The sequence below is a fragment of the Cryptomeria japonica genome, chromosome 7 (genome assembly GCF_030272615.1).
Source record: "Cryptomeria japonica chromosome 7, Sugi_1.0, whole genome shotgun sequence".
Classification (NCBI taxonomy): domain Eukaryota; kingdom Viridiplantae; phylum Streptophyta; class Pinopsida; order Cupressales; family Cupressaceae; genus Cryptomeria; species Cryptomeria japonica.
Window position 1 is genome coordinate 412,044,053 of NC_081411.1, and position 72,089 is coordinate 412,116,141.

Here is a 72,089-nt window from a genome sequence, read left to right on the forward strand (position 1 = left end):
CTCACCAACTCACCTTTTTCCATCGCAACTCTGTAACTGATCACCACTTTGAGATTATGGTGCCCACCTATCTTCCTTCTGCTTCACCGATGTACCGGTATACCACTATGCTCTTCATTACTAGTTCATCCTTTGATGTTGGTTTGTAGTGCTTCCATCAAGCCTCTTCTCCTATTTGCCAATGAGGTTTCAGTTTGCATACAACCTCAAGCCTTCTTTCTTAAGTCACCTTATGTGACTTCATCATCATCAGAATGACCAACCTAAAGATCTGACCTCAACACTGATCTTCTTGAGTGATAGACCGATTAGCTTGGTCTGTCTTCCCTTGAGCTGATTGAACCTTGATCATCTCTCTCTCTTATGTTGTTTCCATGTTATTTACAAGTCATCACCTTTGTTACTGAGATACACCACTCCCCCGGTACCACTCCATCGGTCAGTGTTAGACATCAATGACAAATCTTAACAAATATATCAGTTCTCTGGATTAATCGATTTTGTCAATGCCAATACAATTTTATGTGACTGCTAAAGTGGTGAAAGAATTGATAGATGTGGTAAATGATTTGATTAATGTGTTAGCAAATCTGATAAAGAGGTTGTTAGATCTGATAATAGAAGCTGAGATATTTTTCAGATCTAATATTAGTTTGTCTTTAGTTTAAAGTTTCAATTGCTATTAATATTGATTCACCTCCCCTCTCAATATTAACCAGATCCTCATAGGATTAACATATTCAAGTTGTGAAGATTTTAGTGGGAGAGATTTTTGTGCAACTCAAGCATAGGTATAAAACGAATATGGATATCATGTGCATTGCTTATTGTGTATGGGCTTGACTTGGGTGATCCCATTGATACCATTAAATGGGTTATGAACTCAATTGTGGAGAAGGATTGGATGGAGGGGTTGGACTCCCTTTTGGAATGGGCAGTGTTGGGGGATGGCCTTGAGAGTGCGAAGGTGGAGGATGGGTATGAGCCCCTTCCATTCATATGATGGCCTCTAGAGCGTGACAAGGAAGAGAGGAGGACATAAGCTCTAATTTGGTGGGATACAATTATGAATTGCATTTGAAATAGGGAATCTCAACTGGCATTGGAGTGGCAATGAGGGATGAAGCGACAAATTCAGATGGTCATTGGCATTCCATGTGGGTGTGAAGGTCTCGAGGTGGCAAGGTGGTTTCACCATGTGGGAAGGCTCAACGAATGATGTAAAGAATAAAGGCAAGGTTTGTGGTATGTGAAAGGCAGTCTTTTTGGTTTTCCATTATGGGGTATATGGTTATGTGCTCTCATAGTCTATGTATGGGCTTTTTTTTATGAAAATGGATTTGTACAAGGGTGTGTTGGGTGTTAATGTGTTTTGTTGTGTCCTAATAGGTTAGTATCTGGGGAGGGAGGTTTTTTTTTTCTGCTTTGCACAGTTGGTGATGAATGTAATGGCACTTTGGCCCTGGGTATTGGGTGAGGTCTGATAGGGGTGTAATTAATTGATGCTCAATGGTAGTTGCAAGTAACGTGCAATTTTAGATAGTTATCGACTCAATTTTGGATGACATTTTTTGTAATCTTTTCATAATATTATTAATAAAATATCTTGTTATTACAGATAAAAAAAACAATTCTTCTAAGTGCTAAATAAATAAATAAAATAATTTATTTATTTGTCTCCTTTGTCCATTAATTAAATAAATTTATTTTATTTAATTAACTAATTCATAAATATGAGCAATAAATTAATAAATCATTTTTATTAATTTATCATATTTATCTTCCTCCAAAATAAAGATAATTAATTAATTTTATTTATTAATACATCTTTATCTTCTTTTTGTGAGAAGATAATTAATAAATCTTGTTTATTAATTATCTCTACTTATCCTCTCATGTGAGGATATTTCTTGCTTTTTAAAAAAATAAAAATTATTCTTCCGTTTTATCCTCTGATATGAACATATTTAATAATTTTTATTTATTAAATCTTCTCATAAAACCCTCCTAATTTTTGAGTTTGGAAACTAATATCTTTCCTTGATTTTCAAAAACCAATGTTTTTGGCAATATCTCTGTCATCTTAATTTTAAATTTAAAAATGAGGTATGCATCTTCTAAAATTAGTTTTTTTGTGAGGAGATAATTAATAAATCTTATTTATTAATGTATACACATAAAAATGGCTATGAGCAATTAAATAAATATTTTATATTTATTTAATGACCATTCTTCTATTAAATAGTTAATTTGAAAAGATTAATTTATTTAATTCATTTTCATGTCTTTCTATTCATTAATATTTTATTAATTAATTCATCTATCCTATTCCTCTAAATTAATTAAATATCTAATATTTAATTATTCCTTCTAACCAAGTTAATTAAATATCTAATATTTAATTATCTCCTCCAAACAATTAAATATCTAATATTTAATAGTTATTCTCATATCCTATAGTCTCAAATATTAAATAATTCTTAAATTATTTAATCCCTTTTCCAACTCACCCTCCACCTCCACTTCATCTTCCCTTTGCCAACTCATCAAACATGTGGCTAAGGAAATTAATATTTCTTAAATATTAATTCATCATTTATCTTCAACTACCAAACTTAATGAAAATGGTGTACATACACATATTTCATAACCATCTTCTATATTCTCTCCAACACCCCCTGCATCTTAGGAAGGTCTTGAGTCCACTTGTCCTATCATGCCTAAATTCCCTCTAACCATTCCTAGATTCTTCAGTCAACAACCTAGTCAAGGTGAGATGAGTGATGCTTATCTTCTCCTTCCCCCTTTCTCTCAACCTTCACCTTTGCTCACAGCCATCCAATTCTGCAGATCTGATCATGACCGTTGATTTGAGCCACATCATCTAATCCTCTCAAGGTCTATAAAATCAAGAGCTTCAATTGAGACAGAGTTAGACTTCAAATGCATTTTCAAGAAAATCATTTGTAAAACTTATGCATCCATGAGTTTTAATCTTGAAGCAAATAGCAAATAGAAAATATCATATAGCATCATAGTATAATCATTTAGCATAATCATGTAGTATTGCATATCATAGTATCAGTTAACTACAAGTTATCAGTCCATTCTTCATATGTCATCTTGGAAGCCATCAGTGCATTGTCTGAGAGCACACCATCTGCAACCAGGAACAATGGAGTTAGGACACAATGGGATATAAGCCATGAAGGTAAAATTAGTATTTTATTTCATACGTACTTCATGTAGTTTCATTGGTTGAGTTTAGATTTATTGTAGCATTTCCATTGGTATTTTGTGAAACTAACTTGTTGCAGGTAACATTTAGAGGATGAAATTCAAGTCGACACAATTAATTTTCTTATAAGAGGATATTTTATTTATTTTTCATTCTTTTATTTATCTTTTCGGATGAAGATATTTAATAATTTTAATTATTAAAATCTTCCTGAACCGGTAGTTGAGATGATCATAAATGAACCAATGCAAATTGCACTGGTACAAAATGTGGATCCAGTCACACCGACATCATCGGAGAATTCCATAGTGACTGAAGAACAACAACATCAAAATAAACCCAGGTATGTAAGACCGAATCACTCAGAAAATCAGATAATTAGGAATAAGTATCAAGGTGTTATGACAAGAGGAAGACTGGAAAATGAAGAGGTATGCTTAATTTCTCAAGTTGAACCAACATCTATTATTGAAGCATGTCAAGATGAACATTGGATAAAAGCAATGGAAGATGAATTAGAACAAATTGAAAATAACAATACATGGACATTAGTTCCTCGACCTAAAGACAAAAATGTAATTGGAACTAAATGGGTATTTAGAAATAAACTTAGTGAAGATGGTAAGGTAATCAGGAACAAAGCAAGATTAGTTTGTAAATGATATTCACAAAAGGAGGGAATTGATTATAATGAAACCTTTGCACCGGTAGCTAGAATTGAGGTAGTTAGACTATTTCTTGCATTTGCAACTCATAAGAACTATAAAGTTTATCAGATGGATGTAAAATGTGCATTTTTGAATGGTGATCTTGAAGAGGAAGTTTACGTTGAACAACTTGATGGATTTTCATTGACAAATGATAAAGACATGGTTTGCAGATTAAGGAAAGCTTTGTATGGATTGAAGCAAGCTCCTAGAGCTTGGTATGCTAGATTAGACAAATATATTTTGAAGCTTGGTTACACTAAAGGTATTGCTGACAACAACTTATATTGCAAAGTGACAAATGATGACATCTTGGTTATTGAAGTTTTTTTTTATGATATCATTTTTGGAGGAAAAGATGGATTGTGTAAGGACTTTGCTAACAAGATGTAGGAATAATTTGAAATGTCTATGATTGGTGAGATAAAATTCTTCTTAGGATTGCAGATTTCACAAACTGATAAAGGTATATTCATATGTCAAACAAAATACTTGAAAGAACTACTGAAGAAATTTGGTATGAAAAACTTTAAACTGGTAAGTACTCCTATGACTACAACTGATAAATTGTCATTGAAGGATGATTCAGCTCCTGTTAATCCGACAAGATACAAATCTATGATTGGAGGTATACTGTATTTGACACAAACAAGACTTGATATAATGAATGCAGTGTGTATCGTTTCAAGGTTTTAGAGCAATCCTAAAGAAAATCATGAATCAACAGTAAAAAGGATTTTCTAGTACCTACAAGACACAACAAATCTTGGTTTATGGTATCCTAAAGATGAAAATTTTGACTTATGTGCATACACGGATGCAAATTGGGCAGGAGATGTAGATGATAGAAAGAGTACCACTGGCGGTGCATTCTTTCTTGGTAGCAAATTGATTTCTTGGATAAGCAAGAAGCAGAGTTGTACATCATTATCAACAACAGAATCAAAATATATTGCAACAACAACTAATTGTACTCAGGTATTATGGATCAAGAAAATGTTGAAGGACATAAAGGTAAAATGCAAAGAAACGATAATCATTTATTGTGATAATTCATCAGCAATTGATATATCAAAGAATCTGGTATTTCACTCCAAGACAAAGCATGTTTCTATAAAATATAATTTTCTGAAAGAGAATGTTGAAGCAAATGAAGTGAAATTGGTTTATGTGAATACTAAAGAGCAGATTGCAGACGTCTTTACAAAACCTTTGCCTAAGGAAACCTTTGAATATCTCAGAAAGCAGCTTGGGGTAATACCCCATCGATAGAGACTTAGATGATTGAAGATTGGTATCAAACCGACATAAACTAATAGAGAAACCTTTTTCCGGCTTTGATGGAGGAGAGCTACTTCTCAAGGGGAGTAGTTGGTTGTATGTTCTAGTATATTTTCTTAATTGCTTTGGCATTTGATGTCAAAGGGGGCTCTGCTATTTGAGGGATTTTCAGAGGCTTCTGCAATTATCTCGGGGGCGTTCTTGAAGCAGCAAGTGGGCTCTGCTATTTGAGGGATTTTCAGAGGCTTCTGTAATTATCTTGGGGGCCTTCTTGAAGCAGCAAGTGGGCTCTGCTATCTTTAGCGCCGTTTTCAGAGGATTTTGCAATTATCTGGGGTGTGTTGTTGAAGAGGAAATATTACTACTGTTTTATCTGGCATCTCGGTCTCCCCGTGCAGGTAAGCCATTTTGTACTTTTGCTTTGGCAATGTGATATGATTTTCTGTGTTTTTTTATGATAACTAATTAGAATTTAGCATTGGCGAGAGATTGACTGTGATCATTGGTGATTGTGTTGGGTTCTTTAGGACAATAAATTGCTTTGTTTTTAGTGATAATGAATTCTTTGTTATGAAATTTGGGTTGAATCTTTCGAAGTAATGGTGTTTGCTTAATCTTGTGTGGGATGACGTTTGTTTAATCTTGTGGGATGATTTATGGATCACAATCTTGAGATTTATAAACATGGATCACAGTAAATGTATCCCATAATTGTTAAATCAATCTTGAATGAACTCCATAATCATCAGTCATTAAATTGCTACTCTGAATGTATCCCACAATTAATACACCGCAACTTCGCCATTATCTACAAACCCAATTCGCATCATACAATGATAGAGTTTTAACTTGGATCAGGCTTTTGTGACTGTTCCCTATTACCTTTTCAGCAGAACACCTTGAACACTTAAAATACAATTTTAATTGATTCAGATCTCCATGTTTGTTTTGTTTGTGATTTTTATCGTCATTGGCGGATTCGGTTTTTTGTTCTTGTTGGATACTGGTGGGTTTTTGGGTTTTCTTTTGTAGTTTCTATTATTTTGGATATTGGTGATTCTCTGATTAGCCTGCTAGGATTCAAAATTTCGGGGTTGAATCTTCAAATATATTACACAGTACACTTAGGTTTGTTGATTTCTTCTGATGGTTCAACCTTGAATTTAACTTATAACCATTAAATGTTAAATCACAATCTTGAATGTATACCACAACCTTGCGATACATATGTGAAAGTTAGGGACTGCTTTCATTATCATTTTGCCAAAATTGGTACAGTAGCTGTGTGGGTCAGGGAAAGCCAACATACTGCAAGCATTGAGACCAGAGTTACACAGAAGAAACTTGAAAACAATTCAATGAAAAAATTGAATACAAAGTCTATTATAAACTTCAGATTTCAAATACAGAGCCAATGAGGCTCAGCCTCAGCAAGAATGCAGTCTTTGTTCTAACTAATAAATACAGTCACAGTGAAATCTAAAAAAACAAAAATAAAACTGAAAATAAAGTGACATAAACATAGGTGCACAATGCTTGGAAACTTCCGCTGATATCACAATACTCTGCCTTAAAACTTGGTCAGCTGATCGATATGCATCCAATCGAAAAATCCCTGCTGCAGGCAAAACCTATCATACCAAAAATAAGACACTTAAAACTTGACAATAATGGCAGCACAATGAGAAATGAAATTTGAAAAATCGCACGTTGTGCGTGTGTGTGAGCATATATATATATATATATATATATATATAGGATTACGTCAGCTCCATCAGATGAGGGTATTGCATTTAAGATACATTTGTCTGTTTGGGATTGTGATGAATTAGGAGACTTAGGTGTGGTGGAGATAGGAGTGAGTCATAGTGCCTGTTTGGGATTGTGATGAAAAAATTGAATGTTTCCATATTCCCTCTCGAATCCTTCTCGACTGAACAAAGTGATTATTTTAAGTCTTTGTTTGCGCTGGCTATGGCAATATTGAAGATGCCACTGACACTACCAGTCCTCGGCCTTTTGTTGAATGCAGAAATTGGAATCAATCCCAAGGGCTTTAAAGGATCTTTGATGTAACCAACCATTGCATGTTTCTCCTAGCACTTTCTTTTGAGAACTAGTATATGATTGATCAAACACAGTTCTAGTATGTGGTTATCATGACCATGACCATCCCAATTACTGTCTCAACTTCATTTGGATCAAGGTCTTCTTGGTCAAACAAGGGCAGTTTTAACCAATGAATTGTACTTTGCAAAATGCTTTGTACGAAAGAGATTCTAAATTACCAATTTACGAAGAGAGCTGATAAAATCTTACAGATGTATTCCGTCTGTGGTTTTCCAGGTTTGAATGATCGTCATAGTACATCGTAGAATGGGTGGTAAGTCATCCCATGAAGAAAGTAGTATCTCTAGTAAATTTTCAGAGTGAAAGATATTTTCTCCTATTTTTATTGTTTGAAATGATCCCCTCTTTAGTTTTTTCACAAGCTTGATTAGCATGAAAATTTACCATGTGATTCACCTCTTTTGATAGCAATGTTTGATTGATATGTTGTCCATGTAGTCCAAGATTGTCCAAATATGAAATAAACCTTGTGATTTTTGCAACTTCCAATTTAACACATGGTGGTCACAAATTGCATTTATGTAGATTTGTGAGTGATCTTCTATGTCTAAATTGGATATGCTTTCCTTTTTGCATAGTTACAATTTAGTTAAAAGGATCATAAACTCTGCTTCATTGTTGGTTTCAATTTTAAGCTTTCTAGAAATTGTTGATACCAGATTCTTTTTCTCATTTCTTATAGCAATGCTTGTCCCAAAGTTATCCGGTCAAAACTGTGTATCAATCTTCCTTTTGGAGGTGGACACCACTTAATTTTGGCTCTCTGATCTTTGTTTGTTGTGCTTTGGAATTGTACCCTTGGGAGATTTTGAGGCTGTCCCATTTTTCATTAATATCCCATCCCATCTTGTGATTATATTTCATAATTTTTAGATATAATTAGTTATATTAATTTTATTAACTATAATATTATATCATTATACTAATTATACATGAAAATTAAATAGTTAAATACATAATTATTCATCTATAATGAAAAATAAATTATTAAAATATTGATTATTAATATATTCAAATTAAATAGTAATCAACTTAAAAATTAATATTAATTTCCCAATAGTATAGTAATTGATGCTGACCTTGGTAGGTGCTGATTGATCAAATCACAAACAATAATCTCTAAATTTCCTTGTGTAATCTTATGAGCTACTCCCAATGGAGGGGCCCACACCTTGGCTAGGGAATGGCGCTCAGCTCATATAAACACAAATAATTAAGCCATCAGCCAACACATAGTTAGTGGTAGACCAGATCTGACGCATGTAGATCTCTGTTTGCCTTTGCAACCATTAATTATGAATGGGAAGACTATCGTCTTAAACATAAGTCAGACATAATAACATTAGCAGTTATTAAACCGAGATTATTGGTAAATATTATATCATAACATCAAATCGACAACAACAGTATGATAGATGCAGATTGACGTTATCAGAGATAACATCGTTAATCAATTATTGCAATCATAGGCCTTCATAACATGGACAGTCATTATATAATTTGCATAAGGACAAATAAGGAACATTAGACCTTTCGAAAGAGGTTATTATGGTCATTACAATAAAGCAAGACAAGTTCTATTTTTCATACTATTCTTAAGATTTTGAGTTAAAAGATATAATAAAATATATACAGTTTGATAAAATTATATTTATTAATATATTACTATTCTCACTTTGAGTTAGAATGATTGTTTCAGGACTAAATCAAGGTGAATCTCAATTGGGAACATTATAAGATGGACACCACTTAATTTTGATTCTTTGATCTTTGTTTGTCATGCATTGGAATTGCACCCTTGAGAGATTTTGAGGCTGTCCCATTTTTCATTAACATCCCATCCCACCTTATGATTTGTTTTAGGGAATATCCCATAATTTTTAGATATAATTAGTTATATTAATTTTATTAACTATAATATTATATCATTATATTAATTATACATGAAAATTAAATAGTTAAATACATAATTATTCATTTATAATGAAAAATAAGTTATTAAAATATTGATTATTTATATATTCAGAATAAATAGTAATCAACTTAAAAATTAATATTAATTATATAGTCCTTTACATTATATAGGTACATTATAAAACTAGGGCATACACAATAATGAAATGACTTATCTGCAGTACACTTGAATGCTGATTCAAGACATCATTTGCAGATCAATTCATTGCCTCAAGAAGGTTCGCTGCCCTTTGTATCTAGTTTGCTGTCCTCTGAATAAGGTTCACTGTCCTCTGAATGAGGTTCTTTGTCCTTAAGGTGGAGTTCGCTGTTTCCAGAAAGCAGTTCGCTGAGCATAGAATCTGATTCGCTGTTGAGAAGAATGCATTCGCTGATGACTGCAAGGATTCGTTGATTACTGCTGAATGAATGTATTCTCTGATTGTCGCTGAAGGAGATCACTGTGTGGAATGAGCATGTAATAAGCATGAATGATGCTTTGTATATATATGTGACATAGCCTCCCAATTTACCTAGGTTGGCTTTATTGTTTTGGTGCCAAGAATAGGATCAAACCTATAGATGACAAGTTACATTCATATAGGTCTTGTCCAATACAATTGCAAGTTACATTCAATAGGTCTTGTCCTATCCACAAGTTACATTCAATAGGTCTTGCCCTATCCACAAGTTACATTATATAGGTCTTGCCCAATATTCATAGGAAGCTATAATTATATGTAATCCAAACTTAGCTATAATTTCAACACTCCCTCTTAGCTAGGGAGGATTCTAGCCAAATAACAAATCATCATGGACCTTTCCATGATATCCATCTTGCATTGCCCACAAAGGATGGATTCAAAACTTTATTATGCACGCCTGCAAGAAATGAATACACACAAATATATAAATACACATCATGAACTTCTTTCATGATATCCATCTTGCATTGCTCGTAGAGGATGGATCCACCTTGCATTGCTCGCAGAGGGTGAGAAGAGGTCTTACACCTCAAAACTTTTCTACTGAGAAAAATAACTTGCCACCTTGCTTTCTGCAGAGGGTGGTTCCACCTTGCATTGCTTGTAGAGGCTGGAGGAGGTCTTTCACCTCAATCTTCTCCCAGAGAAGGATCCAATGTCACCTTGCATTACCCGCAGAAGGTGACTCCACCTTGCATTGCCCACAGAGGGTGGAAGATGCAACTTAATGCATCACTAGGACTAAGACTCCCTCTCAGCCAAAGCTATGTTCTCCACAACTCCAAGTCTCTCTTTGAAGTACACAAACTTCACTGGAGCAAGAGGCTTGGTGAGAACAATTGCAATAGAGCTGACATATTTCAGCTGAATTGCACTTTTCTGTATCATATCACAAATGTAGTGATAATGAGATTCCACAGGTTTTGACCTGACATAAATCACAGGATTAACAAACATCTTAATACAATTCTGATTGTCACAATTAATGACTGTGGGTTCCTGTTGTGACGTATTCACACATCGCCCCATTGCAAATGGGGACCCCTGCTTTTTGCTTTCTAGGGTTTGTTTTCTAGGTTTTTTAGGGTTTTGTCTGTTAGCCTTTGCAGGATGAGTTCTGTCGAGGGGATCGTTGGATTACAGGCTTTGCTTGAGCCAGGGTGAGTCCACAGGGCCCCCAGAATTAGGGTTTCTTTGAGAGTCTTCCTTAGGGCCTGGTTTTGCTCTCGTTGCTAATTGTGTCTTGCTTTGTGAGTGGGTATCATTCTTGAAAGTCCGACCTAGGTCGAGTTGGTGAGTGATGAAGTTTGAAATGTCATCCTGACCTTCAAATGCCCTGAAATTTGGCTAAGTCTGGAAAACTGAAGAATCCTCCAAAAACTAGATTTTGCAATATAACTCTTGCAGGTCCGAAACCACTCTCAAACATCCTGAAAGTATATATGGAATATAACTTAAAGTATAAGAAATCTTTCTTATACTTAAATGTTATATTCCATAAAATGATCCTGACGGAGAGTCTAAAATGTCAAATTTCGCTCCTGACCCTTCCAAAGGGTCCAAAGCGAATTTCGCTCCTGACCCTTCCAAAGGGTCCAGAGCGAAAATCTCCATAAGACATTCTAGTTTGACCCAAACTTAGAACCAACTCGTTCCTAGGCATCTTTGAGGGCAAAACACTTGTTTGGATGGAAAAATGTGAAAATGAAGTCAGGATTTTGGCCAAGATTAGGAATTTCACTCCTGACCCTTCCAAAGGGTCCAGAGCGAAAATCCTTATACACCTCAATTTATCACTTATCAAGACCAAGTTCCTAGTTTCCAAGGCACGTGTGGAAGTGGTTTTTGAATGTTCTTTCCTTGAGAGGGAGTTGGATGACTTCAAAGATCAAGATTTTGCTTAAAAAGTGATTTTCGCTCCTGACCCTTCTAAAAGGTCCAGAGCGAAAATCAACCTAGGATTCATTTCTTGCCTTATTTGACCAAATTTTGATTTGCAAGGCATTTTGAAGGGAAAAGTGGACATGTTTGGACTTTGGAAATGTTTGAAAACCTTGAAAAATGATGGATTCTAGCCTGGAAGAGGAATTTCGCTTTTGACCCTTCCAAAGGGTCTAGAGCGAAATTCATCATAAACTTCATTTGCCACCTTGTTTGAGCTTGAAACCTTGCTCCTAACTTGGAAAATGATCTAATTTTGCCTTGTGAAGTGGTTTGAAATTTGAACACTGAGCAATTTGGCTTAGAATGAAGATTTTGCTCCTGACCCTTCCAAAGGGTCCAGAGCGAAAATCTTATTTGAGCTTATTTTTCGCTAATTTTGGCTAAATTGTGATGTGTAGGGTCTCTTGGAGTGAAGATTGGACATCACTTAAAGATTTGGAAGCATGCGAAATGAAGATTTTTGGACAAAATGTCAAATTTCGCTCCTGACCCTTCCAAGGGGTCCAGAGCGAAATTCCCAATAGCTCTCATGTTTGTAATGAAAAAGGTCAAAGCATAGGCATGAATGGAAGAAGAATAGCTTGTTTTTGCCTCTTGAAGAAGTTTCAACTTTGAAGAATGAAGGATTTTGCTTAAAACCTAATTTTTGCTCCTGACCCTTCCAAAGGGTCCAGAGCGAAAATCTCTATGAGGGATATTTCTTGCCTTGTTTGGTCAAATTGAGAAGTCTAAGGCATCATGAAAGGAAGAATGAGCATATTCAAACCCTTAGGCATGTTTAGAAATCATTGAAAAGTGAAGGAATTGAGCCAAATGGTGATTTTCGCTCCTGACCCTTCCAGAGGGTCCAGGGCGGAAATCCTAAAACCTGTCTTTTCTTCCAAAGTTTGGGCAAAGCTAAGCTTAGGCATGGGTATGAGAAGACATTTGAATTGCCTTAAAGTCGAATTGGATTGCTAAGGATGAGAATTATGAAGCCAAGGAAGAAATTCGCTCCTGACCCTTCCAGAGGGTCCAGGGCGAAATTTCTAAATTCTCCCTTTTTCTTGCAAATTTAAGACAAGATTTCGCTATTCATGACTTGGATGGGAGTAAGGCATGATGTTCTATCACTTGGAAATGATTTGAAGATGAAGGGATGAGGGAATTGCCCTAAAACCTAAAAATCGCTCCTGACCCTTCCAGAGGGTCCAGAGCGAAAAATCTAAAACCAGTGCATTCCTTTCAAGTTTGTGCTAAGACAAGGCTAAACCAAGCCAGAAAAGGCCTTTGAGACCACTTGTGAGTAGGTGTTTGTTTCAAAATTTGATGATTCTAGGTCAGAGAAGGAGAATCGCTCCTGACCCTTCCAAAGGGTCCAGGGCGAAAATCCTCCAAACACCTATTTTGCCTTGCAGTAACAAACCAAGCATGCATGAAGTGAATGAAGAGGATCATTGCCTAACCTTGTGAGGTGGATTGGAGTTAAAATGATGGAGTAAGCCTAAACAAGAAAAATCGCTCCTGACCCTTCCAGAGGGTCCAGGGCGAAATTTACATTTTCACCTAATTACTCATAAGAAATGATAAAAAATTGAAATGCAAGACCTTGATTAGGCCAAAACAAACATAAGCTTGCCTTCCGGGAGATTTTGGAGTGAAGGGAATGAGGTATTCAGGACTAAATTGAAAAAAATCGCTCCTGACCCTTCCAGAGGGTCCAGGGCGAAATCATCAAAAAATCTATCATTCAACCTTGATTGATTAAGTCCAAGGCAAATTGCAAAATTGTGAAGACAAAGTCGTGGAAATTTGCAAAAATGTAGGTTGAGAAAATTTCAATTTGATCAAGTGAACAAGCCTGGATGGGTTCAAACAAGTCTTGAAGTGAACCTAGACCTTCATCACTATTGAATATTTCAAAGCCTAAGGAGAAAGGAAGCTCCATTAAGCCTCAATCAAACCTCCATATTCCCAAATTTTCACCAAACTTGCTAAAATTAAGACATTTGGGGAGGTTAAATTAAGTTCGCATAATTTGAAGCCTTTGTAATTGAATTGGTTAATTTTCAAGCCTTAAAATAAATGTAAAAATCCACCCTTAAAGCTTTGAAATTAATTCAAAAAAAAAAATGATGAAAAAATTAAGTTGAGCGCTCAATATTTGTTATTTGCCTTTATTTGCCAAGTCGGCCATCCTTCAAAAAGGGGGTTTTGTTTCATTTTATTTCCTTTTTGTCAAGTCGGCCTCAACAAGAATTAGGGTGAGCGCCCTATATAAGGAAGGAGTATTGTTTCAAAATTCAAATCATTCATTCATTCCTTCTTATGCGAATTTGAGGAGCACATTAGAGGAGCGAAATCTAGTAGATTGGAGGCGAATTTCTTACTAAGTTGGAGGCTAAATCCCAAAATTTGCTAAATGTTGAAGGCTAAAGAAGGTGAAGCTTTTGAAGGCTAATTGAGGCATAATTCATCCAAAGGAAGACCACAATTCAACCCTTGTCCAGCAAAATCCGGTCTTCTTTCTTCGTTTTCCAAGGTTTTATAGTTAGGCTTTCAAAGGAGAAGGTATGAAGAATCATTTTGAAGTTCTTATTCAAGATTTATTTTGATTTCATTGCCATTAATTTGAAAAATTAGAATTATGGATTTATCATGTCATTTCCAAATTAATATCTTAAATCATTCTCTTGAAAGGTCCTAAATTCTATGCTTTAAGGTTTGATGCTCAAAGACTAACTTTAATCTTTTGTGTAGGCATCAAATGGCGGCCCTGGAGTCGGAGGATCAATTACTTGGCGGACCCTCATCAAAGAAGATCAAGCCAGGACAAGGACGACCTCCTCCAGTCCAGTATCAACAAGGACGACCTTCTCCATCTATCTTCCAGTCCAGCATTTGAAGGAAAGCATCACCAAATTGAGCATCAACCAAGTGTTGGACAAGGTGGCATCCCAGTCATCACTCCTCCATTCGGGTTGGTCCACCTTAGCACGTCTAGATTCAATGTACCTGGCTCATTAAAGGTGGCACAAACTTCGATATACCTACCCTGGCTATCCATTGGTCGAATATTCCAGAGAAGACATGTGTCCAAATAATGCAATTATTTCATTGGTGAGAATTAAGTTGTTTGTAACAAACCCTAATTAGGTTTTCATTGTAAAATCTTGGCCATTGATCTCAAATTGATCTAAGCCATTGATTTGTATTGTGGGCACTATATAAGCCCTGGCTCCTCATTTGTAAAGGCTAATAGTTAGTGAATAGGAGTCAACAATAGTTAGTCAGTAGTTAGAAGGTGAATAGTTAGCTAATAGTGGATAGTCAGTTGATAGAATAGCACTTAGAATAAAATAGCAAGATAAGGCAAAGATTGTTGCCAAGATGTTGTAAAAGACTTGTAAAACTTCATTGAAGAAATGGTGAAATCTATGGGTCGATTCAACAATTTGCATGGTCTCTATACTTCTCAAATTTGATTTCATGTTATTAGATGAGTGGAAGAAATGTGTTTGATTGATGGTGAAATTCGTATATCCATACTACTAGCAGTTTGTTGATTGCAGACTTGCCTTGTGTAGTCAACTGGAATCATTTAGCTTAAGCTCAACTTCAATTGTCGCTTCTTCATTGATATGCATCAGTCTGATGGTGTCTACGCCTGTAGCGATGATCTGAACATCATAAAGCTTTCCTCCAAAGATCGCACTAACCTTGTGGAGATGGTCTTGGGATGTCAAAACAAAACTTAGTTAGAATTTCATCAAAAATCAATCATTGCTCCTACATTTCTTAGTATCAGAATTAGATCCTTTCCTCGCCCTCATCCTTTTTCCTTTTTTTCAAAAAGTCTAGGCTAGTGAAATCCTGTGTTCCAGCAATATTCAAAGCGAATCAGACGTTTGGGTTGTCAAGTGTAAGTCCCCTTGTGATTCCAGCAAAATCACATCATACCACAGAGAGCTTATCCACACGTAGAGATCCTACAAAAAGAACCTTGAAGTCATCCCGATTGATCCTTTTCGTGACATCTTCAGCATTCAGAGGCTTTATTCAAGAGAGGATAAGGTACCCTTTAGGTATTTTATTCTGTGTTCGCATGTGCATAAAAAACACATCAACAGTTCCCAAGGTTAGCCAAGCAACTTAGCAAGAAGCTTTGTGAGGCCACATTGCTTCATACTTGATGCAATGTAATCAACTTCCGCTGTACTCAATGCAATTGAGGACTGATACCTGCTAGCACAAGTGATCACGACTAAACCCAACCCAAAATAGATTCCTAAAGTGTCCTTCTTGTCAGTAATACATTCTTCTTAATCAAAATCAAAGTAGTCTTCCAAGGAAATGACAGTGTTGATTGGATACTTCAACCCGTAGCCAACTGTTTCTTGCAAATATCTCTGGATATCCTTGGTTGCAACAAGATGAACATGCTTTGGTTTGTTCATAAATTGGCTGATAACAAATGCATCAAGGATCCAATCAACCGTCTGTACTCTGATGGATCTGGAAGAAACTCAATTTCTTCAAGTTAGTTTCCATAGGAGTAGACATAGGTTTGCAATCCATCATTTCAAATCTATTCAGTATACTTCCTTGACTTAGAATAATTTCATTAGATCTTGCCATACTTCTAACCCTGGAAAGTAATGCATTAAGCCTAAGTCCTTCATTTCAAACTCTAAAGCTAATTCTTTCTTCATGTAGAGATGAGACTATTTTCACTAGTTAGAAATTAATCATCCAGAATTAGCATTTCACCAAAAAAATACTTTTAAAGTAAAGGTTAGAATCAACATCATTCTTGCAAGATCCTAAACTAATCAAATACTTGTCAATTTTCTCATACCAAGCTCAAGAATCTTGCTTGAGGCCATAAAGAGCTTTTCTTTAATTTGCACACATGAGATTCTTTATCTTGATTCTCATAACCTTCTAGTTATTCAATATAAACAACATTAAGAAAACAGTCTTTATATCCAACTTCTAGCCTGCAACATTAGCTATAATGGTTCTAATATTAGTATATCTAGCAGCACGGGCAAATGTTTCCTTCTGACTATGAGCTACACATCTAGCTTCATATTTTCTCAAAAACTTCCATATGGATCTCCCTCTTGATTCTGAATATAAATTTGTGGTAATCAAGTCTTATGAAGATTGCATAATATAAGAATCAATCAAAGAAGGCAGCCATAAATCATAGATGAGAAATGCCAATCTTTTCCTTACTTTACTTTTACGAAATGGACCCATAGCACAATCATTATGATCATGGCATACCTTCAAGTGAAGAAACCAAACTCCCTCTTAAGCTTGAAGGCATGGTAATTCAAGAATCTCTTGAAGAGAAGCATCAACATGATTAAATATCCCAATAGAATGAATTAACATGTAAAATAACTTATCTCTTTATTGACTAGACTTCCACCATTGACAACCTATGCCAAGATTGCTCAAAAGGATATTGCCAGTCTATGATCAACTTCAATCATAGTGTAAAGCTACACAACATTCTTTAAATGTAAAATTGTTTTCCATAGTTGAATAACAGAGAGTTAGCTGTGCTTGATCATATCAGAAAACTAAGGCAAGTGTTCAGAAAACATTTTATAAAATCTATAAGCAAGGTATATAAGCCAAATTGTTTTTCCAGCCAATGTGTAAAATCAGATATGAGTATCAACCACTCAAAAGGATACACATTGTAGTTGAGCACAAGCGTATGATCAAAAGCCAACTTCAATGAGTTAGATACCTCATTAATCTTAGGTTTCATCATCAAGAGAATACTTACTTCAAAAAATGTAATAGGCAGTATGCTCAAATTGAAGAGATAATATCACAATGAATATTATGTGAGGATAGTGAAAGCCATGACAGAAAATGCATTAGAGCTAAAGGCAATCCTCTACACAAGAGGAGCAAAGCAAGGTTATAATAAAAGTATAACAAGGATCATGAGAGCTTTATGAAGAGCTGATGAGAACCAAGAGTTGCACAGTCACAACCCTACACGACAACCTTATCCAAACATAAAACACTCTTAGAACAAAAAATACAGTCCATATGATGTTAAAAGATTTGATGCAAATCAAGAGACACACCATAAGAGTACATAATTCCAGAGCAGCAAGACTATTGAGCATTTCAAGACTTAGATAGAATACAGTGCATCATAACTATGCAACAAGTATCATAAAGGATCAAATCATAATATGAAGATAGTAAGGCCATCATTAGGCATATCTACTGAATATGATGACTAAGGCATCTTACCTTTACATGCGTATCACACTAATGATTAAAGGACACTATTCATTATATGTTTTCAACTAATTTTCCATATTTCTAAATCTTCTATAAATTTCATTCATCTTTCAATCTTCCTATCTTATGCTTGTTGGTATATCGGTTAGGATACTCCTAGTTTTATATCTGCAACAGATGTTGATAATATTAAGTGTCAAGGATGATATATTCAGATCAATGCATCAAATTGGATCATTGCATATTCATAGCAAATCACATCAAGAAGGATGAGAGATAAATATACTAAAAAATAGAGAGTAAGACAATTTGAATGCCAACTTCAACAATCCAAACTAAGATCCGAATACCAACTTCAACAATCCGAACTAAGGTTTATAACAAATTCTTAAAGCAAGAACACAACTCAAACTAGGGTGATAGTTACAAACCTTAGGATGACAATTATACTGCCCTTAATGGAATAAAAGAAATACTTAAGATCTGAAGCAAGGAAACAAGTGCACAAACCAACATATGAAGGCACTCTTTGATGAAATAGTTAACAAGCAAGAGAACCCTGTGCACTAATTAAGATCCCAAACTAGGGTTGTAGGAAAGAACTAATACCAATAACGACAAGGCAAGCAGATACAAGTCTCCAAACCTTTCGTAACAGAGGTAAGCAAATGAGGGTAGAGGAGGAAGAACAACTGTATGCAAAGATTGAACCCTTCATATTCTTGTTATGGCCCCATCGATGCCTTCAATTTGACAAGCAGGTATATTGTCCAGATTTGTTGCTGATTCATGCTAGCCCTAGTCTTGCTTTATAGAAGGAACCTGCTCTGATACCATGTTAGTTTTAGGATCAGACTGTAATATATAGATAGCAAAATCAGAAAACCAAAAATCAACGCACATAAAGAGCACCAGAATACCCTAGGAAAACCTCCCACGTGGAGGTGAAAAACCCAGCTATAATCTCAAATCTTATTATGACAAATCAGTTTGAGTCTTTACAAATCTGCTTCAACATTTGAAGCAATCAGAACAGCAGAATGTGAACAGTAGTATGGAGTACTCAAACTAGGGCATACACAATAATGAAATGACTTATCGGCAGTACACTTGAATGCTGATTCAAGACACCATTTGCAGATCAATTCACTGCCTCAAGAAGGTTTGCTGCCCTTTGTATCTAGTTTGCTGTCCTCTGAATAAGGTTCGTTGTCCTCAAGGTGGAGTTTGCTGTTTCCAGAAAGCAATTCACTGAGCATAGAAGATGATTCGCTGCTGATAAGAATGCATTCGCTGATGACTGCATGGATTCGCTGATTACTGCTGAATGAATGTATTCTTTGATTGTCGCTGAAGGAGATCATTGTGTGGAATGAGCATGTAATAAGCATGAATGATGCTTTGTATATATATGTGACATAGCCTCCCATTTATTGTTTTGGCGCCAAGAATAGGATCAAACCTATAGATTACAAGTTACATTCATATGAGTCTTGTCCAATACAATTGCAAGTTACATATAGGTCTTGCTTAATTACAAGTTACATTCAGTAGGTCTTGTCCTATCCACAAGTTACATTATATAGGTCTTGCCCAATATTCATAGCAAGCTATAATTACATGTAATCCGAACTTAGCTATAATTTCAACATAGATGTCCATGAATGTGTCATGGTTATTGTTTTTTATAGGCACTTTTTCGACCACTTCAAAAATTATGAATAAGGATAAATTGCTCTTGGTATTTGTCATTGATGTCGAGAGATTCTGAAACCCTAAGCTTGTTACTGAAAAATGTGATCGGTTGACCTATCTCCAGAAAATGGTATCACATTGTGTGGCTGTTACAGATTTTGTTCTGAAATTGTTTGTGTTGTCCTTGAATCTAACAGAACCAACAAACAGGAAACGTGTTAATTTTCAACAAACAAAACATTCATTGTGGGTTCAGATTAACCATGAAAAACAGATTTTCATGATATCATTATTATGTCTTCCATCTCAGACTTTAGATTCCGCGTGATCATTATGTTTTCTATCTTGGACTGTATCCTCATTAATGTTACACAAACTTCGAATATGGATTGAGTTCAATTGACAAAACAGTTTGATCTAACTGATTCATTGAATGTGTCAAGCATTAACAAGATTTCTAAACATCAAAGCAGTTGTATTTGTTAAGTTAAAGATTATAATAGATGTGACTTGTTTTTTAATAACAATGTTTGTGTAATCGATGAGAAGGAATACTGTTTTGGTTAAGGAAGTTTGGAGGAAGTTATAAACTAATTATCAACTGCCAATCCGATTAGTTATAACTGGTTGCAACTGTTAACTGTTGGGAACAGTTATCAAGTTGTATTTATATATGCATATGGTTTGTGGCTTTTTGATTGTTGAAAAAGGGATATGAATGCTGAGAACAGATTAAAGAGAAGTAAATAATAACATTGCAGAGAATTATGAATTAGAATGATATAATTCTGAACAAAGATTTATGATCTAATTTCTGAGAATTAAATGAAGTGAATCTGTTAATATATCCTTGAGGAAAACCTGAATGAATGCAAGGTGCTGGAAGGTCAAACCTAAGAAGAAGATTGAGGTATACAGTACTTATAACAATGTATTGATTGGTTCAGATTGCATTGATTATTTCAGATTGTATTGATTGGTTCAGATTATATTGATTGATTCAGATTGTAAACAGCAATCATACATGTAATGTTTTGTTTGATGAAATTTTATTAAGCAATTCTGACCACTGACCAGAACTTGTAAAAGGCAGATTTATCAGAAGGTTGAAGTTGAGATCAAACTAATTCAGTATGAAGTAATTTATGACTGTACATCATCATTTTGTGAAGTTTAACTGCTAAGTTACCGGTTCTTCCCCTTTTGGCCTGGGTTCGGGTTCTGGTTCTTGCCCGGTCCTGGTTCTCCCCGGGTCCTCCTTGGGTCCTCCGTGGTTTCCAAAAAACAGGGCCACGAGTCAAAGAAACAATAAAAAATGATAAAAAAAGACTTTAAAAAATAGTTTTTTTATAATAAAACTCTAATTCGCCCCTTTATGACTTTTTAAAAAAGACTTGAAACTTGAATATTATCTTTTTCACAAATTATGAATATGATATTTAGACTTTAGTTATTAGTTTACTGATTACATTTGTGATATATGAATATTTATTGGCATTGACAATTAATAATTATGGATTTATGATTTATGATTTATCATTATTGTATGGAAAGTCACATTGTATATTTTATTTTTGTATGGATTGTATATTGAACATATATATATATATATATATATATATATATATATATATATATATATATATATATATATATATATATATATATATATATATATACGGACGAACCCGTACCCGTACCCAAGATTTCTTTTTTTTTTTTGCCGAATCCGCGAATCCGTACCCAAATCCGAACCCGAACCGGTAACTTAGAGTTTAAGTAATTTAGTTTGGTTCAGTAAGAGTTGGTGCTCTTTGGTAAGGGATTGGGTGATTCCTTAGGGTTGGTGCCCTTAATCATTGTAATTGAATTATTCGTGAGGCTGGATTAGGATAGTAGATCCTAGTAGCATTACTCACCGTGGTTTTCCCACCTTGGGTTTCCACATTTTCTCTTGTGCATTAGTGTCATTGTGCGGTGTCTCTTTTAGCTTTCAATTTGGTGCTTTCATTTCAGAATTCAAATTAAAAGTTTTAATAAGATTTAGTTGGATAAAAAATTAAAGTTTTATTTACTACTGATTCCCCCTACTCTCAGTAGTAAACTTGTGCTCTACAATTGAAACTTGATTGGAATTGACCATTAGCCAATTAGAATGTTGATAACATTAGATATCCAATGAGAATGCCCCAACTTGGAATTTATTTTTCCACATCAAACACCTATAGACGAAACAATTAGGAAAGAAAGCAGAGAATTTTTTGTTTCCAATTTTTTGATTTGATTGAAATTGTCTTTGGACCTTAAGGTGCTATTATATACTGAAGGTATAGTGTGAGAACTATCCTTTCACTCAAATGAGCGAATTTTGCTTTAGATAACCATTCATTTTCAATAGCCCCCTTTTTCTTTCTATAGTACCAAATGCTCATTATAATATTTGTTTTTGGTCTTCATCACAAACCTATAGTATGTTATGATTACCAATTCTGTCTGGAAATGCAACACAAATAGCATCATCATAATCTATAGCAACACTATAGTCATCTACATGTGTGTTGATTAATAGCAATGAAGAATGGTGAAATATCTATCAGTGTTGGAAAATTAACTCTATATGCATTGTCAAAGACTTTTTGCATAATTCTGTAGGGTCCATTTTTTTTGTATTCAATTTATTATGGGTCCCGTTGGGAAACTTAGCCTTCAATAGAAATATCATAATTGAATCATTGATTGTAAATGACCCACTTTCCTTTTCTCATTGGCCTTTTCCTTGTATTTTGAATTGTTTTTCCAAGTTCACTTCTTATTTCCACATGTAATTTTGCATATATATCCTATGAAGTCTTCGACCTCTGCATTTTTTCTTTTAGCAACCACCTTAATTAAAGCTGTTATACAACTTGGAGATCTTCCATAGAAAATGTGGAACGAGAAGCACTAGTTCACCTTTGCTAAATTTTTGTAGGCTAAATTTGTTGAGGCAAGAACAAAATCCCAGCAAGTAGTTTTGTCTCCAACTAAACTTCTAAGTAGATTATTAAGTCTCTTATTAAGTACCTCTGTTTTTCCATTAGTGTGGGGATGAAATCCTCTATCACCTGCAATCTTTGGCATAGTATCCACCAAATATGACTCGTGACCTTAGTATCCTTGTCAAATGTGATACTTCTAGGCAAATGCTGCAATCTTACCACATACCAGAAAAATAATCGAGCAATATTTAGTGTTTCATTGGTTTTCTTACAAAGTGAGCCATTTTGGAAGATTTGTCCATTAATTTAAAGATAATATCATGTCCCTTGTAAGATCTAAGTAATCTCAAAACAAAATCCATACTAATATCTTCCCATGTTCCATTTGGAAAAGGCAATGGCTTCTAAAAGTCTGTGTTCAACCCAGCTATAATCTCAGATCTTATTATGCAATAATCAGAGGTATCTTTACAATGTGCTTCAACTCTGGAAGCAATCAGCAAACTATGCTCAGTAGTATAATGTCTTCAACCTAGGGAAAACATGCAATGATGAACTTATCTTTAAGGATATGATGTTCGCTGTCGCAAGAAGGGTTGCTGTCTCTGAGATGAAGTTCGCTGCACCTAGGGTGAAGTTCGCTCTGCCTTCAAGGATAATTTGCAGCCTTCGGCTTGGATGGAGAACATATTTAATTACCATTCAATGCTTTAAGCTTGGCGCCAAAACTGAAATAGCCCTACATGTTACAAGTGACCTTAATATAGGTCAGCCCCAACACGTTTCAATACAAGTTACATTCAATATAGGACATGACCTATCCACAAGTTACATCACCCAATTAGGGCCAGTCCTAAAGAAGATTACACATTTGAATTTTGCCAAATAGTTATGGCTAAGGTTGACAGGCCAATTAGCCATCAAAAGATGCCAGGTTGGCCCTGTTGACGTGTTTTTTATGACTACGTCGAACACAAAATAAAGTTGCCAACGGTCACCTCCAAGGTTCCTTTATGCTACGGATGTGACTCAGTTGGCTGATGCGATTGCTGGTAATCCAAGGGGCCTTACGTTTGCATCATTCTTTCACTTCTTTGTTGTGGCTGGAACTCCATCATCAGATATGGCAATTTTGTGATGTTGTTGCTTCGAACTGGCTAAAATGAATTGAAAATAAAAGGGAAAGGGTTTAGAAGGATCTAAATCTATTCCTAAGGGCCATGATATCAATAGTTAATGCTTTGGTGGACAAATTCCAAACAAACCAAGCTCTGCTTTGCCAAGATAAACTACAACTCTGCAAGAACCGGTGCAATTTTCTGAGGATGTTGAAGAATTTTCATATTGAGAAAGTGCATTTGAATACCCAACACGACGCAATCCAAACAACCATTCACAATTGAACTTAACACAAATTTGGGGGTTCAGGCTAACTTTACACTGCAACTTACAATCAGTAAGATGCGAAAAGTATGAACCATGGAAATTCATCAAACACCACTACATTCTCCATTGAAATCCAAGCACTTTATCTAATAACTGAGAAAATAAAATTCTACTCTAAGAGAGGAAGGTGAAACCATGCAAGTTTTGAAAAAATAACTTAAGTGGACACCAACAGATCACAATGTTTCACTATTATTTTCTCAAAAACTTTTCGTAACAATTTCATGCAAAGCTCCCTCCTTTACAAATGAGGGGGGTCACCCCTTTATATAGGCCTCAAGCTATGATAACATGCAAAACCCTAATTAGGGTTTGCCCAAAGATTCTCCACTCAGGATGCAACAAGGTGGGAATCAACAATAAATACCCCATAAAGCCCATATACAATTAATTACAATCCTGTCGAAAATGGCACCCATAAAGCATTAATTAACCATTACATTTAAAAAGTGCCCACTATGCAATGGATGTACCGTCATGCAAAAATCGCCCATGATGCCATAAATGCAGCATCATCTCTTGAATATGCGGCAGCATGCAGAAGGAATCTGCCATAAATTCAACATGCAATGACAGGGTCGCCATTTGGTCAAATATTCCGGTAATGAATGCGCCACTCTACTGCCACGTGTTCAATAGATCCTCGCCATGCAAGTGGACATTGTCGTCGTATATCTGCTCCTGCACATCTGGAATTGTTGGAGAGGGAAAATTTGATTCAGGAAGAATTTTCTTGAAGTCTCTTCAACTTTCCTTGCTTGAAGAAGGTTTTTCATCAATTCTGCACATTTCCTATTTTTTAGGAAAATTTTCAAATTAGGGTTCCACGGTCCAGGAGAGAAAATTTTCCAAAAGTTTTTGAAATTTGGATGTGATTTGATGCCCGAGAATGGATTTTTTAAAAACTTTTCTTGGGGGAAATTTCTTGTTCAGTTCATCCCTGATTCCTTCCTTGCCAAGAAATTGTTTTTCCACCTACAATTCATCCCGACGTGGAATTCATGTTGTGAAGGAATTCTCCTTTGAATATAAATTTGTTCCTTACCCCTGAGGAAGGAAATTCTTCATGCCTTAGCCAATTTTCATGATTTCCAAGAACTGTCCTGAAGTAAGAAATTTCAAACTTTTAGTCAATTTTTCACCTTTCCTGGAATTTTGTCCTGAAGGAAGGAATTTTAGACAACCAAATTTTCACCTTTTCCAAGAATTCTGTTGCGAAGGAAGGAATTTCCATTGACCACTTTGCCACATTTCCTATTTTTTAGGAATTTTCCTAAAATTTAGGACTCGGGTCAAGGAGAGAATTATATCACGAGTCCAAATTTGCAAAATTTTCCGGATTTTGATAAGATTTGGTGTCTAAAAAGGGAAATTTCAAAAAATTTCTCGAGGGGATTTTTTTTTGGCTTTTCATTCCTCGACCCTTTGACTTTCATGCCTTAGACAATTTTCAATCATCAAGTTTAAGTATGGATTTTTTTACTGGAGAGGGAATTTCATCAATTTTGTGAATCCTCCATGACTGCTTGATTTTGGCGCCTGTCCTTCATCTTGGGCAGAATTTTGACTTGGTGGATGATTCAGTGAATTTGTGAATCCTCAATGCCTCCTTGGTTTTGGTGCCTGTCCTTCATCTTGGGTGGAATTTGGACTTGGTGGAGGATTCAATGAAATTTGTGAATCCTCCATGCCTCCTTCATTTTGGCGCTTGCCCTTCATCTTGGGTGGAATTTTGACTTGGTGGAGGATTCAATGAAATTTGTGAATCCTCCATGCCTCCTTCATTTTGGCGCTTGCCCTTCATCTTGGGTGGAATTTTGACTTGGTGGAGGATTCAATGAAATTTGTGAATCCTCCATGCCTCCTTCATTTTGGCGCCCAGCTGTGGCCTGGGGAGGAATTTTGCACTGGTGGAGGATTCAGTGAATTTGTGAATCCTCCATGACTTCTTTATTTTGGCGGCCAGCTGAGGAGTAGGGCAGAATTTTGCATTGGTGGAGGATTCAACGAATTTGCGAATCCTCCATGCCTTCTCCATTTTGGCGCCCAGTTGTGGCTTGGGGCGGAATTTTGAATTGGTGGAGGATTCAATGAATTTGTGAATCCTCCATGCCTTCTCCATTTTGGCGCCCAGCTGTGGCTTGGGGCGGAATTTTGCACTGGTGGAGGATTCAACGAATTTGTGGATCCTCCATGCCTTCTTCATTTATGTAGACAGAGAGAAATTTCCCGAGCTTTCCATTTGAGGAGTGTGCTTCCAGTACTTAACCATTTTTTGACTCTCCTTGTCTGCTTTTTCGACTTTCTGGAATTAGCAGTAGTCGCGAATGCTCAATCTTCATCACCTTGCCTGAATGGTCCTGTCAGAACAAACTTTCCAAAAATAGAAACTTTTAAAATGTCAGCATTAGACCCTAGACAGGACACAATAATGACTTACTATAAATAGAAACTTACTAAAAATAGAAATTACTAAAAATAGTAAGTTTGATTTTTGGCAAAATGACGACATTCCGGGACTCAGCAAAATCCCTAAAAATAGGAACTTTTTAAAAATAGAAAGTTGCTCAGTTTTGGCTCAAATTTTAATGGGAGGTTCCTTGAAGGGTCCTGATTCCAGTTGTATGCTTGGTTTCTTCAAAACACTAACAAAAACCCCTAAAATCTGGGACAAAATGCAGAAACCCTAAAATTGACGAAACATGCCCTAGACTTAACTGGATTTGCTCAAACGAAAAGCAAACTTGATCAATATGACCCCCAAACACTCGCAAATTGAGAGACTAACGAGAATGTTGTGAAAAGACCCAAAAAAACAAAGCCAAAAGACCGGAAGGGCCGAAAAATTAGGGGTCCCCGTTTGCAATGGGGTGATGTGTGAAAATGTCACAACAGGCCCTAGAAGGGATCCGACCTAGCTACAACATCAACACTCCCTCTTAGCTAGGGAGGAGACCTTCTCAATAATCGAGTCACATAGTGACAAGTTCCTAAGTCACCGCATTCGAGTTCGAGTTTGAATTCGCCAACAATAAAATTCGGATGAAATTCGGCAAGAGGAAAAAATTTGAAAAAAAAATTCACCATTAAATTCGCTTTATATAAATTTAATTTTTTATAAAATATAAATAATATGTCTAAAAAACGTCAGAACAAACAATATTAAATTTGTTTAATTTAATTTATATATTTTTAAAAAAATTTATCAAATTTTAAATATAAATAATTAAAAATTTGATTTAAATAATTTAAAATATATATTTTTTTATATATTAATGTTAAATCTGACAACTTTTATAATAAATGTTAATATATTAGTTAACATTATTATTATTATTAATTGATAATGTATATTAGACAACTAATATTAATTAATAATGTATATTAGATGTTTAATATTAGTCAAAATTATATCAGGGAACAATATTATACTAAAATGCTTTCATTATAGGAGGTCAATCAAATTGGGCATTTTAGTTAGTATTATATCGTGCATTTTAGTTAACATTATATTGGACAACAACATTATATCGGGCAAGATTTTAAGTTTATATCCTTTGTCTTCGACGCGGCTTCAAACCCTACCAGCGGCCAGGCACACAGTCGACCTGTAGCTCTTCCACGACCCCCATACCTCTCAACGGAAACAAAGAACTAGTCATCTGCTGATGGCCAAAACCTCTACCTATTATCCAACGAATTTATATGAATTTCATACGTTTTTAAAAAGTTCGCTGAATTTCGAACCTGAAGCCGAAAATTCGGCGAACACGATGACTTAGGTGACAACCATCATGGCCACTCCCATGAAAAATGCAAATGAACACAACCACCATGGCTACTCCCAGAGGGTGGGTCCATCATGGCTACTCCCATGGATGGAATTACAAATGAACACAACCACCATGGCTACTCCGAGAGGGTGGGTCAACCATGGCTACTCCCATGGATGAAAACCAAATAAACATCATGACGTTCACCATAGCTACTCCCAGCTGGTGAACAAACACAAGTGCTAAGTCATGGAATTTCTTCAATGACATCCACCGTACCTATTCGCAAAGGGTGGATCCACCATGCCTACTAGTAGAGGGTGGAAGAGGGCTTTCACCTCAAACTTTTCCCAGAGAAGAGTACATTACCACCATGCCTACTCGTAGAGGGTGGAACAAGGGTTTTCACTTCAAACTTCTTTCACAGAGAAGATTGCATTAACAAGGGCTTGGACCTCAAACTTCTCTCGTAGAGAAGAATGCATTAACAAAATCTTCAAGACGATGTGGCTTCCTTTGAAGTTGGAATGTCAGGCTCCCTTTGAAGCTGAAATGATAGGCTCCCTTTGAAGCTGAAATGTTAGGCTCCTTCTGAAACTGAGCTGACATTTCCTCCTTTTAGAATAAGAAGTCTTCCGAATTGACATTTGACCTTGGCTCCTCCTGAGGTGTCCCTATGTCAACTTCCGCAGAAGAAGCTAGAGGAGTAGATCTGAATTTGCACTCTCGAGCATAGTGACCATACTTATCACACCTAAAACATTGAATGTGAGACAAGTCCTTTTTCGGAGCAAGATCTGGACCTCTATCTCTATCCCTCTTTCTTCTTTTGCCTCTTTCAATAGAAGTGTGAGTAGCAAGGACTTGATTTTCCACATCATAATGATCACACTCAATTCCTCTTGCTATCAATCTTGACTCTTCTTGAATGCAATCCGCACGAAGACGATCAAATTTGGGAAGTTTCGATCTTGCACTAATTCCTTGAATGTAAGACTCCCAGGATGCAGGAAGACCATTAAGAGCTAACATGGTCAAGTCCTTGCTGTCAATAACATGACCAATAGAAGAGAGCTGATCTCTCAACTCAGAGATCCTCATGAAGTAAGCACTAACAGTTTCTCCTTTTGCCATCTTGACTTGATGAAGTTTCTGCCTCAATGCAAGTGCTCTACTTGTGTTGTTTATCTTGATTGACTCCATGAAGGATCACCTTATGCCTATCATTCTTGGCTTTGATTGCATTCTTCTTGAATTGGAGTTTCTCTTCTTGATCTTCAGGTTCAGGCTGATCTTTTCCTTCCACAAACTGAAGTAACTGCAATAAGGACTCTAACCTTCCACAAGATGAATTTCAAGGCTCCGTCAAGTCTATCTTCAACCTTTAAACCGGTCACCATCTTCAATGCTGGAAATGGCGTGAAGAAGTGGGAGTGCTGCTATCACAAAGTCTGATCACAACTGAATCAACCTTAGCTTTGATAGCATGTTAGTTTTAGGATCAGACTGATAAATATAGATATCAATAACAGATAATCAAAATAATAAACACAAGGAACACCAAAAATACCTTGGGAAAACCTCCCTCTTGGAGGTAAAATACCCAGCTATAATCTCAGATCTTATTATGCAATAATCAGAAGTATCTTTACAATGTGCTTCAACACTTGAAGCAATCAGCAAACTATGCACAGTAGTATAATGTCTTCAGCCTAGGGCCAACATGCAATAATGAATTTATCTTCAAGGATATGATGTTCGCTGTCACAAGAAGGGTTGCTGTCTCTGAGATGAAGTTCGCTGCACCTAGGGTGATGCCTTCAAGGATAATTTGCAGCCTTCAAAGATGATTCACTGTCCACTAAAGAATGATTCGCTAAACCCTGCTGATGGAGGAGGATATTCGCTGATCATAGATGTATTCGCTGTATGTGTTAACTGAATGAATTCGCTGTGTGTATGATATGTTTATACAATGATTGATGCCTTATATATATAGGAGACTTAGCCTTTTAATTCTCCCAAGTCGACTTGCATGAAGAACATATTTAGTTACAATTCAATGCTTTAAGGTTGGCGCCAAAACTGAAATAGCCCCCCATGTTACAAGTGACCTTAATATAGGTCAGCTCCGACACGTTTCAATGCAAGTTACATTCAATATAGGACTTGACCTATCCACAAGTTACATTGCCCAATTAGGGCCAGTCCTAAAGAAGATTACACGTTTGAATTTTGCCAAATAGATATGGCTAAGGCCGACAAGCCAATTAGCCATCAAAAGATGCTAGGTTGGCCCTAGAAGGGATCCGACCTAGCTACAACATCAACATTTGCGAGTTGACATATTCTACACCTGGCAACAAACTTCTCTAGATTCTATTGTAGATGGCCAATAATATTTCTCTTCTAACTGTAAAATGATTTTCTCCCTTAGAAAACCCCTCCGAGATGCATTTACCTTATTGAGTTCTCCCTCATAGAGCCTTGGGGTATGCATAATTGCTGAATTTTAAACAAAGTTCCTTTGTGAATAAAGAAATCCTTAAGTATTGTAGCATCTTGACATGCCCTCTAGATATCAATGAATTCAAGATGAATTGGTTCAAAATTTTCATAATGTTCAACAATATATTGTTCAACTTAGTGCATTAGCTTATCTATTTGAACTTCCAAACATGTACTTAAAAACAAAATAGTAACTTTTTAGGTATTTAACCCACATCATTGGCCTTCCATTCAGCTTCTCTAGGTTGTTCACATACTTCAATGCTTGATCAATTGTATAAGAACAATCTCTTTAGGCAATAAGTACTGCCACTGTTTCCTCAATTCTTGGATAATATTATAGAACTCTTGGTCATAAACATAATACTTTTGTTTTGGCTCATTTAATTTCTCAACAAAGAAAGCTTAGGGTTTGCTCTTGTAGCGTCGTAAATTGTACACACTTGCTAGGGTGGTACAATTTCACACCTAGTTTAGCACCCGCCTTGGCGCATTTTGCATTTTGCATTACATTTCCCATTTAGCACTTAATTAATGAAATTAATTAGGTCTAGGGTTCTATTTCATCATCTTCCACATCATAAAGTTGGGCCCTTTCATTAAAGTGTGCCCTTTTCATTTTATTCCTCCAATACATCATTCAATCAAAAACCCTAATTAGGTCCTATTTTGAACTTGGGGGCTTGATTTCGGGGGTCAAAACATCTCGAAATCACTTGTAACTTCGGGATTCTTTCTAAAATCATCATATCTGACGGCCTTGAAAATTTGGCGAAAAGTTGTCGGGACCATGGCGCCTGGAGTGCACATGGTCCCGGACATTTTTCTCGAAATTTTAGGAGCGCGACCCAATCATAAAATAAAGCTTAACCCTAAGAAATTCGCGGGAGATTCAATCTCTAGGTCGGCCAAAAGACGAAATTACGACCTAGGGTTTCCTACATAAGAGCTCTCTTTCTTCATTTGAAAGGATTGGGAATTTTGTTTTCAGGGACCTTCTATGCAGCGAAAGAGCAGATCTTTGAAGACTTCAACAACATTCAACATCCTTCTATCAAGCATTTATCAATTTCATTCATCCATTTAGGGCTTTGAAGGCATTGAAGAACAATAGGAGATTACCGACTGAAGATTGGCTTGTACCCCTCCCTTGGGGGTTGGGTATGATTTCATGTTGTTTTCATGTCTTTGCATAAGCTTCAATACATCACTTATTCATGCTTTAGATCACTTTACATCTTGATTTAGAGCATTTACATTATCATTTACAAGCAATTAGGGTTTACTTTCTAGGTTGCTCTAGTTTGCTTACTTGCATTTTAGGATCTTGCACACACATTACTTTTACAATACAACTTGGCTATTCGTGGAGGTGGAAATCACCGAAGCGGGGGTTTGACTAAGGCAAAACCCTATATAGCCGCCCAAACACCTTTTTAAATATAAGTGTAGGTTTCGGGACTCGGACGATGCCGCAGGTTGCAGATTCGGGAGAAGCAGACTGAGACCGACCTTCCCACCAAATTTCAGAGCAAAAGACCAGGACAGGGGCGTGGGGCGCCCTGGTCCTGCCAGGAGAGGGGCGCTGGGCGCCCTGGTCCTCCTGACAGACAGCAGTTTTCAGCATTTTTGACAGCTTTCCAGGTTGCAAAACAGCAATTTCCGGAGCAGTTTCAGGGGCAGAATCAGGACAGTGGCGCCCGCGCCCCCGTCCCGAACATTTTCATTCATATTTTAACACCGGGTACGCATTTACATTCTTGTCTTGTCCTTGTGTTTACAGCTTTCCATCATTTAAGTTCAATTCTGCAATCTCGTTATTCGTTCATATTTGCACTTTGGGGTTAGGGATTGAACTTGCATCATTCTATCTTTCAATTGCAACAAAGGAATAGAAATCCTAATAGGTAGCCCGTGGCTCTCTCTTTCACAAAAAGAAGTAGCCAATTGTGTGATACCTCTAGGCTCTTTCGTATTCCACAAATGTGTGATTGAAAGTGAGATTAGGGCATGTTTGCTTAGTGTCACTTTTTCCCCCACACAGCTCTCTTAACTCAGCACAACTTCAGTTGCTCTACCACTTTTATCACAATCCCCTTGAAACATTAAAGCGTCTCTCTACTTTTGTTGTCCATGTAAATATGTCCTTTATACAAGAAGTCAATAGTGGAAAAATTCCATTGAAATGTAATGAATTTTCTATTAAAACTATCCAATCTATTCAAGATTTTTACCTTTATATCACTTTTTGGTGTAGGTGACTCATGAATTGTAGTTAGCATTGCAGGTTCCGTCTTTTATCCTTCTCTAGATGTCACAAACTTAAATATATCACTTCCTTTCTAAAAAAGAGCAATTCAGATTTATTAGCAGCTTTGCTTCAAATTTTTAATAACCTCTCAAATGTCACAAACATTCTTCCTAAGTTTGGCTAAACACCAGTACATTGTCAAGATAAACCACAACAAATTTCCCCATATATGGTATTAGCATTTCAGTCATATAATCCATCCTTAGTTCTCAAAGCTGTTTTCCACTCATCCTCCTCTTGTATCCTAATTTTGAGGGTATCCATTTTTTTTTATCTATGTAGCAGAAATGTGTAGCACCACTTAAATGGTCTTATAAACTATCCCTTCTTGGTAAGGGGAACCTATTTAAATTATAAAGGTTGAGTTTGGCACAATAGAGGAACGTTCATTAGTGTCTAGCTAAGGGCATCACAAAACCCAGCCTCGGAAGCTTGAACTAACTTATTTAAAGTACCAAGTCCAGTCACAATGTGCCAGCACACTCAAGCCTTCATAGGAGAAAGACAATAGAAGGTTGGAGAGATTTTGGTAATATAACCTTTTGTAAACACATACGATCATAAAAACTTTGTCTTCACACTATGAGCCACTATATATAGGGCAGTAATCAAAACTAGAATCCATAAATGGTTTCTAAAATCATGAGAGAAAATCATGGGCACCAATATCTCCATGCAAGACCCAAAACTAGGAACTGCCAATGGTTTTCAAAATTGTTAGAGACAATCACGGGCTAAAAGCAGCCCCTATCATGTTCCATTTTTTAAAATAAGGATAATTAATAACATTATTTAAGTTGGGCTCAATAATCTCTTTTTTTGAGGGGGACTTAATAATTTTATTATAATTAAAATAAAAAAGGTGTTTTTAAACATCAATATCAAAATAAATATATTTTAAAACAAAAAAAGATGAAGTGTTTTTAAATACTTGGAGGGAAATTTTGGGACCCAAGGGCCCAATTTGAAAAGGTATCAAGGGGGTGCCTATCTTCATTTAAGATCATTCAAGTTAACCTTGTTGCATCCAAATTTAATATTTGAGCAGTTTGTTCAATCTAGGGCATACAAGGGCAAAAACCTTTGGTTTGTTTCGAGTTTGAGAGGACAGAAACCCTCTTGGATTACACATTTGGGATCAAGAATGGAAACCCTTGTTTCTCATTTTGGGTGATTCCATCTGGGGATCACAATTGTGTTGATTTGTTGTTGTGGATTTGAAGACATTTTTTCAGTTTGCTATAGTGGAGCTACAGTTTTCTTTTTGCTGTTTTTTTAGTTTTCAAGCAAGTTCCCACCGAGAAACGATTAGTTTGCAAGCACATTTGGTGATTGGCACTTGGAGGGTTTCATTGTTGGATTTTTAGAATTTATTGCTGCTGTTCATCGTCTTTTTCAGCTAGATTTGAGGCACCTTTTTGAGGAGGAAATTTATTGCCAACATCTTTTTCACTTTTAAATCCTACTTGCTGGATTACAAGTAATGTCTGCATTTTTTGGTGGCTGATTATCAAAATTTCATGCTGTATCTGAGCGCTAGCTATATCTAGGACATTGCTATCATCATATATTATTGATTTTTCAAGGGTTTGCATGCACATTAGTCATTCATTGCTTAGCATTTATTGCATATCAGTGTAATACCTGCACTTGTGGGTTAAATAGCATCACCCATACAACCTTTAGACGTCGTAGCAGCCATTTGTCATCATTCTATATTAGTTTATCAACATGGAGGGTAGGATGAGACTTGGTGGGGAGCTGTACTAGTATTGTTTGCTCCTGCACAGGAACTTTTACACCATTTTACCAGCCACCACAATTCCAAAATCCCTACCGCAGCCTACAGTATTTCATACCAGTATTTGAAGACAAACAAGACTCTTTAAGGATGTCTAGATCTGCATTTTGTGATTGATGTTTTAATACTAAAATCAGAAACAAATATTGTTTCATGCATTGTAATCATTTCCAGCTCAGTGGGTAAATAAAATCAAATCTCTATGGGCTCCCAAAGTTACTATCTGATGTTGAATGATGCTAACATGATTATTTTAATTTAGATCTGAGTGTTTGGAGTAATCTAGGGTTTATTCCAGAAATTGTAATTGACGAGATTAATCATATGAAGTGTTGAATAAGCAACTGAGGATGTGTTGATGTGTTTTCAGTCAATTCTTTTCAATGTTTATTTTCTGTTCCAGCTTGGCTTGGTTTTCAAAATTTAGAAAATACACAATTTCATAAAGTGACAAATATTGCGTGAATTTAGTTGGGCACATTACATAACCATGCAAATCTCAATGCCTAAATTAAGAAGAGAAAAGTAGAAACATTCTCTTTCAACTAAAGAAATCAACTTGTGATCTTATATTAGCTTTTTGGAAATGTGCACATGCAAACTAAAGGTATTCCTATCTTATCCAAGTTAACATTTTAAATCCTCTTTCTAATGTCCTCACTTTGATATATGTTTTAAAATTAAATAATAAAATTAAAATTACAAAAGAATAAAAATAAAACTTTAAATTATATAATTAAATATGATTAAAATTTGAATAAGTTAATGAATAGTCAAATATGAGGTATAAAAGGGAGAAGAGAACTCATTTGAAGGGGGTAGAATTTGGGAATGGGAAGTACGGATCTGATTGTGAAAGGTTCTGTCCCTTTCAAAGGGCAGAAATAATGAAGAGTTGCACTCTTTTAGAGGGTGCTAATGGTGAAAGGGTGTGTCTCTTGCCAAAGGGCATACATGATGAAGAGGTGTGAACTCTCCCTCACATTGAGAGATATAAAGGAAAGGAATCAAAAGCATCTAGGGAAAATCAACCTGCACACAAAGACTTGAACAAAGAAGAATGGGAGGATTCAGCTTGGATATTTTATAAGATATTAAACATTCAGCAGTTCGTCTGATTACCACAATTTGAATGGATTTCTTCATATGTTCTGAATATACCCAATCATGTTAAGAGAAGGAAGACGAACATCAAAGAAAGCAGATTGAACTCATGGCAAGTGAGGAACTCTCTGTCATATCCATGTTTAAGACATTAAGACATTCTGGTACTGATCCCGTGAACCATATTTCTACAACATTCTTTGCATACTAATGTCTGATAACAGTCCACTGTTATGTACATTTACACAGCATACTTTAGAGTCGTTCATGGTTATATATTCTGGAAAAAGTGATGAAATATGATGCTTTGCATGCACACACACACACACACACACATATATATATATATATTCTGGTTTGTTTATTATCAGACATGGTAGAAGAAGAATGATTGCAGTAGGGGGAACGGTGTTAAGGGTCACCTCTAGGTATGCCACCTCATATGTATGGTAGAGTCCACATGAGGCCAAAGGGGGGCAAAGGTGCTCTGCCTTTGGGCTTAGGAGGGTAAGACTTAGGACACCCTATTGAGGCAATACCCATCCTCTCTATGATGATGATGATGATTCATATGAGTAGGAGAAGGTGACTTGATTGAGGGAGAACGGCGTTAAGGACACCCTACCAACTATGACTTGATTGAGGGAGAACAGCGATTAGGACACCCTATCAAGTATGGTTAAGGGAGAACGGTTGTTGTGGACACCCTATTGAGTCATCCCTCCTAACTCACATTGTTTGGGAAACTTCTACCTATGATCCATGTTTCTTTACATTTATATTTATCTAGTTTTCATTTACCTTATTAATCATAGTTAACTTTCTTTGATTTATGAATCATAGTTAGTCTTCTTGTTTTACATGGTAAGCCTTGCTTCGTTTTATCATGATCAGTTCATTCTTTACTTAGCATGTTTGTTATTAATCATTTATATTTTATAATTGGTAGATTATTTGCTAACTTGTTGTAGGGTTTTCCTATTAAGGGTTAAAGGTACTCCCTCTCGTAGCCCTCCTTTAATAACTAAGAATTATAATCTAGGGTAAACTAGGGTAATTTATAAAAAGGGACATTACACTCTTTGTCATGCTCTTTCTAATTCAACAACACTTATCCACCTTACAAGTTGTGATAGTTGCATCTTGCGCCTTTCATGATAATTAAGTGAAAAGTAGAAATTGCCAAATTAAAACTAAATGTGACAATGAAATACAATTAAACAATTAAATACAAAGATTGGAAAAGTAAGGTTAAGGCAACTTTTTATCAACAATTTCATCTGTAATTGTTAGTCTAAACCCATTAATGTACCTTGAAACATTTCTTCAGTATTTTAGAATGGCCAGCTCTGATTGTGAATCTGTGCAGTGGAGATTTTATAACTTCTTAAATACTATAATAGAATAATCAGAAGCCAAAAATTTATGTTTCATTTTACTTAACATTGTAACCCATACTGTTAATCTTTCTTTTCCTCATCAAAGTCTTTCTTGTTTTACTTGGGCCCACCAACATGATGCATGTCCGTATTGGAGCAAAGCTTTCGTAGCCTTCAGTTTGCTCCAAATTGAAGTACTTCTCCATGTCTAATATCTAGTCAATCGACTTTTCCAAATTCAAATTACTAGCATAACTGGGTAATTCCATCCAAGCTCTGCTTCCCATATTAGCAATAGCCTTGATTTCCCTTTTGTTGTATTCTTCTAACTCCTCTTTTTTTTATGAATTAATCACATTTAGAACTCTTTCTTTTTTGGGCAGCTTCAATGGCTTCCATTTTACCTGTAAATCTTTGATGGTTTTCGATAACTCTATGCTTCCAAAATATCTAGGGTCTCTTCCATCTCAAAGAGAATGCATAGACTATGACTGTCAATCGCAGTCTTAGTCCAAAATTTAGTGACACAGACTATGACAGTCAATCGCAATGAATTTAAAAAATGAAAACAAAACCAGAAAGAAAATCCCAGCAAATTAGGCTCACAATGAACAAAGACTTCTGCTTATATTTCAATTACTTTATCTTAACTTGGTCATGCAGATCTACACTTCTGCTAATTTTAGAAATACTCTACTTCAGACTTACGCTTCTGCTGATCAATATCTAAGTTGCCAGATTCTTTTGGAAATTCTCAGGGTTCTGGTCCAGTTCTGCACAAAATCTGGTTCGGATGCGGTCCTCTGCAAATACGTAGGGTCCTGTGTTTGGCCTGTGGGTTCACTGTGAAGGACCCAGGTCATATTTGCGGAGAATTTTGCTTCAGTGGTAGAACCTGGGAAGTATTTGACCGTTTGACTCGCATTTTTGACTTTTTAAAGTTTTTGTTTATTGTCTTTTTTAGTTAACTTGATCCTCCAACCCTAAATAGACCACTAAAAAGGCCAAAAAGGTGAAACATATCTCATTTGTGCATTTGTGAATGAAAGATATATGGTGGTGTATATCGCTATGTTACTTTACTATTAGCATAGTTGATAGTGGTGTATTATGAACTTATTTGCTGCTGCGTATATGCATATATTTTTTATTTTTTATTTTATATGTTTTTGTACAAACCCTAAGTGAGCCCGAACCCACCCTAATAAAAATTAGAACGAACCCGCGAACCTGAATATGTAGCAAATTTAAAAGATTAATATGTAGCAAATTTAAAAGATCCTTGTTGGAGACACAAGAAGGCAGCCCGTCAATTGTGAGTTGAAGAAGCTGTCAATGTTGCAAACTTCTTGTTTTCATGAGGATAAAATATAATTTAGTTTCTTAGACAGTCAGCCAATTAGAAAGTTCGTGTCATCGGAAAACCCATGAGAAAGTCCCAACTTGGAATTTACTGCTCCATATGGGACACCTTCAGACAAAAAAGAGAATAAAAAAGAACAGAAAAGGGTTTCTTCTCTCTTTTTTTGTTAATCTGATCAGCCTGACTAGATTTGTAAAATTTGTTATGCCATTGATGCTAAAACATGGGGTTGGAATGTTCTGGTTCATGAGACTTAGCTTTAGCATCCTTTTTCGATGGGTAGTTGTTGCTGGCCTTCTATGATAAGGGTTTCTTAAGAACCTCTAGACTTCCATATCAAAAAAAATTGTTTTGACCTTCTTCTTTCAAATACATCATGTTTGTACTAGTCTCTGACGGATAAAAGCTTTTGATTCTGTTCTTCTAATTTTTTTTTATTTTTACCTTGTTGAAGAGGGGCAATCATATATGGCCAATTTTCTATATGCCAAGTCAAACAAATACCATAAGTTATTTGGAACCTCAGAGCTTCCAGCTTGATTTCAATTTCGAAATGTGACACCAGCAGCTCAAAAATCTGAACTGTAAGGATGAAAAATCATACTCTTAGCTTTATCCTGGACACCAAAACAAGATCTACAGAGTTGGTTTCCTTTCCTACACGTGGTATAATATTTCAAAGAGTCAAACTTATTGGCTAACTGACCATTGATTATAACAATCATTATAACAAATTTGAAGCATGAAAAATACATATAAAATATAAATCATTATTGGGAGGAAAGGCAAGAAGATTCAGTTCTTCATGGAGTTTAATCTCTACATCTTCCACATCATTGTCAAGTATTTTGGTACTGGATTGAAGATATTTCAGGAAAGTTAAAATTATAGTATATGGCTATTTTTATGCAATGTAATTATTTATTGTGGACTGAATGATGAAAGACAACCATTCATTGCCACTAGCATCTACTCGACTGGCGTTATAGTCAAGATCTGAAAAGTATGTTGGGTGTGGGTGTGAGCTGAGTCTAGGAGAATGTCACATAGTTTTGTTGCCGCTTCAGATTCCATGTCCTTGCCTTATTATCTTTACTTCCAACTAAAAAATTTCAGACGTATGTGCATAGGAATTCTACTTCTAGATTTTGAGAATACTTATCTAGGGTTTGCAGTTTTATCTAACCCTTCTTAGGAAATGGTCCAAGGGGCTACTAGAATTTTGTCAACAGCTGTTGTTAAGAACATTTTGGAGTGATTTACACTAAAATGCTCTGGTATAATATCATATTTTTAGCTCTTCTCCAGTTTCTCAGACTTGTGAACCCAAAACTAAATATAGGATTCCATTTGGTAGAATTATTTCCCTTAAAAGTACAAGAGGATGCTGCAAAATTCCATCTTCTATTTTCTAATGGCTGCTCAAATTGTCCAGCCTAATGCTCCATGCACTGTATTTAAATACGAAAATTATCTCCTTCAGGTTTTAACAATTGAAACTGTTCAGTGAATCACTGCTGCAGAAAAAACCCTAGTAGTATTGAGGGGATTGTGTCCTTAGTTACCCGTTCACAAGGAGCCTCATAATCTGCATTTTCAGATCTAACAGCTTGGTCCATTTCTTGAATTAATATGCCAAACATGTACAATACTGTAAATATAAATAAGAATATTTGATGATTAGGCAAAAGCACTCTCTTTGTTTTCTTCAATAGTAGTTAAAACATATTTAAGTTGTATTTGAGTTTGGCTTCACTGTAAAGAATCTCAAGTTATGCCCGCACATTATTATGTTACATCTTTTGTTTAAAACAATGTACTTTCAGTGACTTTAGTTAATGCTTATTTGCAGTGTTATGCTTTTGACGATTAAACAAGCTTAAGTTTTTTGATTTTCAGAGATTGTATTTTATATCGTTAGTTTGGCCTTTATTATTTTGCAAGACTAGTTAAGGACATGTTATTTTGTCAATAGTTCAGAGTTTTGGAATTAACCACTATGCCTGCTCAGGGAAGGTCTACGGGAAGGATATTGGTGTTGTTTAGGTTGCATTATTCCAGATCCTGTAGTTTGTGCATGCTGCAAGTCTAAGTCGGACAACAGCACAGATGGCAGTTGTAGATTATCACAGCCTTCCCCGGAAAGAGCTTCAAAATCTGTGTAAGAAAAACGGAATACCTGCAAATAAAACAAATTCCTTTATGGTAGATGCTCTTACTTCGATCTTGAAGGTATTTGCTAATACTATTTCTGCTTGAATCTATTTATACAATTTAAACTAAATACTTTTTAAACATCAATCATGTGGAGCAGAAGGGTATACCTCAGGAGATACAGAAAATTGTAACCCTTAACTTCTGCCCATCATATATTTATTTGAAACCAAAATTAGAAATTAATTATATGATAAACTATATGGTCTATTTGATAATTGCATTTTGATTTCACTTGTCATTGGAAAAGCTTGGGTTGTTCAATCATCTAATTGGGTTGTTCAATCATCTAATACTTATTCAACTAACTTGTCAATGTTGAAGGTTGATAAGCCAAAGGTTGATTATCACAACCTTCCTCGGAAAGAGCTTCAAAATCTGTGTAAGAAACGTGGAATACCTGCAAATAAAACAAATTCCTTTATGGCAGATGCTCTTACTTCAATTTTGAAGGGATTTGCCACTATTATTTCTGTTTGAATCCATTTAAACAATTTAACTAAAATAGTTTTTAAACTTAAATCATGTGGAGCAGAAGGGTATACCTGAGCAGATACAGGAAAGTGTAATCTTTAACTTTGCCCATCACATATTTATTTGAAACCAGAATTTGAAATTAATTATATGATAAGCTATATGTTATACTTGATAATTGCATTCTGATTTCACTTGTCATTGGAAAAGCGTGGGTTGTTTAGTCATCTAATATTGTTTCTTCAGTAGGGTTGTTTAGACATCTAATACTTACTCAACTAACTCTTCAATGTTGAAGGTTGATAAGCCCGAGGTTGATTATTACAGCCTTTCCCGGAAAGAGCTTCAAAATCTGTGTAAGAAACATGGAATACCTGCAAATAAAACAAATTCCTTTATGGCAGATGCTCTTACTTCGATCTTGAAGGTATTTGCCACTACTATTTCTGTTTGAATCTATTTAAACAATTTAATCTAAATACCTTTTAAACATAAATAATCTGGAGCAGAAGGGTATACAAAAAGAGATACAGGAAACTGTAATCAGTAACTTCTGCCCATCACATATATATTTGAAGCCAAAATTTGAAATTAATTATAATATAATCTATATTGTATATATGATAATTCTATTTTGATTTCACTTGTCATTGGAAAAGCTTGGTTCGTTCAGTCATCTAATATTGACTCTTTGATAGGGTTGTTCAGTCATCCAATATTGATTTTTTGATAGGGTTGTTCAGTCATTTAATATTGATTATTTAATAGGGTTGTTCAGTCATCTAATACTTATTCAACTAACTCTTCAATGTTGAAGGTTGATAAAACAAATGAGTTTGGCTCAGCAACGACTACAACCTTACCTGAGGATGTAGGGAACAAATCTGTTTCCTCTATATTAAAAATACTCAATTATACGGAAGATTTCACTGCATCAAAATTTCCTTGTGAAAGTACATTTTTCTCTTTGGAAATTCAATCTCAAAGAAAAGAACCGATTGAGGAAGATGCTATCCCTTCAACAGTGGATACCTATATTGAAGAGTTCACTGGAGAAAATCCAAAGACAGAAACTGCAGCAATTGATAACATTAATGCAACTAAGACATCTGAAGCAGAAAACGTTCTATTGTATATTGCATCATTGGGTACTGATGATTGGAAAGAACTTTACCATCAGGGTAATCAGCAAATTGCACCTGGTCCAGACACTCCTATAGCCCTTCATGAGGATGCGTTGGTATGGGTATTCTTTTCAAATAATATCTTTTTATGTTTTGGTTACCTTTTGAATTCTTGACCATGTAGTATCTTTTTGTGGCAAATCAAAATTTGAAGTTATAAATCTAGTGATCTTTTTATAACATTAGATTGTATTTTTACTGCTTATGTTTTCCTCTCTTGGATGATCAGGAGGAGCTTTGCCAACAGGCTAAATTTGTTACAAAAACTGCCTATTCTATAGATGAACCTGCCAGTCCACATGCTTATGTTGAAGCAGTATCTGCAATGACTCCTATCAAAGATGGATGTCAAGATGTTGAAATGTTGGATCAAGAGTTGCACTGTTATTGTAGCGAAAGCCCCAAAAACAAACCAGACAATGAACACAATTTTCATCTTGCAGAGGTGTGTTATTTTCCTAAAATACTAAAAAGGAAAAGGACTTTTGATGCTTGCAGCCCCTCAATTTGTTGCAATCAAAATATTAGATGATTTTCTTTTTAATGCTGGGTGAATGAGCCTCTAGGCCCAAAGATAGGTGATTTTTATTTTGTGCAGATGAGAGGCTCTAGATAGGCCACACTTATTAGGTGAAATATTAGGTGAAATTTGTTATGGTGGATATTTGGGTTTTTGTTTTCATTATATGCAGTTATACGTAGAAGAATATCTAGAAAATTGTCTGAAGTGTTGGCTTCCAATTTCTTACAGTTGTTAAGCATTGTGAATTCTTAATTTTAACTTTTTGCTGGTTAGTTTATAAGTTTGTCGTATTTACTATTGATATTTATAGATATTGAACTTAACTCATGATTATGGGGAAGTCTTTCAGCACTGGTCTAGGTTAATTTGTGCATATTTTTCTTTCTTTTCCTTGGTAAAAAGCAAAGCTTGATGCAGTTTATTTTTTACAGGACTATCAGAATAGTGACAAGAAAGTTGAGAGGTTAGCAATGCCTTGAACGCTCAAGATGTTTTGTATAGAGTTCTGTTCAACTGTAAACAAATTCTCAAATCTTTATCTTTTATTTCAGTGTGTCACAGATGAATTGTCTCCATGATTCTCATGAGCAAGTGCACAAGAAAAGCCTGTTGCTAGATTTACAAGCTGAAGAGAGTAGAAGAATTTCAAGGTTGGATGACTATAAGAAGATTCCATTTGGTAAATGTTTACGAGGCATGAACAATTTAGCAAGAGCTGCTACCTTACGAGCAGACATCCTAGCCAAAAGAAGGGGATTACCTGTTGTGGGAAATAGTTCTGCTTATTCACAATCTACTTCTACATTTCATAATCTTCCTTACCAGAGCCAAAATGTACAAGAGAACAAATCCATTTCTTCTATATTAAAAATACACAATAATAGGGAAGATTTCAGTGCATCAAAATTTCCTTATGGAAGTACATTTTTCTCTTTGGAAATTCAATCTCAAAGAAAAGAACCGATTGAGGAAGATGCTATCCCTTCAACAGTGGATACCTATACCAAAGAGTTCACTGGAGAAAATCCAAAGACAGACACTGCAGCAATTGAGAACAATAATAAAGCTAAGACCTTTGAAGCAGAAAACGTTCTATTGCATATTGCATCATTGAGTACAGATGCTCGGAAAGAGCTTTACCATCATGCTAATCAGCAAACTGAACCTGGTCGAGACACTCGTATAGCCCTTTATGAGGATGTGTTGGTATGGATATTCTTTTTAGATAAAATCTTTTTATTGTTTAGTTACCTTTTGAATTCTTGATCATGTAGTATCAGTATTTTTGTGGCAAATCAAAATTTGAAGTTTTAAATCTAGTGATCTTTTTATAACATCAGGTTGTATTTTTCCTGCTTATGTTTTCCTCTCTTGGATGATCAGGGGGAGCTTTGCCAACAGGCTAAATTTGTTACTAGAAAGGGTGATGGATATTCACTGTGTTTCACATCCAGTTCCTCTCTTTGTAAAGATGTGAATGATAGGCTGGATAATGATACCAAAATATATAGTCATGGCGAGGAAACAACAATTAATGTGCAAAGAGTAGATCATTGGGGTCAGGTGAGTTGTATACTAGAGAAGTATATCCTATTTGGTCAGAATATGATCCTTCCTTCTTATCCTTGTTATCCATAGCCCTTGATAAGGATGTGTTGTTATGGACTTTCTTTTTATCATTTGGCCACCTTTTGAATTCTTGATCATTTAGTATCTAGTGATTCTTTTATAATCTTAGGTGACATTTTTCCTTTTTCGGATTATCAGGAAGAGCTTTGTCAACAGGCTAAATTTGTTACTAGAATTGGTGATGAATATTCACTGGGTACCACATCCATTTCCTCTCTTTGTAAAGATGTGAATGATAGGCTGGACCATGATAATGGAATATACGCTAATGATGAGCGGACAACAGTTGATATGCAAAGATTGGATCATTTGGGTCAGGTGAGTTGTATACAAATAGAAATATCTCCTATTTGTTCAGAATTTGTCCCTCCTTTTCGTTAGGCCACAACATTATTTGATGATGACCGTGTGGTATTTTTGACTTCTGCAGCAGATTTATTTTTGAAGCTTGCTCAATTCAGTGGTCTGAATGTTATACGTCTGCTGTTTTTAATGGTTATATGTCTCTCATTTGGTTTGTTGATGATCAGGAAAAACATTGTCAACAGAGTAAAGTTGTTACCAGAAATGCTGATGAGGAATCCTTACATTGCACATCCAGCCTTTCTCCTTGTTCTGTAGTGAATGTGGGTGACACCCACAAAGACAAGTTTTCTCCTGGTCACGAGGAGAGGTCAATTCATGTTGAAGGAGTAGACCTTTTGTCTCAGGTAATTACATAACTAAGGAGACATCCCTATTACGCTGCTTCACTTGTGGTATGATCTCCCTGTTGAATTTATATTGTTGTTATCTTTTGACTGTCAGATAGCATAGTGGCTGGAATATTGGTATCTCAAACATCGAAACAATGAGCAACCACATGCTCATATTGCTTGGTATTTTGTTGGTTTTTTTTCACTTATTTAGTTAGTTGATCTTTTGGATTTCAGGAGAAAGAGATAGACATGAGAGATCAGGAAGAAAATGATATCGATCCAGCACTATTATTATATTGTGAAAGGCTGAAAAATCACCATGATAATGATAAGAATAGCCAGAGGCACATTGACACTGATGACAGAAAAGATTTGTTTGCAATGGAAATGGTTATAGATGATGAAATAGTGAAACATGATCAACCATGCAACCAACCATCATTTTGTAGAGGAAATGACGAGGAAATTGACATTGATGACAGAAAGGATTTGTTTGGAAAGGAAATGGCTGTAGATGATGAAACAGTGAAACATGATCAACCATGCAACCAACCACCATCTTGTAGAGGAAATGATGAAGTTAAGAAAAGTATGGTCAAGATTCAGACAAATCAAGTTTCTAACAAGTCTTCTTCATTTCAGCTTTTTGTCCGCCACGTTAATGGGGTTAAGCAATTTGTTGACCTTGAAAATTCTAGTTCATCAGAATGGATGAAACCCAATAAATGTGAGCTTTCTGAGTTAAAATCAGCAAGCTGTAAAACCATCAGCAAAGTTGATGTGACAGCAGAAAGCAGGAAAATTATGTCAGATAAGATCACTGATTTTCAGCTACAGAGTTCAGATTTTGAGAGGTTTTCAGATCAAAATCCAACTACATGCTCTTCAAAATTCCTTGGAAGCCAGAATTTTGGTTCCATGTTGCCCATTACTAAGAAATTAAATGTCTGTAGGGAGCTGAGACGCACCTCTTCATTACTTATACCTCCACATGGTGCAAATAGAGGCTTATATCCTTTAATGACTAGGAAATCAAGCAGGCTCTCATATACTTTCACGTCTCCAAAGAATACAATAAATGAATTTTGCTGAGAAGGTTCCTAATAATAGGAACAACACAGATTATTCGTTAAAGTTAAATTTTATTAAGTCTTGCATATTAGAGACTGAATATGGACCTACTGAAAAGGTCAGAGAGAGTCAAACAAGACACCAGGGACAATTAAAGATCCCTCTGAGAGGGAAGTTTAAAGAAAAAGCAGTGGAAGTTGCCAAGACAAAAGCATTTGTTCAATGGAATGACAATGACTCAGGTAACTTACTAGATTTAAATTGGATCAACTCTTACATGTTGGAGACTGAAGATGGATATATTAAATGTGTGGAAGGCAGAAAAGACACCAGGAACAGTTTAAGACTTCTTTGAGTGGGAATTCTAAAGAAAAGGCAATGAAATTTGCTAAGAAAATGGCCTTTGTTCAATGTAATGAGGCCTTTAAAAAGGGGAATCACCACAGTAAATTAGCTCCCTTTCAAAGGGAATTACTGCAGCTTTTGGCTTTCTCTCTTCCTTCAGCACTAGCAGCGATTGAAAACTGTGTTGCCAATTTTATGTGTTTGGATCTTTTATAGATGTAAGTATTCTTTTGGAACACATCTCACTTATTCTTTTAAACTCTATTGTAATTGACTCATTACTTATGTTTGTCTTTTACACATCTTACTTATTCCTTTGAGCTCCTGTATAATTGTCTCAGTTACTAACACATCTTATTTATTCCTTTAAACTCCTATAATAGTCGTCTCAGTTGTTCATTACTTACAGACTATTGTTTTTATATCTATATTGTATTTCCGTTATATTTCCAGGTGAGTCACAATTTAAACCATGTTGAAATGCCCCTTAAGCAAAAGTTTTCTGCTTTGTAATAAGTTAGTAATAATCTTATTGACTACTTAATGCAAATATTTATTTCCATATCTAATTTATATGAGTTGTGCAGCACTTTTTGTGGCTACATAAAGATTTTTATTGTTCAAATTTCTTGTATTATGTCTTGGTTTGCAGGATTATTCATCAGATTTGTGTTATTCTGGCACCTAATCATTCAATTTTCATCCTACTAAGGTACTTACCAAATGATGGTTACTGTTTATGGAAAAGTCATATCGATTTGTATTTCATTTTTCTTTGTGAGATTTGGATAGGTTCGTCCGAATTCCTTAGGTATGGGCAAATGCCATTCTACAGCTGCCTTTCATTTTCTTCATTTTCGATCATTAAGATGTGTTTTCCATAGGGATCCACGCCTGTAAAGAAAACACTAACATAAAGGCTTTAAGCCAATTTGAAACAAATTGAAGCTAAGAAAAATACCATAATCCACCAGGCTAAGACATAGGTTCAACCCCTACCTAACCCGTTGGCTTTGGGATCTTTCTTAGAAGACCCAGATTTTCAATTGGATACCAAAATAAAGTCCCCATCCACTTCTACTGTAGCATCGACAACTGGTACAAATATTAGTGACTATCACAACATCACATTCAGTTGGAACATGAACACATGAAACATTATCCAATTGAGAGAGAGCTAGGGAGGATGTTGGTACAAACATCCACAAGAGGTGAGCAATCGACCTGCAACGATCCCATTGAAGATGCTAAAGGAATATCTTTAGTCTCTGAAATGCCATTCAAAACTTGCTTCTCATGTGGCACCATAGAGGGTTTAATCTAGCTTCATAAGATTACTGAAGAGCCAAAGGAACAAAGTAGAGGCATATCATAGAGGGTTTAATCTAGCTTCATAAGTTGCTGAAGAGCTAAAGGAGCAAACAAACTAGAGGCATTTTAAAACTTGTATGATGCGACATGAAAATGACCATTATGTGACCATACTGAGTACTTCACTTTAAGCCCAACTTTAGGTGGCGGATCTTTCAAAGTATCCATCTCAACCTGAATACAAGCAAAGTGGTATGGGTGAAAGCAAAAGATTCCATAGCAATTGATCTAAATCTCTCGGCGCGAAGCCCTACACCTATTAGCACCTCTTTGAACGACTATTGTAATGTTCCCCAATTCAGAACATAAAGATATACGCTTAAGATAAGATTTAATTAAAGATTTTAAAAACTTATTATTACGAAAACAATTAATTACAAGCATATCGATTAATAGCAATACCGCTGCAAATCATCATCTATATACCCGAGATAACTAGAATGAGGACTTTCAACAACGATTTGAATATAATCTACTTATAAAGAATCGTAGGCCATGACCTTCAAAGAACTTATAGTCATTTCTCTAAAGACCGCCGAAGACTCCTTATTGGAGTTCGGTAGAAGACTATATAGTTATTCGATTAATTAAGAGCATATGTGGCAGCGACACAATCTGCCAGAGATGACAGCAACCATCTTGTGAAGAGATGAAGTAGTATTGACAGCAATAAAGGAATATCCGATTTCATCAAATTTCGCCACCTAATAATATAGATTTGGTTAATAGTACCGGATGTAGGAAGCCATCGAGATACTTGGCGGAAATATGGATATTTCATCTCTTCTGTATCGCGATATTAAGAGTCGCGTGGTGGACTTTACGGCATGGTGAATATGGACGTAAGGAGAAGCGTGGAGCCAATATCGGAAATTTAGGCCCGACATCTGAACCGGATATCTTTGGTTGGGATTCTCCTCTGAAAAGTCATTGCCAGCCGTTGGAGATGGTCATCTTCCGGGAAGAAGATTACGATTGAAAACGGCTGCTAATCCAACCATCGGTCAATCATATCGGGTTAGGCAAATCGATGTTAAATTGCATTTAGAAATCCAAAACAATAATTCTAGAAAAACAGGGATCTTTTCGGTAGAGTGGACTGTCTCCGTGAGACGGTTTCCTTTCACCTGTACGGACAGTATAGAAAGTGCACTTAACTAATCACAATCAAACTATTGAGCATCGATTAGTCCTTAAGAGATGGTTAGGACAAATAACTGACACGCCTGAAGAGATGCGATTAAGGAATGGTATGTCTATTCATGATCGAAGGATGCAACCATTCACCCTATATGGTATTTAATTTCACTTCAGGAGGGGTATGGAGGACATCGGGGAATTCTTAGAGGGACTATCACCAATCGAGAAAAGTAACCTTAGGGCTCTTAACTTTTGGATAAAGCACAGCAACAACACCCCCCTCAATATCAAGTATGTATCTCTTCATCCGTTACAACATCATACATTAAGGGAGATGGAAACACTTGAACTCTCATACCTCATCGATAAATCAGACATCACAGAAATCAAGAGGGAATGGTATTATTTATTTAGGCCAGTTGGATCTGCTCAGTAAGAGTTGATGCTGGTGGCATTATAGGTATCAAGCAATAATAATACAGAGCATAAAAGGCACCAAGGGATTGCAAATAGTGAAGTTGTATCTCAGAAACATACGGACAATTGATAGAGTAAGAGGAAGAATCTCAGAAATTGTCTCATTTTTCATGTAAGGCAATAAGGGGACATCACGACTATGTCAAAGGGTTGGAGTCTGGATACTGCAGTTTCATTAGTAGAGTATACTTCTCACAAAATCACAAGCTATCCTCAAATCTCTATCCTGACCATATATGATTGTCCTATATTAGTGTGATCTGAACTGGGAAATCTTTTGAAGTATCCAACTCAACTTGAATACAAGAAAAAATGGTATTGGTGAAAGCAGAATTTTCCATATGATTTGCCATAACTCTCTCCCAAGGGACTTCCTAAGGAAAAAAATCCCTGCATAGGTTTAAATATCTACATTGTTCTCCATTAGAGGCTTCTATTTACTTGACATTCCATATTTTCATATGAGAGACATAGGCCAAAAGTGATTAGATCCACATATTCGGCATAACAACCCCCCTTGCAAGTTTTCTACCTGAAAAGCTTAGAGTTATCTCTGAATAGTTCAAAAGAAACAACATCTACAGAAGTAGATGCTGCAATCCTCAAGTCTTCAACAACTGAAGCAAAAGACTCCTTAGGAGAAGAAAGAAACTTAATTGTTTTGCCCCACCGCCTTTAGCCTAGTTGGCCATCCACTTTTAACCTTGGCACCGATTGCTAAACTACCATGTACAGTACAGATGTAAATCAGAGGTAGAAATTTCTATTGCCAGAAGGCCAAAATTCCAGTTGCCAGTAGGGATTACTTTGCCACCTTGGGTTTTCACCAGCTGGGATGGTAGTCAGGTAGAAATTTCTATTGACAGCAGCCGACATAGAGGGATGTGAAACGGTTTTCACCAACAGAGACCTGGGCTGCGACAAAGACAGAACAGCCATGCCATACATAAAGACAACTTTCAAAATCTGCTTCCTATTCAAATAGACTGTCATACTAGCAGAGGCAAAACAGCTTGAAGCTGCCAGATCTAATAATAAACACAGCTTTTGTTGATTGGAGCCACAACACCAGGATCAGCATAACAAATCCTCGAACCTAGGGAAGAACCATTTTTAGGGCTTGGAATGCAATAGCTATGGGAGGTTCAACACCCATTTTTCTAATGATTCTCAATTCTAATAAAAAGATGGTTACCATCTGCTATGATCAATTCTAGTCTCATTTTCTTGCATCAAATATGAAAACATTTCAATTGTACTTGTCCAAAGCAACTCACTGGAGTTAGTGGGGTGCAAAAGAAAATATTATAGTATGCCAATTCTACACTAGTGACTGATTTTCAATGCCATATAATTTGTATATTAAATATAATTACTATTCTAGTAAGTTCTAAATATAATGACCCTTTAGTAAGTTAAAATAATGATGATTACCACCTCCAGAGATCAATTCATCTCTTATTTTCCTGCATCAAATTATGATGACGCTGCTTTTTAAATGAATTGGTCTAAAGGCACTCGTTGGAGTTCCTGGGATGAAGGCATTTTGTTACATATATCAGTATTGTTCAGTGATATATAATCAGTATATGTTTCTTTAATTAGACAAAGAATAAGAGTGACTGAGATTTGATTAGTAGCTATTTCTTTTAAGCATTATATGGAAGAGCGGACCTATAGTGATGGTGAAGATGGATACTGTTCATTTTTTAGGTTTTTCCTCCTTCAAATTAATGTACACAAACTTGCATTTTAGGTCACAGTCAAGCCAAATGCCAATTTGGTATATAAGGCATCCCTTACAAATTTTCATGTACAGCTGAATGGTGGATGGCATTTGATACAAGATCCCATCATTTAAAGATATTATCTTTTTCAAGAGTACTTCGATCTGGACGAGCAGACATGGATGATGAAGATGGACATGGAAAATATTTTAGCTTTTTCTTCAAAAGTAATGTACACGAACTTGTATTTTAGGTAGAGTGTTCCACGGGGATGTGTCTCCTCCCCCGAAGGCCCATGCTCCCGAAACTTAGGCCCTTTGTCCCCCATCCCTGAATCCCGTCCCCACGTCCCCGTCTCCCCACCACCAACGGCCGTGGACCATTTCAGTCAAGCCAAATGCCAATATGGCATATGAAGCTTCCCTTGTGATTTTTTTTTTCATTTCTAAACTCCATGATCAAGAGTGGGACTACACCAACCATGCCAATCCGCTTGCACCTGGAGTACATAATAGTTATTTTATGCATTTTATATGAGTGCAGACAGGATGAAATATTATTTGGTAAAGTTTTGTTTATTCAACATGTTATGCATGGTTGTGAGCTTCTAATCAATCAAATCCTTTTACCCACCAAAATGAAATTATACATAAAAACTGATGTAGGCATATGAAGCTACATTATGTAGTCAAGTCGCAATAACTGACTGCAAAGCCAACACAAAATTATTAACTCATACATATAATTTTACTGTTTGGAAAACCACATTGCTCACATGACAACAAAATTTCGGTGTTTTCTTCAAGCTCTCTCAATTTAAGGAGCCAACATTTCCTTCATTAGGGCCAGTATCATAGGCTAAGCCACTTCTGTGAAACAGACCATCAGTTATTTGCAGATTCTTTTTGGTTGAAGTTTGGTTGAAATCAGGAATCATCTCATCTCTTTTTGTTTCTGGAAATCAATTAACAGCCCAACTTATAATGGTTCCTGTCTACAATGATAAACAGCAAGGGGCACTGAACTTTTAAAGGCAAACACTGCCATCCTTATTAATCTACAGTTAATTTTGGCAGGCTACTGTTTTTAACCAGAACCTAGTTACTTAAGTTTTGTCTTTGGATGATGGACCAAAACAAGATTGAGCTACGGTAACTGCTTAAAATTCAATTTGCAGGCTGTTGTTCCTAGCCAGAACCTAGTTACTTAGATTTTGGTACGCTAATGTGTCATTTGTCTTTGACACAGCTAGGATAACCTTCCTACAGTTCATTTTGGCAGGCTACCGTTCTTAACCAGAAGCTAGTTCCTTAAGTTCATTTTGGCAGGCTACAATTCTTGACCTGAAGCGAGTTCCTTAAGATTTATCCAGTACCAGCTTCGGTTGCTTATGTGTATACATGTCTTTTTTTGATGGCCAAATCATAATTGAGCTAGGCTGATCCCTGAGATTTGTCTTGGCAGAGCGATCCTTAGTCAGAACTTATATTTTCGTGCGGTCAGTCTAGGTTGCTTATGCTAATCCCTAAGATTTGTCTTGGTGTGGTATAGACTATAGTTCAAATAAAGACTAAACTGTGTTATGCTTGTTGGAATCAACATGAAATCCATATTGAGAGTGAACTATTGTTTCTTAGGGACATTGAATTTGTTTTCATAAGATTTCTTGAAATCCTTTTCCAATGACTGTCTTTAACATGTTTATGTGGTATAGACTATAGACTATAGTTCAATTTGAGACTAAACTGTGTTATGCTTGTTGGAATCAAAAGGATTCCAATTCAAATCTTATTGAGAATGAATTGTTGTTTCATAGGTACATTGAATTTGTTTTCATAAGATTTCTTTAAATCCTTTTCAAATGAATTACTGTCTAACACGTCTTTGACATGGTTATGTGCAGGTGAGACTTCCTGAACTGGCCTTCCAATTCTGAGAAATTATCTTACTGTCATTGATTGCAACTTTTGCGATAGCTCTTTCTCATGTTTAGCTTGAAATTGCAGAGTATGCTATAAGAGATATCAGAAAATACAGAAAACTGCAAGATGGGATTTGCTAGACTTCCAAGGTACGTGCCATTTTTAATAATTTTATTGGAGCTCATAATCATTTGGAATCTAATTTTAAAAACAACATATAAATGATTTGTATATTAAGGTTTACATTAATATAAGTGTTTTGTATATTTTTGTTATTTAATAACTAGTTACTTTCCCATTAGATAGTAGTTTGGGAAGTTATATTTGAAAGTCTTTATATAATGATATTCTCCAATGAACTCAACGATATAATGATTATTTCGAGTGTTTCCTGTGCAAATGTAAATGTTCTTCCATTTTTTAATATAGTATCAGAGCATTAGATAATAAGTCTTAAATTTCTCCAGAATGGAGTGATGAAAACTCAGAGGAGACCATTGCTTGTGCAGCGTACAAAGCAGAGGAAAGTGAAAGTATGCTGTGGTAGAAGAGTGTTTAATGTGCGTGGAAAACACACCCAACACTTGAAGGTATAGAGATCTCAGAAGCAAAGCATGGTGAAGAGAGCGTGGCATAGAATCTGAACTTCTTTAGTGAACAGCAAAAAAACATTCAATATTTTATTGTTGCTCCGCACCCATGAAGGAAGAAGTCCAGTGTGTGAGTTCTCACGAATCCCTGTGAACTGTTCAAAGGGCTGGCCTGTTGAAGATTTTCTTGTCACCTCGCATCCCCATTTATTTTGCTGCATACCACACATTCTATTTGAAAGCTTGCTGCAAATTGGGAATCACAGATTGATCAGTTATGTGAACAATGAAGCATAAAAGCCAATAGCAGCATTGGTAGTTAATACAGGGCTGAAAAGAAAACGGCGTAGATGCACAATTTTGAAGACTCCTATGGCAACATATAAATGTGACTTGTGCTCAGCATTTTCTATTGTTTTCATTAGATTAAACAGGTCTCTGTTGGATTGGTTCATTTTTAGTTTAAACTGTGTGAGAAATAGTTCATCATCAATGCTTGGTTCATATTACATGATCTATTATCATACTGAAAAAAATAGATAGAGACTAAAATTGAAAGGATAGCTGCAGATTCGTGAAAATAAATAGAGGCAGGGTGGAATATTTTTTTAGACTTATGAGATAGAAAAGGGAGGATGTGAGAAAAAACTCAAAATTCAAAACAGAAATAAATAACAATCAGAATCAATAAATTATATAACTATGTATATATTTTATTATATTATATATAAAAACTTATTTATTAGGCACTTAAATAGCATATTATATTGTTGGCCTCATGATCAAGAGAAACATGATAGTTCCATACGCATTTAATAGTATATCACCGTATCTCTTTCACCAAAGAGATAGAAACTAATAATGAATTCCCCTTCCTCAACATTTTACTTATGAAAAAAGATGACAGCTTCTTAGCTCGTTGGGTTTTTTGTAAGGCTACCAATATTGACCTCTACCCTCCACTCTTCCTCTCACCACCACCCAGCTCAAAATGCTGGCATCCTCAAATCCTTGGCCTCTAGAGCCTTTTTGATTTGTGATGATGAAAACATTGCTCAAGAAATCACTCATCTTACCCAAGTCTTTAAATTAAATGGCTACAAAACTAATCACATTGCTAGAGCCATTAAACATGCCAAGTTTTGGGCCTTCACCAAGCGTGGAGTTGTCTCCTCCACTCCCCCTTGCCCCTTACCTACTACCTCTATCCCTTATGCTGAAGGCCTATCCAACAAGATATCTAAGATCCTTCTTGAAAAAGGTCTTCATTGTACCTTCAAGTCCATATGTACTCTTAGAAAATGCATCCCTTATGCCAAAGATCCATTGGACACCTTTGAGTCTACAAAATAGTACATTGGTGAAATTGGCTGCTCTATTTCTGAGAATCAAAGAGCATTGTGTGGAATTAAGACATGAGTGAGTCCTGAAATCTGCTTTGGTGGAAACACTCCACCAAGACCAAACACCACATCCCTTTGAAGGAGACTCAAATCTTGATCAAAGAAAATAACTATTTTAAGAGATTGTATTTTTGCTTATTTATGAACTATATGTTTTTTCTCATTTGTGTGTTTTTTATATATTTAGTAAATAAAGGTAAAGAGAAAACGATACAACTAAATATATAATTGTTTATTTATTGAATTGTATTGTTTTTCTTCACCTTTATTTCTTTTCTTTATTTATATATATATTTGTTTACAATTACATATTTTTTAAATTTATTTTGCTTATTTTCTTTGTTCTTTTATTTAATTAAAATTCTATATTATTTTCTTATATCTTATTTGCATTCTAATATAATAATTTTTTGTTGTTTTAAATCTTATCAATTTCTTCTTTGGTATTTTATATATATTTCCTTTTACTTTCTTGGTTCTTTCATAGTTTATTTTCGTGTTCTTTTTTTGTAGTTTGTATTAGTCTCTTTTCTGTTTCTTTTGCAATTTTTTTTGTTTATTTGTTTGCCTTTTTCATTATTGGGATTTAATTAGTGGTTTTTATCTTTTTGGTAAAAGAGATGCAAGGTGATACTATTTAAGTGCGTATGGAACTCCTAAAGTTTTTCTCGACCATGGGGCCAACAATATAATATAATTACTATTTAAGTGCTTAATATATTAGCTGATTTTATATATAATATAATAATATATATACATAGTTATATAAATTATTTGATTATGATTGTTATTTGTTTCTTTTTTTAGTTTTGAGTTTTTCTCACACACACCTTTTCTATCTTGTAGGCCCTAGACTATTTCACTTGGCATCTATTTATTTTCATGAGTCTGCAACTATCTTTTCAATTATGCTCTCTATCTAATTCTTTCATTTTAATGATGGATAATGTAGTATGATTCGAAATGTTGATGATGGAATTTTTTCCAATACATTTTAAACCAAAAGTAAACAAATATAACATAATGGACTATGGAAATTATGTGTCTCTTAAAGGTCTTTGTTGTTCCACAGTGTTTTGCTCTATGTTGCCTAACAGTTGGAGTTGTTGTGTTTGGAACCCTTGTTACTTGTTTATGCATTATAAAATTATAAAGCAGGGTCTAAAAATAAAGGTACAACATTAATTTTATAGATATTGTTTCTTTTTTGGTATTTTTAAGTGGATTTTTTTCTACAAATGTGTTCAATTTTCATACTTGAAAACTAAAAATGAAAATGCAATTGGACAAGTAAAAATTTATGGTGAATAAAAAATGGAAAGTTGATACCACCTACCAATGTACTTAAGTTGTTAGATCTAAACAAGTTAATACTAAAAAAATGGGATTATTTGAATAAAATATTTAGAGCAAAAATAGTTAATATAAAATTTATTCTAAATCTTCAATTATTCAGATTTAAAATGGAAAATAGAATCACAATGTCAAACCATATTAGCAATTCAAGGTCTATCATTAAGTAATTAGCAAAAAGTTAAGGCTCAAATAGATGATGATAATGCTAAAGCTATTTTGTAAAATAACTTGCCTTCAAAATATGATAATGTTATCTTATATTATTCAAATAACTTCTCCAACACTAGAACATATGATTTTGGCCCATTTAAATAAGAAAAGAGACAAAATAGAAGTTGATGCTTACATGATAATATATTATAATCTCAAAGGGGAAAATGAGTTTAATTATTGTAAAAAAGGGTTACACACCTTAAACTTGCAAATATTGAGCTTGTGATATGGTTAAGGGAAAATTCAAAGACAAATCACACGATGTTAACTTAGATTGTTTTGAGGATTGTGTTGAAAATGAGGATCCATCAGATGAGGATTTTTTGAAAATTAATTGTTTTGAAGATATTAGGGATGGAGTCTTATGTTGAGCCTTGTGATATGTTTAAGGGAAAATTCAAAGACAAATCACATGATGTTAATTTAGATTGTTTTGACGATTGTGTTGAAAATGAGGATCCATCAAATGAGACTTTTTTGAAAATTAATTGTTTTGAAGATATTAGGGATGGAGTCTTATGTTGAGCCTTCACAATTGGAGGTTGATCATATATGATTGTAATGTCCTAAAATTGCGACACTTGCAATTTCGACTACATTTGGGTCTTCACGATGGCGACGCAACACTGAACCTGAATGGAGACCCCAAAACTTGTTCATGACATCGAAAACTGCATTTTTCTGCACCTTGGCATGATCCCTCCTTGCACCCTGCTGTCCTGGGAGGTGGGACCATGGCGCCCAGCGCCCTGGTCCCTGGCCCTATTTTGGGCCTGGTCTCTTTTGGGCCTCGGGTCTTTATGTTTGCAATTCGGGAAATAATGTTTCCTGGTCGGCCTAAGGTCGGAAAAATCAGTCTATCAGCAAGTATATAAACTACATTTCCTCTCCCATTTTGAGGAGGAAGGACATATGTGTGCAAGACGCGGAAGCGATATTAAAACACTCAAACATTCAAGCATTCCAGCATTCAAGCATTCTTTCAAGCAATTGAGCATTCTAAATCTCCATTCAAGGCTAAGTGTTGCATTCAAGACAAGGATTCAACCATTGAAGAGGAGATCACTTACAACTTACAACATACAACAACATTTACACCTTCGCATGTAAGAATACAAACATTCTTACAACAAGGTATCAGTACTTGTTTACATTACAATCATTTACATTTACAACATTCTCATTTCTTGGTTAATTCCAAAACCGGGGTTTGACCTAAGGGTAAACCCCTAATCCCTAACCCCCCAATCGTCCTCTCTTTTCTGTGTGTAGGTTGCAGGTACGCGGCTGTAATTGAAGATCTGGAATCCTTGTGCAGAGACGAACAGATCCCCCTTCGTTTCGTGGATTTTTCGGAGGACCGTGTGCACGCCGGGCGCCATCGTCCCGTCAACTTTCGCTCAAATTTGCAGGGCAGCATCATCTCGACATTTTACTGCTAATTCCAGGTCCGCAGCTTCATCCTATATTCCTATCTCTGTTTATAAGTGAATCTTTTTCACTTTACATGCATTCCTAGCTCAATCCTTCTATCTACATTCTTTACAAAAGAGGGTAGCCTTGCTGTCACAACCCTTGAAACTCATTTAGAATCCAATCTTGCATTGTGTGGGATTGGATCTTGTGGGTTTCAACCCCTCTTTTGAATGTAAAGTCTCCCCTAAGTGAAAACCGTCAACCCTAGTGACCTCCTTTCTCTCTCCTTGGAGTGGTGGGGGGAACACTTAGGGTTCGATTGCGATTTTCTGCTTTACATTTTGGTGAACCCGACGTGAACATCCTTTCTGATTATTCATGGTTAGATTTGAAAATTGGATGCCTTGATTACATTTCCATGTTTGATCTTTTGCAAATTTTAGAGGTTAATTGCATGAAAACCCTAAATTTTCTTTTTAGTAATTGAGCTTGCGAAATGTCTAATTGTTAATGCTTGTTTCAGATCTACCCTTCTATTGCAAATTATCAATTCATATTTGTGCTTTAATTCTGAAAATTAAGTGGTTAAGTGTCAAAACCCTAATTTTTAAAACCCTCTTGATTCAACCTTTGACCGATAATTTCACTGATCAGAACATCTCCAAATCAGTTGTAACTTTGGATTCCGCAACAAAATCATAATATCTTTCATCCCTAAAAATTTGGAAAAAAGTTGCGAGGACTGTGTGCACCCCGAGCGCCATTGTCCCCGACTTTTTTTCGAAATTTCGGGAGCTAGATCTTACTGTATTTTTCTGCTAAAATCCAGAATCTTGGCCGATTTCATCAATTCTAACACTTTCAAAATTAAAGTCAAAGTTGGTCTAGTGATTGCTTGGATTAAGGCTTCTAATCATTCAAAAATTGTTGAAATTGAAATTTTGTGTCAAAATTGTGTTTCTTACTGTCCTAAATCTGAAAAGTGTGTTGGCATTCATTCGAAATTTCAGTGCTTTATTCAAATTCTTGCAATTTGTGACTTTTGAAATTAAATGTTTAATTGCAACAACTTTGATTTCCGCTTTCAAAATTGAATTTTGCGTGAAATTGAGTCAACTTTTAAATTTCAAAGCTTGCATTGCTCTTAGTATTCCCTCTAAAATCATAAAATTCAAAGTTTCAGTTTCCATCTCTTTTTCAAAATTCAAATTTTGCATTTTTCAACAATCTGGGTAGGATTCAATTTTGAGATTGCAACTTTAATTTGGCCTTTCTACAGATCGTAAAATCACTCAATTTTTTCAGATTAGCTTTAAAATCATCATAACTTTCATCCCTGAAAATTTTGAAAAAAGTTGCGAGGACCGTGTGCACTCCGTTCGCCACGGTCCCTGACTTTTTTTCCGAAAATTTGGGAGATTGTCGTGATTGCATTTAACAGCCTAAATCTAGGAGATTGGCTGATTTTATTGAAATTTGCTACCTCTAAATTCAAAATCTTCTCTCCCTCTCTAGTGCATGAGTTTTACAACAATAAGCCCTACTTACACTATTCCCGTTAGACGAAGCATTAGAATTAAGTCTTTCCAAGGTTTAATTACTGAGGAGATGGAACCTAATTTGAATAGCCTTTTTAACGAGGACACGGGTAATTCCTCTAATCCTCCTAATGAAGAAGAAGCTCTCCATGAGGTTTCTGTAGAACAACTTTCGAAATTGGATAACCAATTTGATGATTTTCAGCAATGGATGTCTCAAGAGTATCCCGATAGTCAAGCTCTTTCATTAATTGAGTGCCTAAAACGTATGGTTCAAAGTGATAAGAATGGAATTGATATTTTGCGTGGTATTGCACACATTGTGGATTCGAATGTGATGCCTATGAAGAGTTGTGCCGAAACTTTAGGTTATACACAACCTCCCACTCAAGTCAATCATTCTATTCCGTTGACAACTTCTATTGCTAGCATACCTACCTTTACATCAAACATAATGACTACTTCTATACAAGACATTCCGCCTATGATCACCAGTCATGGGGGCAATCCTTCCTCTTCAATTAACCCTCTTCCTTCATTCAATCCAACTTCTTCATTCATTCCTTCAATAAGTGTTCCTATTACATCTCCACAAATGAACATGGCGCAAGGGGGCAATTCATTTAACCATTCCATTCCTCCTTGTAGTGCTCCTCTTTTCCAACCATCTCCTATGACTAACTATCATAGTGTCCCGCCACCTTACTCTCAATCAATACCTTCTTTCAATAACATAATACCTCCATCACAATCTAACACGTCTAATATGAACTCTTCAACTGAAGTGACCATTAACAATCTTGCACAAACTGTCTCTTCTTTACAACAACAAATTGCCTCTATGAATCAATCTAAGTTTAGTGTGCCCACATTTGATGTTGCGAGCCCACTTTCTCTTGACATTGTTCGAGCTATCCCTCCTAAGCATGTTGAAATCCCGCATTTGGAGCTTTATAATGGTAAAGGTGATCCTCTAACACATGTTAAGACTTTTCAAACAATATGTACCGATTTTGCTTATGATCAAAGGTTGCTTGCAAAACTGTTTACTAGGACATTAAGAGATAAAGCCCTACAATGGTATTGCTCGTTGCCTTCTTATTCTATTACTTCTTTCGAACAACTTGCAAATGCTTTTATTCAACAATTTCAAAACAATATAAGTCCTAAAGTTACTTTGATTGATTTAATGCATTGTAAACAAGGTGTTAAAGAAAAAGTGACTGATTTCATTGGTAGACATAAGCATTTGTATGCTCAAATCTCTTTTCCAGTGCCTGACAATGATATTCAAAGAATCTTTATTTCTAATCTACAAAAATATAATAGAGATAAACTTCTATTTTCTGAGTTTACTTCTTTCCAACAGTTGTGTGCAACTCTTCACAATTATCAACTGACTGTGAGTCAAATGGAACAAGCAAATCCTATGGCTCCGAGTGATAAGGGTGATAGTAGTCAACAACCATTTGGAAAGTTTAAACCGAACAGAGAGTCCGTTAAGTTCAATGAAAACATCATCAACAACAATGTGAATGCAGCATCAGATGTGCCTCCTATTTCTAAGTTTTTCAAGAAAGAAAGAAAGTTTACTCCTTTGAATGAATCATTGCATAGTATTATGAATAAGTTATTGGAACAAAATGTGCTTACTCTCCCTCCTATAAAGCAAATAGATCCTGCAAAGATTAATTCACCCTATTTTGATAACAAATCTTTTTGTCAATTTCATCATCAACCTGGGCATGATACTGAAAAATGTTTTGCTTTAAAGGGTAAAATTCAAGATTTGATTGATAATAATACTATCTCTGTTTCTGGTATGAATGATAAGGGCAACACATCTGTAGCTCCTCCTAACCAAAATCTTAAGATTTTTACTGATCCATTACCTTCTCATACCTCTAATGTCATTGAGACTAATGATTCCTCTTTCTCATCTGATGGTCTTCTGTCTATGACTACGAATGTGATTAACTTTGTAGAGCAGCAAGAAAACCCTAAAGAACCTTCCATCACATTTGATTCTAGTGAAACTATTAGGGCACCTGATGGTCCTTTATACATAGTTGCAAAAGTCAAGAATACACCTTGCCGTGGAGTGCTTATTGATTCTTCTTGCATGGCTAATGTTATTACTGAAGAATTTCTCTTTACTTTACAATTGAATCAAGTGATCTATGACAAAACAGATGTGATTGTGAAATTATTTGATGCATTTTCTTCTCTTGCAATTGGTTCTATTACATTACCTATTGAGGTCCATAACAAATCCCTTGATGTGAACTTTGCTATTATTCCTTCATCCGAACAATTTCGTGTGAAGCTAGGCTATCCTTGGCTATCTTCCATGAAAGCTATTGCTTCTCCTATTCATAAATGTTTGAAATTTGCCCATAATGGTGAAGTTGTTATTGTCAATCATAGTCTCTTTAAACCAGCTGAAAGAACTTCTAGCGTTCCTATTGATTATTTTTGGCCTAAACAATTCCAATCTCTTCCTCCGCGAAGTGATCATCTTTTCAAATCTTATCAAAAGTGGAAAACAGATATGATCCTATCTCTAAGTGAACCTAGAACACCCAAACTTGATATTCCTATTGTTCTTGAGAAGGAAGTTCTTCCTTTGAAAGATAAAACTAATGTCTTTCCTCAAGAAGATTCCCAACCCATTCCTATGGATGTGACTATGTCTATGTCTAATAAACTTTCTAAAAGTAGGCCTATACCTCCTCGTCATGATGGACTTGGTCTCCTTCCTAAACCAAATATTCCTCCTTTATATGGAGCAGTTCCTCCTCCTTCCTTTTATAAAGAGAAGAGACCTTCCTCTTCTCCTATTATCCAGCCTAAGAGACAACCTAAACACCCAAGTGATAAGGATGAGAACATTCCTCCTCCTCAATCTTCTCCACTTCCTACTAAGACTAGACGAAATCGTTCTGCGCGTGAACGCCGACGAAAGCGTCGTCTTAGAGCTCAGGCAGCTGCTTCTCAAACTTTGCAATCTCCAAAAACACCTTCAGCTAGTAGTCTTCCATTTTCTCCTCAGCCGAAAATTGAGCCAAAATCTCCTAAACATAAGATGCATGATGGTTTTGATCCTGTGCGAGTTAAAAATCCTATTTTTATAAATCTTGATGATGATATAGATGAAAATGTTATTCACGATGAAAATGTTACTTCTCTTGCTTCTGATAGTGAATATGAATTTGTTGATATTGATAACCATTTATCTAACGAATTTTCTAAAGCACTTATCCTAGCTCCTAGACAAGAACAACGTGGCTTGGAACATGAACATAGCCCTTGTTTGGATCTTGTGATAGCTCCATTTGCTGTGTTGAATGTTCCTCCTCTAGCGTGTTTCCTGCCTTCCCGAAATATTGATCAGAAAGATCGGGGGGTGGATGACGTGCTAGACTAGTTTCATTAGCATAGCAGACTCTCTCCTGCTCTCTTTTGTTACTTCTTCTATGTGTTATTCTCATTCTTCTATTTGTTGTCCTTAGTGTTGTCTACTTGAGGACGATGCAAAGCATTGAGATCTCTTTTGGTCTCTCTCATGTTGACTCAAAAGACATATGTGTTCCCTTCTTCTAGGTGACCCTCCTTGATTGGGGAATGAAGAACAATTATGCACACATACATATGATATACATGAATTATCATACAACATACTGACCTCGAGGAAAGCGAAGTCATCTCGTGCTTTGTGTTTTGTGTCTATTATCCTAGGGTTTATCTCACACTTGGGGGCTAAATCTTTGTGATAACGTGCTCCTTTCCCTTCTCATTTCTTATGTGTATCACTACCTTAAAGCAATCACCCCGTTGAGGCGTGTGCGATCGCTTTAACGTAGGGGGGCATACACCCCGTCTATCCCTTCAGGATACTTGAAAATTTCTTGGCGAACTTAGCTTTGCCTTGAAAATTTTTGGTATTTCTCTTGCATGACTCATAGTGAGGGAACCTTACTAAAGACAATCATGGTTCTCCCTCGTGATCTTCCCTTTTACTTTGTCAATCGAAGTCGTAATATCCTTAGTCCACTGGGGGCTTGGTGTATCTTGCCTCCTTGACATGGTGAAAGTCTTTCAATGTTGTTTCCTTGTACTTTACCAGAAGTATGGGCGTACGCTTATACTCCCGCTAAAGTGGGGGCTAAATGTAACGTCCTAAAATTGCAACACTTGCAATTTCGATTGCATTTGGGTCTTCATGATGGCGACGCAACACTGAACCTGAATGGAGACCCCGAAACTTGTTCATGACACCAAAAACTGCATTTTTCTGCACCTTGGCATGATCCCTCCTTGCACCTTGCTATCCTGGGAGGTGGGACCATGGCACCCAGCGCCCTGGTCCCTGGCCCTATTTTGGGCCCGGTCTCTTTTGGGCCTTGGGTCTTTATGTTTGCAATTCGGGAAATAATGTTTCCTGGTCGGCCTAAGGTCGAAAAAATCAGTCTATCAGCAAGTATATAAACTACATTTCCTCTCCCATTTTGAGGAGGAAGGACATATGTGTGCAAGACGCGTAAGCGATATTAAAACACTCAAACATTCAAGCATTCAAGCATTCCTTCAAGCAATTGAGCATTCTAAGTCTCCATTCAAGGCTAAGTGTTGCATTCAAGACAAGGATTCAACCATTGAAGAGGAGATCACTTACAACTTACAACATACAACAACATTTACACCTTCGCATGTAAGAATACAAACATTCTTACAACAAGGTATCAGTACTTGTTTACATTACAATCATTTACATTTACAGCATTCTCATTTCTTGGTTAATTCCAAAACCGGGGTTTGACCTAAGGGAAAACCCCTAATCCCTAACCCCCCAATCGTCCTCTCTTTTCTGTGTGTAGGTTGCAAGTATGCGGCTGTAATTGAAGATCTAGAATCCTTGTGCAGAGACGAACAGATCCCCCTTCGTTTCGCGGATTTTTCGGAGGACCGTGTGCACGCCGAGCGCCATCGTCCCGTCAACTTTCGCTCAAATTTGCAGGGCAGCATCGTCTCGACATTTTACTACTAATTCCAGGTCCACAGCTTCATCCTATATTCCTATCTCTGTTTATAAGTGAATCTTTCTCACTTTACATGCATTCCTAGCTCAATCCTTCTATCTACATTCTTTACAAAAGAGGGTAGCCTTGCTATCACAACCCTTGAAACTCATTTAGAATCCAATCTTGCATTGTGTGGGATTGGATCTTGTGGGTTTCAACCCTTCTTTTGAATGTAAAGTCTCCCCTAAGTGAAAACCGTCAACCCTAGTGACCTCCTTTCTCTCTCCTTGGAGTGGTGGGGGGAACACTTAGGGTTCGATCGCGATTTTCTGCTTTACAATGATGTTGAAAGATTTTCATCATCTTTAGTTAGTTTCCACTTAAGATGATTATATATATATTTTTTGGAAAATTAATTGTTTCGAATATATTAGGGATAGATTCTTATTTTGAGTCTTCACAATTGGAGGTTGATCATATATTGGGTTGAAAGATCCTCATCATCTCTAGTTAGCTTCTCACTCAAAGATGATCATATATATTTTTTGTTTCCTTTCTTGATGCCAATAGAACTAAGATTACATTTATTATGAAATTTTCTTTTATAAGACAAGCAAAGATCTAGAGAATTCAATATAGATTGTTGCCTAGATAGTTTGAGAGTCCATGTATCTAGGGAATTATACCCTTCTAAGGGTCACAAGACAACTTGATCAAGCAATGGATTTATGTTTTGAGATTTCAAGGAAGTGATAAAATAAGAATTTAAAAGTAGTTCAAGAGTTACACCTTTTAGAGTTTTATAAGGCGGCTTAATGGAGTCACATTTGGTTCAAGATTTTTTTATACAAATAAAATATTAATTAATTAATTTTCTTTGTTTCAATTAGTGCGTTTTGTTGTTATATTAAGGGTGGGCATTGGAATACTAAGGTTTACATTAATAGTCACCTTAGTGACTGTAAAGCGGAAAATCGCGATCGAACCCTAGTTGCTCTCCCCTCTTCCAACTCCGAGGAGAGAGAAGGGAGGTCGCTAGGGTTGATGGTTTTCACTTAAGGGGGATACTTTACATTCAAAAGAGGGGTTGAAATCCACAAGATCCAATCCCACACAATGCAAGATTGGATGCTAAATGAGTTTCAAGGGTTAAGAAAGCAAGGCTACCCTCTTTTGTAAAGAATGTTGATAGAAGAATTAAGCTAGGAATGCATAGAAAGTGACAAAGATTCGCTTATAAACTGAGTTCGGGATATAGGATGAAGCTGTGGACCTGGAATTAGCAGTAAAATGTTGATACGGCGCTGTCCTGCAAATTTGAGCAAAAGTTGTCGGGACGATGGCGCTCGGCGCCACGGTCCTCCGAAAAATCCGCGAAACGAAGGGGGATCTGTTCGTCTCTGCACAAGGATTCAAGATCTTCAATTTCAGCCGCATACCTGCAACCTACACACAGAAAAGCGAAGACGATTGGGGGGTTAGGGATTAGGGGTTTGCCTTTAGGTCAAACCTCGGTTTTGGAATTAACCAAGAAATGAGAAATTGCTGTAAATGTAAATGTCTCTAATGTAAAACAAGTACTAATACCTTGTTCTAAGGATGTTTGTATCCTTATGTGCGAAGGTATAGATGTTGTTGTTTGTTGTGTTGTTGTATGTAGCATGTAGTAATATGTGATCTCCTCTTCAATGGTTGGATCCTTGTCTTGAATGCAACACTTAGCCTTGAATGGAGACTTAGAAGGAATGCTTGAATGCTTGAATGCTTGAATGCTTGAATGCTTGAATGCTTGAATGCTTGAATGCTTGAATGCTTGAATGCTTGAGTATAGTTTCCACGCTTGTACACATATCCTCCTCATGCCAAATGAGAGAGAAAAATGTAGTTTATATACTTGTCAATTAGGGCTGATAGACTGATTTTCCCGACCTTAGGCCGACCAGGAAAGTTAATTTCCAAATTGCAAACAAAAAGACCTGAAGTCCAAAAGAGATCGGGCCCAAAATAGGACCCAGGGACCAGGGCGCTGGGTGCCCTGGTCCCACCTTCGGGACAGCGGGGTGCAAAGGAGGTTCAGGCTAGGGTGCTTGAAAAATGCAGTTTTTAGTGTCATAATCAGGTTTCGGGGTCTCCATTCAGGTTGCGTGTTGCGTCGCCATCGTGAAGACCGAAATGCAGTCGAAATTGCAAGTGTCGCAATTTTAGGACACTACATTTAGCCCCCACTTTAGCGGGAGTATGTATGCTCATACTTCCAGTAAAGTACAAGGAAACAACATTGAAAGACTTTCACCACGTCAAGGAGGCAAGATACACCAAGCCCCCAGTGGACTAAGGATCTTACGACTTCGATTGACAAAGTAAAAGGGAAGATCACGAGGGAGAACCATGACTATCAGTAGTAGGGTTCCCTCACTATGAGTCATGCAAGAGAAATACCAAAAATTTTCAAGGCAAAGTCAAGTTCGCCAAGAAATTTTCAAGTATCCTGAAGGGATAGACAGGGTGTATGCCCCCCTACGTTAAAGCGATTGCACACGCCTCAACGGGGGTGATTGTTTTAACGTAGTGATACACATAAGAAATGAGAAAGGAAAGGAGCACGTTATCGCAAAGATTTATCCCCCAAGTGTGAGATAAACCCAAGGATAATAGACACAAAACACAAAGCACGAGGTGACTTCGCTTTCCTCGGGGTCAGTATGCTGTATGATAAGTCATGTATATATATCATATGTATGTATGCATAATTGTTCTTCATTCCCTAATCAAGGAAGGTCACCTAGAAGAAGGGAACACATGTGTCTTTTGAGTCAACATGAGAGAGACCAAAAGAGATCTCAATGCTTTGCATCGTCCTCAAGTAGACAACACTAAGGACAACAAATAGAAGAATGAGAATAACATATAGAAGAAGTAACAAAAGAGAGGAGGAGAGAATCTGCTATGCTAATGTAACTAGTCTAGCACGTCATCTACCCCCCGATCTTGCTGATCAATGTTTCGGGAAGGCAGGGAACACGCTAGAGGAGGAACATCCAACACAGCAGATGGAGCTATCACAAGATCCAAACAAGGGCTATGTTCATGTTCCGAGCCACTTTGTTCTTGTCTAGGAGCTAGGATAAGTGCTTTAGAAAATTCATTAGATAAATGGTTATCAACATCAACAAGTTCATATTCACTATCAGAAGCAAGAGGAGTAGCATTTTCATCATGGATAACATTTTCATCTATAGCATCATCAAGATTTATAAAAATAGGATCTTTAACTTGCACAGGATCAAGACCATCATGCATCTTATGTTTAGGAGATTTAGGTTCAATGTCCGGCTGAGGAGAAAATGGAATAATGCTTGTTGAAGGTGTTTTTGGAGATTGCAAAGTTTGAGAAGCAGCTGCTTGAGCTCTAAGACGACGCTTTCGTCGGCGTTCACGTGCAGAACGATTTCGTCTAGTCTTAGTAGGAAGTGGAGAAGATTGAGGAGGAGGAATGTTCTCATCCTTATCACTTGGGTGTTTAGGTTGTGGTCTCTTAGGCTGGATAATAGGAGAAGAAGAAGGTCTCTTCTCTCTATAAAAGGAAGGAGGAGGAACTGCTCCATATAAAGGAGGAATTTTTGGTTTAGGAAGAAGACCAAGTCCATCATGACGAGGAGGTATAGGTCTACTTTTAGAAGGTTTATTAGGCATAGACATAGTCACATCCATAGGGATGGGTTGGGAATCTTCTTGAGGAAAGACATTAGTTTTATCTTTCAAAGGAAGAATTTCCTTCTCAAGAATGATAGGAATGTCAAGTTTGGGTGTTCTAGGTTCACTTAAAGATAGGATCATATCTGTTTTCCACTTTTGATAAGATTTGAAAAGATGATCACTTCGCGGAGGAAGAGATTGGAATTGTTTAGGCCAAAAGTAATCAATAGGAACACTAGAGGTTCTTTCAGCTGGTTTAAAGAGACTATGATTGACAGTAACAACTTCACCATTATGGGGAAATTTCAAACACTTATGAATAGGAGAGGCAATAGCTTTCATGGAAGATAGCCAAGGATAGCCAAGCTTCACACGAAATTGTTCAGATGAAGGAATAATAGCAAAGTTCACATCAAGGGATTTGTTATGGACCTCAATGGGTAATGTAATAGAACCAATTGCAGGAGAAGAAAATGCATCAAATAATTTCACAATCACATCTGTTTTGTCATAGATCACTTGATTCAATTGCAAAGTAAAAAGGAATTCTTCAATAATAACATTAACCATGCACGAAGGATCAATAAGCACTCCACGGCAAGGTGTATTCTTAACTTTTGCAACTATATATAAAGGACCATCAGGTGCCCTAATGGTTTCACTAGAATCAAATGTGATGGAAGGTTCTTTAGGGTTTTCTTGCTGCTCTACAAAGTTAATCACATTCGGAGTCATAGACACAAGACCATCAGATGATAAAGAGGAATCATTAGTCTCAATCGCATTAGAGGTATGAGAAGGTAATGGATCAGTAAAAATCTGAAGATTTTGGTTAGGAGGAGCTACAGATGTGTTGCCTTTATCATTCACTCCAGAAATAGAGATAGTATTATTATCAATCAAATCTTGAATTTTACCCTTTAAAGAAAAACATTTTTCAGTATCATGCCCAGGCTGACGATGAAAGTGACAAAAAGATTTGTTATCAAAATAAGGTGAAGTAATCTTTGCAGGATCAATTTGCCTTATAGGAGGAAGAGTAAGCACATTTTGTTCCAATAACTTATTCATAATACTATGCAATGATTCATTCAAAGGAGTATACTTTCTTTCTTTCTTGAAAAATTTAGAAATAGGAGGCACACCTGATGCTGCATTCACATTGTTGTTGATGATGTTTTCATTGAATTTGATGGAATCTCTATTCGGTTTAAACTTTCCAAATGGTTGTTGACTGCTATCACCCTTATCACTCGGAGCCATAGGATTTGTTTGTTCCATTTGACTCACAGTCAGTTGATAATTGTGAAGAGTTGCACACAACTGTTGGAAAGAAGTAAACTCAGAAAACAGAAGTTTGTCTCGAATATCTTTTTGTAAATTAGAAATAAAGATTCTTTGAATATCATTGTCAGGCACTGGAAAAGAAATTTGAGCATACAAATGCTTATATCTACCAATGAAATCAGTCACTTTTTCTTTAACACCTTGTTTACAATGCATTAAATCAATCAAAGTAACTTTAGGACTTATATTGTTTTGAAATTGTTGAATGAAAGCATTTGCAAGTTGTTCAAAAGAAGTAATAGAATAAGAAGGCAACGAGCAATACCATTGTAGGGCTTTGTCTCTTAATGTTCTAGTAAACAGTTTTGCAAGCAACCTTTGGTCATAAGCAAAATCAGTACAAATTGTTTGAAAAGTCTTAACATGTGTTAGAGGATCTCCTTTACCATTATAAAGTTCCAAATGCGGGATTTCAACATGTTTAGGAGGGATAGATCGAACAATGTCAAGAGAAAGTGGGCTCGCAACATCAAATGTGGGCACACTAAACTTAGATTGATTCATAGAGGCAATTTGTTGCTGTAAAGAAGAGACAGTTTGTGCAAGATTGTTAATGGTCACTTCAGTCGAAGAATTCATATTAGATGTGTTAGATTGAGATGGAGGTGTTATGTTATTGAAAGAAGGTAAAGAGTAAGGTGGTGGGACTCTATGATAATTAGTCATAGGAGATGATTGGATAGGAGGAACACTACAAGGAGGAATGGAATGGTTAAATGAATTGCCCCCTTGTGTCATGTTCATTTGTGAAGATGTAATAGGAACACTCATTGAAGGAATGAATGAAGAAGTCGGATTAAATGAAGGAAGAGGATTAATTGAAGAAGAGGGATTGCCCCCATGACTAGTAATCACGGGAGGAATGTCTTGTATAGAAGTAGTCATTATGTTTGATGTAAAGGTAGGCATGCTAGCAATAGAAGTTATCAGAGGAATAGAATGATTGACTTGAGTAGGAGGTTGTGTATAACCTAAAGTTTCAGCACAACTCTTCATAGGCATCACATTCGAATTCACAATGTGTGAAATACCACGCAAAATATCAATTCCATTCTTATCACTTTGAAGCATATGTTTTAGACCCTCAATTAAAGGAAGAGCTTGACTATCGGGATACTCATGGGACATCCATTGGTGAAAATCATCAAATTGATTATCCAATTTCGCAAGTTGTTCTACAGAAACCTCATGGAGAGCTTCTTCATCATTAGGAGGATTAGAGGAATTACCCATGTCCTCGTTAAAAAGGCTATTCAAATTAGGTTCCATCTCCTCGGTAATTAAACCTCGGAAAGACTTAATTCTACGGCTTCGTCTAATGGGAATAGTGGAAGTAGGGCTTATTGTTGTAAAACTCATGCACTAGAGAGGGAGAGAAAATTTTGAATTTAGAGGTAGCAATTTTCAGTGAAATCAGCCAATCTTCTGGATTTAAGCTGTTAAATGCAATCACGACAGTCTCTCGAAATTTCGAAAAAAATGTCAGGGACCGTGGCGCTTAGAGTGCACACGGTCCTGGCAACTTTTTTCAAAATTTGCAGGGATGAAAGTTATGATGATTTTTGAGCTAATCTGAAAAAATTGAGTGATTTTACGATCTGTAGATAGGCCAAATTAAAGTTGCAATCTCAAAATTGAACCCTACCCAGATTGTCGAAAAATGCCAAAATTTGAATTTTGAAAAAGAGAGGGAAACTGAAATTTTGAACTTTATGATTTTAGAGGGAATGTTAAAAGCAATGCAAATTTTGAAATTTAAAAATTGACTCAATTTCACGCAAAATTCAATTTTGAAAGCGGAAATCAAAGTTGTTGTAATTAAGCATTTAATTTCAAAAGTCACAAATTGCAAGAATTTGAATAAAGCACTGAAATTTTGAATGAATGCAAACACACTTTTCAGATTTAGGACAGTAAGAACACAATTTTGACACAAAATTTTAATTCCAATGATTTTTGAATGATTAAAAGCCCTAAACCAAGCAATCACAAGACCAACTTTGACTGCAATTTTGAAAGTGTTATAATTGATAAAATCAGCCAAAATTCTGGATTTTAGCAGAAAAATACAGTAAGATCTTGCTCCCGAAATTTCGGAAAAAATGTCGGGGACGATGGCGCTTGGAGTGCACACGGTCCTCGCAACGTTTTTCCAAATTTTCAGGGATGGAAGATATTGTGATTTTATTGTGGAATCCAAAGTTACAGCTGATTTGGAGATGTTTTGATCAATGAAATTGTCGGACAAAGGTTGAATCAAGAGGGTTTCAAAAATTAGGGTTTTGACACTTAACCACTTAATTTTCAAAATTAAATCACAAATATGAATTGATAATTTGTAATAGAAGGGCAGATCTAAAACAAGCATTAACAATTAAAT

At 36.0% G+C, this 72,089-nt stretch overlaps 1 protein-coding gene across 12 annotated transcripts; it reads left to right on the forward strand.

The window, feature by feature from the left end:
• Nucleotides 1–5,256: 5,256 nt before the first annotated feature.
• LOC131033384 (uncharacterized) lies at nt 5,257–56,316 on the forward strand. Of its 12 annotated transcripts, none has more exons than XM_057964609.2 (15): nt 20,546–20,601; nt 40,366–40,515; nt 40,893–40,950; nt 41,341–41,469; nt 41,860–42,282; nt 42,456–42,671; nt 43,181–43,212; nt 43,301–43,955; nt 44,133–44,312; nt 44,517–44,696; nt 44,909–45,088; nt 45,186–45,256; nt 46,390–46,710; nt 53,111–53,278; nt 53,639–56,316. In XM_057964609.2, exons 1-12 carry the CDS (start codon nt 20,561–20,563, stop codon nt 45,192–45,194), a joined length of 2,253 nt encoding a protein of 750 aa, XP_057820592.1. In that variant the 5' UTR covers nt 20,546–20,560; the 3' UTR covers nt 45,195–45,256; nt 46,390–46,710; nt 53,111–53,278; nt 53,639–56,316. The 12 variants fall into 12 exon arrangements, with proteins under 12 accessions (XP_057820587.1, XP_057820586.1, XP_057820592.1 ...); XM_057964600.2 differs by lacking the exon at nt 45,186–45,256 and adding an exon at nt 47,145–47,204 and having other exon boundaries at nt 45,311–46,710; nt 53,214–53,278; nt 53,597–56,316; XM_057964598.2 differs by lacking the exon at nt 45,186–45,256 and having other exon boundaries at nt 45,311–46,710; nt 53,597–56,316.
• Nucleotides 56,317–72,089: the final 15,773 nt, after the last annotated feature.

Excerpts from the sequence above, each read along its gene's own strand:
- LOC131033384 (XM_057964600.2), top strand. The coding sequence starts at position 20,561 with ATGCAAGGTGCTGGAAGGTCAAACCTAAGAAGAAGATTGAG. Across the intron at positions 42,672-43,180 it reads ACAATTTTCATCTTGCAGAG|GACTATCAGAATAGTGACAA; the intron begins GTGTGTTATTTT and ends TATTTTTTACAG. Across the intron at positions 44,697-44,908 it reads GATTGGATCATTTGGGTCAG|GAAAAACATTGTCAACAGAG; the intron begins GTGAGTTGTATA and ends GTTGATGATCAG.